Below are 72,089 nucleotides of genomic sequence, written 5' to 3'. Positions count from 1 at the left end.
GGGAGCGGGGAGGAGGGTGCGGGGAGGAGGGGAGCGGGGAGGAGGGGAGCGGGGGAGGAGGGGAGCGGGGGAGGAGGGGAGCGGGGGAGGAGGGGAGGAGGGGAGCGGGGGAGGAGGGGAGCGGGGGAGGAGGGGAGCGGGGGCAGTGGGGAGCGGGGGCAGTGGGGAGCGGGGGCAGTGGGGAGCGGGGGCAGTGGGGAGCGGGGGTAGTGGGGAGCGGGGGCAGTGGGGAGCGGGGGGCAGTGGGGAGCGGGGGCAGTGGGGAGCGGGGGCAGTGGGGAGCGGGGGCAGTGGGGAGCGGGGGCAGTGGGGAGCGGGGGCAGTGGGGAGCGGGGGCAGTGGGGAGCGGGGGAAGGGGTAAGAGAGGAGAGTGGGGCGGGGAGAGAAATTCATCTGCTTTAAACCCATGAATTTCTGTCACCTGATTAACAGCCCCTGAACTGATGCTCTCTCTCACTATTGGCCATGGTGATGGAGGCAGCAGCCAGGCCTGAGCTGGAATCTGGCCAAGAGTTAATTGGCTGATCCTTCAGGTGTGAGGTATCACAGCTGAATGTTGCTGGACATTGAAACAAGGGGCGGATTCGACCTTCTTCATTGTGGTCAAGACAACATCATAGAATAGTAACATCTTGAGCAGCTCCTGGAATGGGATGCTGCTGGGCAGTAGACTAGCTAAAGCAAGTGACATATCTTTGTGAGGTGATGAATTCAGCTCACATTTGTGCTTGTATGGCCATCTGGTCCAGGATATCTGGCCTAATGCCCTTGCCCACATCTCTATTCCCAGCCCTGCCCCTCCTCCCCCACCCCCCTCAATATAACAAGGACAGAATTCTCCTGGTCATTGCCTCCCACACCATATATTTTCCACCACTCCTGCCATCAGACACCTCCTTCCTTTCTGTTGTGATTACTCCATCAGTGATTCGCTCATTCCTTCCCATCAACTGTTCCCTTGGAACCTGACTCTGTGAAGCAAAACTTCACTGATGAACCCGTAGGGTCCTTCACTGGATCTGTTGATCCTCTATGCTGGGTAGATTGGACGCAAACTGGAAAAATCATTTCATTGGTCACCTTCACTCTGATGGCTCCAACAGAAGGATCTCCCAGGGGCAGACCATTTTAATTCCACATCCCATTCCCACTCAACATGGTTGTCCATGGCCTCACGCACTGCCAAATCAAGGCCCAGCACAAATTCCATCTTGGAAGTCTCTAATCAAATAGCATCAATATTGACCTCCAAATTTCTGGTAAGACCACTCCTCTGGTCTCTATTTCCCCACCTGTCTCCTTTCCTCTCATGTCCCTTTGCCTTTATTCTATCAGAGCTATGCTTCCCTGTCCTTTTTCCCCCCATTTTTCTCTTCTACCCTCCCACCTGTGTCCACCTGTTACCCCTTAACTGTTACCTTTTTGTCTCTTCCTCTCCCCTATCTTTTTATTCAAGTGTTTGCCTGTTATCCTGCACTCCTGATGAAGGGCTCAGACTCCTCAAAAAATCCCAAGATTTCCTCTCAAAACACCTGGACCTATGAACATGCCCAAATATCCACCATGTCCTTTTTAGTAAATACTGATGGAAAACACCCAGTCAGTACCACAACCATGTCCTCAGACTCCAAGCAACACTGTCACAGCCTCAGTGACCGGGTTTCAAATCTGGCACTGTCCGTAAGGAGTTGGTACTTTCTCCTTGTGTCTGTGGGTTTCCTCTGGTTTCCTCACATGCTTCAAAACATACAGGGTCTGCCAATTCAATGGGGATTTGGGAAGCACAGCATGTTACTGTGCTGTATGTTTAATTTTTAAATTCCAAACTGACCTTGAATGGTCCCATTCCCTCTCTGGTTTTCCATGAGGGTATAAAATGCATTGGGACTCTCCCTACACCCACTCGCAAAGGACTCTTTTCACCTTCCCATTATGTGCTCTGCTTGAAATCTTTCCTGTGACCTTTATACAGCAGGATCTCATTCCATGGAGGGGAGACGTTCTTGGTCAGAATCTCATTCCATGGAGGGAGGACGTCCTTGGAAAGCACTTTGTGATGTCAAACAACATTTAACAAGAGCCTCAACCAGAAAAACGAGTTGCTGGTGCTTATATCTGGGCACAAAGACACCACCAAACTTCTTAATGACCCAAAACACTTCTAAAATTAAACATTGGAATAAAGAGTGTTTTACAAAGATTTAAGATTCAAAAACACCTAAAAATGATTGACTTAATTTTGGTGAATCAGTAAGTGCAGGTGGAGATGGAGTTGAGAGAAATTGGGACCACACCGCCCTCCAGTGTCAAGATGGGCAAACTGCAAAAGCCCACATTAGGTGCAATATCTCCCCCTGGTGTCAGAGTGAACTCACTGCGCACTTGAGCGCTTCATTCAGTGGAGCAGAATTGGAGGGGCAGAGACAGATGAGAGGGCTCAAAACAGAGGGGTCAAAAGCAAGAGGAGGAGACACCGCATGGAGTGAGAGGTGTGGAAAAAGAAGGGTGGAAACAGAGACGTTGAAACCAAGATGCAACCAGAGGGCTGCAAATAGATGGATTCAAACAGAGGGATGTAAAAAGAGGCGGGGAAACAAAGGGAGGAAACAGAAGATTGAATCAAGAGGCGTAGAAACAGACGTTTGGAAACAAATGGGTGGAAACCCTAAGCCTCAGTGCCCAAGTGTTGGGTCACATCATTAACCAGCGTCCCAGGTAACGCATGAACCAGTCGGGTGGGGCATATCATTAACCTGCGTCCCAGGCAACGCCTGAACCAATCGGGTGGGGCATATCATTAACCAGCGTCCCAGGCAACGTATGAACCAATCGGGAGGGGTATATCATTAACCAGCGTCCCAGGCAACGCATGAACCAATCGAGCGGGGTATATCATTAACCAGGGTCACATGCAACCCCCAAACCAATCAGGTGGGGAATATCATTACTCAGGGTCACATGCAACCCCCAAACCAATCAGGTGGGGAATATCATTACTCAGGGTCACATGCAACCCCTGAACCAATCAGGTGGGGCATATCATTAACCAACGTCCCTGGCAACGTATGAATCAATCGGGTGGGGTATATCATTAACCAGCGTCCCAGGCAACGTATGAACCAATCGGGCGGGGCACATCATTAACCAGCGTCACGTGCAACCCACGAACCAATCAGGTGTGGAATATCATTAACCAGCGTTAAAGGCACCTCACGAACCAATCGGGTGGGGAATATCAATAAAAAGCATTCTCGGCAAATTGTGAACCAATCGGGCGGTGAATATAAATAAACAGCGTCACATGTAACGCATGAACCAATCGGGTGGAGCATATCATTAACCAGCATCCCAGGCAAAGCCTGAACCAATCGGGTCGGGTATATCATAAACCAGCGTCACGTGCAACTCCTGAACCAATCAGATGGGGCATATCATTAACCAGCATCCCAGGCAACGCATAAACCAATCGAGAGGGGTATATCATTAACCAGGGTCACATGCAACCCCCAAACCAATCAGGTGGGGAATATCATTACTCAGGGTCACATGCAACCCCTGAACCAATCAGGTGGGGCATATCATTAACCAGCGTCCCTGGCAACGTATGAATCAATCGGGTGGGGTATATCATTAACCAGCGTCCCAGGCAACGTATGAACCAATCGGGCGGGGCACATCATTAACCAGCATCACGTGCAACCCACGAACCAATCAGGTGTGGAATATCATTAACCAGCGTTAAAGGCACCTCACGAACCAATCGGGTGGGGAATATCAATAAAAAGCATTCTCGGCAAATTGTGAACCAATCGGGCGGTGAATATAAATAAACAGCGTCACATGTAACGCATGAACCAATCGGGTGGAGCATATCATTAACCAGCATCCCAGGCAAAGCCTGAACCAATCGGGTCGGGTATATCATAAACCAGCGTCACGTGCAACTCCTGAACCAATCAGATGGGGCATATCATTAACCAGCATCCCAGGCAACGCATGAACCAATCGAGCGGGGTATATCATTAACCAGGGTCACATGCAACCCCCCAAACCAATCAGGTGGGGAATATCATTACTCAGGGTCACATGCAACCCCTGAACCAATCAGGTGGGGCATATCATTAACCAGCGTCCCTGGCAACGTATGAATCAATCGGGTGGGGTATATCATTAACCAGCGTCCCAGGCAACGTATGAACCAATCGGGCGGGGCACATCATTAACCAGCGTCACGTGCAACCCACGAACCAATCAGGTGTGGAATATCATTAACCAGCGTTAAAGGCACCTCACGAACCAATCGGGTGGGGAATATCAATAAAAAGCATTCTCGGCAAATTGTGAACAAATCGGGAGGTGAATATAAATAAACAGCGTCACATGTAACGCATGAACCAATCGGGTGGAGCATATCATTAACCAGCATCCCAGGCAAAGCCTGAACCAATCGGGTCGGGTATATCATAAACCAGTGTCACATGCAATCCCTGACCCAATCAGATGGGGCATATCATTAACCAGCATCCCAGGCAAAGCCTGAACCAATCGGGTCGGGTATATCATAAACCAGTGTCACATGCAATCCCTGACCCAATCAGATGGGGCATATCATTAACCAGCATCCCAGGCAAAGAAAAAGTGTATATCATGGCTATTGTGATTTATGGTGTGAAAAATAAAAAAATTTAAAAAAAAACCAGCATCCCAGGCAATGCATGAACCAATCGAGCGGGGTATATCATTAACCAGGGTCACATGCAATCCCAAACCAATCAGGTGGGGAATACCATTACTCATGGTCACATGCAACCCCTGAACCAATCAGGTGGGGAATATCATTAACCTGCGTCCCAGGCACCTCACGAACCAATCGGGGGTCTGTCTGTGACTCTCTCTCTCGGTGTCAATCATATTTGTTTATTCATTACCCACCATTATCCATTCCTACTGGTGGTGCGGGCTTTGTTCCCCAAGGCGTCTGTATTGGCTGCCCATAGACCATCTCTGCCCCAACGCATTCCTCGGTGTCACCTGCATTAAAATCAAGATGGCATCAGCACCTTTTTGGGCACTTTTAGCCGTGTTTCCTCAGTTGTTCTGGCCAGTTTTGTGTTTCGTTCACACATTCCTGCTGCCTGGGGTTCACGGCACTCGTGGAAGATAGCCAGTTCCTGAAACAATTCTTCATTTATCTTATTTGTAACATTTTTACATTTAATTTAACATATGCATTAAAAAACTTAAATTTCTTATTTGAAAATAAGATAAAATTAATGCATAGTGATTTCAAAAGTAACCCCTCCCACAGCTGCCCAATAGAAAACAATAAAGAGAGAAAACATCTAGATAGTATTTATAAAAATTGGCCAAAACTCTCAAATAAAATCTTGCTTTTCTTGGTTTTAGGAGTCAGAAAGTTAGTGTTGGGTGATTACAACTTAATTCCTACAATTGGTAAATACACATCCCAAATCTTCAAAAGAGAAATTCAAATTTGTTCCGTGAATTCGATGTAATTATTTCGTGGGAATCAACGGCCTATTTCAGTGTGGCCATCGACCCATTCCCAAATACGCATCGGACTTCCAAGTTACTGCCACACATTTTAACCCTATAACAATTACAGCACAGAAACAGGTCATTTGGCCCTTCTTGTCTGCACTGAACTAAATACTCTCCTCTCGTACCACCTCTCTGCATTCCCAACCCCTCCAATTTGGACCCTGCCACCACTATTTCTCCTGGAAGCTCACTCCACTCAGCCACCACTCTGAGTAAAGAAGTTCCCCCTCATGTTACTTCCAAACTTTTGCCTCTTAACTCAAGACCTGTTTCAATCTCTGCTACTCGCAATGGAAAAAGCTTATCCACATCAACTCAATCTATCCTTCTAGTAATTTTAAATACTCTATCAAATCCGCTCTCAACCATCTACAATCCAAAGAATAAAGACTTCATTAGCTCAATCTTTCTTTGTAATCAAGTTGCTGAAATCCAGGTAACATTGATGTAAATCTTCTCTGCACCCTCTCTACTTTGTTGATCGTGTAAGAGATTAGTAACACTGATCATTGTGAGAGATCAGTATCACTGATCTAAAAAAAAAGTGAGGATTGTAAGAGATGAGTAAAACTGGTATAAAAATATGAAGATTAGGAAACTAATATAGATATATGGGTAAATGAATAAAGCCAGTATGAACAGGATAAGAAATGGATATTAGAATGTAGCCCTAGACAGTATTAACAAGTTCTACATATGAAGAGGTTGTAGCCCTGAGAGTTGGGAAGGTGTAAATTAGAACAAAGACAGGTTTGTGAATAAGGACAATGAGGATAATGAGGATAATACTCGAGATGGCAGAGGTCGACAGCATCGAGTCCACGCTGCTGAAGATCCAGCTGCGCTGGGTGGGTCACGTCTCCAGAATGGAGGACCATCACCTTCCCAAGATCGTGTTATATGGCGAGCTCTCCACTGGCCACCGTGACAGAGGTGCACCAAAGAAAAGGTACAAGGACTGCCTAAAGAAATCTCTTGGTGCCTGCCACATTGACCACCGCCAGTGGGCTGATATCGCCTCAAACCGTGCATCTTGGCGCCTCACAGTTTGGCGGGCAGCAACCTCCTTTGAAGAAGACCGCAGAGCCCACCTCACTGACAAAAGGTAAAGGAGGAAATACCCAACACCCAACCCCAACCAACCAATTTTCCCCTGCAGCCGCTGCAACCGTGTCTGCCTGTCCCACATCGGACTTGTCAGCCACAAACGAGCCTGCAGCTGACTTGGACTTTTACCCCCTCCATAAATCTTCGTCCGCGAAGCCAAGCCAAAGAAGAAAAGAGGATAATGACATGATGGGACACCGACAGGATACCCCCGGTCCTCCAAGTTCACAGAAACAGCACGTGGGCAGACAGGATTGCCTAATGCCAAACTCATCCAGGTGGCAGAAGAATGTAAGGGGGAGGGTATTCCTATACTGAAATCAACTCTATAAAAGTTGGGTGAGCCCCTGTGTATGTGTGTATTCCCAGGGTAAGGGGAAGCACCCAACTTTGCATTGTTGTATAATAAATGTTTTTTGTTCTCAATTTTTGTCTCGAGCAATTTCTGTGAAGGTACTTATCTTGGGTAAAATTGTACCTCTCACTTTGTTCATTTTAGATTGGTCACAATGTTTGAACTACCGAAAGAAAATAGACACACACACCGAGAGCAGTTCAGATTATACAAATGTTTATTACAAATTCAAAAGCTGATTTCACACTACAATATGCAAGCCCTTCCCAACTATACTTATCAACACTTGGACTGGTCCCAACTGCTGAAGCGAGGCAATGACTGCACACTTGTAGTTGGTTGTCAGGGCGCCAGTAGCAACTTCTCCACCTCCCCTGACCGGGACGTTGGCTGGACTCCAGAAGTTCTTCTTCTTGCTGAGAGTTGTTGCCACCTCTCGGAGAGTCTCTCCCTTCAGCAGCGGGACCTTGCCTTTTATTACCCAAAAACTGCTTACCCAAGCACCTATTCCCAGCACAGCATGAAAGTTAAGCAAGCGAGCTAGCATGCTAGGTTAATTAACGAATAACATAATTTTCAGCTTATCATTTTTAATAAAATGGTTTATTCTACATCAAGGCTAGGCTCTGACAGTCTGTGACCAAAACAAGCAGGAAGATTAAATGTTCTCGGTACACAGATGTCCTTTCTTCAGATAACAGCATCTCTGGCACCTCGGTGGAATTTTGCTTATGTCTGCTGAGTCTAAAAACAATTAGATTCTCAGCCTTGCAGAACCCAAAGCTGCAAGTTTTAAAAAAAAGGTTATCAGCTCTGCAGAACCAAGAGCTGGAAATTAAGAAAAAACAGGTTAACTAAAATAGGTTAGAATCTTCCATTACAGTACTTCTGTTTCTAACAATAGCTTTCCTCTCATTTGGTGACCAGAACTGAACACAGTACTCTCAACAGGGCCTCACCAATACCTTGTCTAGTCTCAACCTCACTGCCCGACTCCCGTATTCTATGCTATGGTTGATGAAGGCCAGCTATTTGAACAGATTCTTTTCGAGGTACTCTCTGATTACCCTCCAATAATTTACCTATTACTGTCAGGCTCACCAGGTTTGGTTTTGAAGCCATTTTTAAACAAAGGAACATTAGATTACATCCATTCCTCCGGCACCTCACCCGTGGATAAACATGTTTTAAATATTTCTGTCAGGGCCCTTGCAATTTCTACTCTCCTTTCCCTCAAGGCCAAGGGAATATCATGTCAGACCTCCATCCACCAACAGACAAAAATCAGCCATCACAAGGTGAAGGCAGGACAGTAGTCCCACCTCTCCAGCACGAGTCACCCCAGGATCAAATCAGCACTGACTGCAAGAAGTTTCGACATTCTCTCGGTGTCTGTGTGGATTTCCTCCCACACTCCACAGCTCAAGGCGATTTGGGAAGCTCAAGACCATGGGGAGGAAGTGCACATGATGATCCTGTGGGCATCAATTTAATTAAACAGCACAGATGAACCTTTGGGCACGACCTGATATTTTTTATGGTTTCAAACTCAATTATTTTTAAAAATTGTATGTGCACCTCTAATGCAACACGACTGCTGCAAAACAGGCTTCTTGATACATATCCATGACAAGAACTCGGGAGAATCTGATTTGGTTACTAGACTTTTGAACAGAACAGTGTCTGGACATTTTATCCCTAAACTGAAACTTTATAGACATACAGAACAAAAACAGGGCAAAACAAGCTTGTGTCTCACCAATACCACAATTCACGGACACTTTTTATGTTCTCAAGGGTGGCAGAAAACACAAAGGACATACACACTCCTTCCACACTGTCACTTTAAGAGCTTTGGACGAACCATGCAATAAATATTCCCAAGCCATCACTCCAAATCAATGACCAAAAGTACTGGCTGAGTGATAGATTTGAGACATTTTTCCAGCTGTTTAACAATCAGGCACAAGAAAAATAGCTGCTTCCATTGAGAAGCATTTAGTAGAATTTTGGACTGAGATGAGGAAGAATTTTTTCACTCAGAGGGTGGTGAATTTATGGAATTCTCTGCCACAGGAAGTGATTGAGGCCGGTTCCATAGCTATATTTAAGAGAGAGTTAGATTTAGTACTTGTGACTAGGGGGATCTGGGGGTATGGAGAGAGAGCTGGAACAGGGTACTGAGTGGATGATCAGCCATGATCAAAATGCTTGGCGGTATAGGCTTGAAGGGCCAAATGGCCTCCTCCTACACCTATTTTCTATGTTTCCATTGAGGAATCTCAGACCACAAACAACCTTCACCCCGAAAAACAAGCAATTCTCCACAATAAAACTAGGTTTCCTTCCTGTCTGCAAGCATTTGCTCTCTTGAGTCTGAATGGCACAAGTGGGGAAACCGTTTCAAACCCATGACTTGAAACAGCATATTCTCTTCCCCTAATTGGAGCTGTCTTGCAATTGGCCACCACTGCCCAAGCAAGAATGAACTGGGAGATATCACACTTGCTCCTTCACAGGTGAGACCTCCCTGTTCATTGGAGCTCCATATTATCCATCTTGCTCTATTTTGTTAACCTTAATCAAGTCTCCTCTCATTCTCCACACTCCCATGAAAAATAAAAATCATGTATCCTGTAGTTCGCGAGTCCGGACACCAGGTGGTGGTATTATACCTAGATCTCTCTCTCTCTCTCTCTCTCTCTCCCTCGCTTCATGCATGCAGTACTCGGTGTGAACAGGCGGTGGCAGCACTTTACAGACCTTGCAATCTGCAGCTTGGACAGGAGATGGTTGGTTTGCACCTCGTGGGCTCTTGCACCAAGATTGAAGATTTGGAGATTTCCCATTGATTGGCAGAGAACATACACGACATCACATCCAACCCTGAGATTCCCTTTTTCCATTGGACACAGCCGAATTACCACAAATTAGTCGTGCAAAAATAAACGGTCCAGTGGAAACATGGAAAGATAAAAGAATTGAAAACAAAGAAAATCAATAAAGTGCTGCAAGAGTCCTGAAATGAGTTCCTGATTGAGTTTGTTGTTGAGGAGTCTGAAGGTGGAGGGGGAGCAGCTGTTCCTGAACCTGGGGGTGTGAGTCTTGAGGCACCGAGACCTCTTTCCTGATGGCAGCAGTGAGAAGAGAAAGAGAGCATGTGCTGGCCTGTGTGGATCCTTGATGATTGCTGATGTTTTCTGACAGCACCATTCCCTTTCAATAAACTCAATAGTGGGGAGAGGTTTGTCTGTGATGTCCTGGGATGTGTCCATGACCTTTTGGAGGGCTTTATTCTCAGGGGTATTGGTGTCCCCATACCAGACCATGATGCAGCCAGTCAGCACACTTTCCACCACATCTCTGTAGAAATTTGCCAGAGTTTCTGGTGTCATCACAAATCTCCACAAACGCCTGAAGAAGTAGAGGTGCTGACATGCTTTCTTCACGATGTCATTGGTGTTGGGTCCAGGAAGATTTTTTGAGATGGTGTCTCCCAAGAACCTAAAGTTGCTCACCCTCTCCACCCGATCTCCCAATCATCACTGGATTTTAAAACTCTGGCTTTCCTTTCCTGAAGTCAACAATCAACTCCTTGGTTTTGGTGACATTGAGTGCGAGGTTGTTGTTGATGCACCATTCAGCTCGGTTTTCAAACTCCCTCTTGCATGTGGACTCATTCCCTTCCTTTATACAACCCACGACCATGGTATCGTCAGCAAATTTGTAGGGGATATTATTGATGTACCGAGCCACACAGTCGTGGGTGTAAAGTGAGTAGAGTGGGGGCTAAGAACACAGCCCTGTGGTGCTCTGGTACTGATGGCGATCGTGGAGGGGATATTCTTACTAATCTTCACTGATTGTGGTCTGGAGGTGTTAACTCCCAGGTCTTGGAGTTTGCTGGTCAGTTTGGAGGGGATGATGGTGTTAAATGCTGATCTGTAATTGATAAAGAGCATCTTTACTGTTCAGGTGCCCCAGGGTTTTGTGTAGGGCCAGTAAGACAACATTTGCTATTATTATGAGAGACGAACTGGAATGGATCCATGTCACCACTCAGACAGGAGCTGATCTGCTTCATCACCAGCCTTTCCAAACACTTCTTCACTGTTGATGCAAGTGCAACTGGTCGATAGTCATTCAGGCAGGTGATTACACTCTTCTTGGGCTCCGGTGTGATTGACACCTGTTGGAAACAGATGGGGTCTGGTCAGGATGCTTTTCTTGGATACCAGATGGCAGTTTGGCAGGGGGACGGGAACCACAATATGAGAGCAGAAGTTCAAAAGCATGAGGGTACATGTTCTGAGTTTGTAAAAAAAAGGACAGGCAGGGGAAAAAAAACAGATGTAGTCAGTTAGAGGGTTTGAAATGTCTATTTCAATGCAAGGAATAAAGGGGATAAACTTTGAGCATGGATCAGTATGTACAACTATGATGTTGTGACTGTTACAGAGTCTTGGTTGGCGGAAGGGCAGGATTTGCTGATGCAGGTCCTAGGGTTTGGGTTTAAATGGAATAGAATGAGGGGTAGTGGGGTGGGGGAAATAACATTACTGATCAGGGATAGTATCACGGCTATAGAAAGGGAGGTAACTGCAGAGGGGGTGTCCACTGTGACAGTGTGGGTGGCAGTCAGAAACAGGGAATGTGCCATAGGCCCCCCAATAGTCCTTGGGGCACCAAGAGCAGATAAGCAAGCAGAGTTTGGAATGGTGCAGGAAACACAGTGTTGTAGTTATGGGAGACTTGAACTTCCCCTATATTGACTAGTACTTCCAGAATGCAAGAGGGATAAATGGGTCTGAATTTGCCAAGTGTTCAAGAAGCAGTCCTGACAGCCTGTGGACCAGCTGTGAGCAGGCATACTGGATCTAATGCTGGGTAATGAACCTGGTCAGGTGGCAGGTTTTAGGGTGGTCAAGCATTTTGGTGAGAGTGACCACATCTCTGAACTTTCATATAGCTCTTGATAAGGATAATTCAGACCAAATGGGAATCTGTTTAAGGTTTAGGGTTCTTAAATTTAAATGTAGGCATACAGCACAGGAACAGGCCCTTTCAGCCCACGAGCCTGTGGTGCCCAATTGGCCTAAACGCCCAGGACCTTTTGAAGGGTGGGAGGAAACCCACATAGACAGGAGAACATACAAACTGATGACTGTGTGGGATTCAAACCCTTGGTCCCAATCACTGCTGCTGTGGTTGCATTGCATTAACCATGGTGCCCCATTCATCTGGGGTTTACAGATCACTTCATTCATCAGGGATTGAGTTCAAGAGCTGCAAGGTAATGTTACAGCTCAACAAAGCTCTGTTGAGACCACACTTTGAATATTATGTTCAGTTCTGGTCACCTCATTACAGGAAGGAGGTGGAAGCTTTGTAGAGGGTGCAGAGGAGATTTACCAGGAGTTGCCCAGATCAGACAACATCTTATGAGGCAAGATTAGGGGAGCTATTGGAGCTATTTCATTTGGGGGAAAAAAGACAAGAGTCAATTTGAAAGGGTCTCAAAGATGATGAAAGTCCTTGATAGAGTGGGCAGCCTGCACATTTTTCATGAGGCAACAGTAAAATGCCAGAGGACATCTGTTCAAGGTGAGGGGGAGCGGTGAGGAGACATTGGTAGGTTTTTTTTATTTTACACATTAGTAGGTGATTGGAATGAACTGGCTGGGTGATGATGGAGGCTGCTACAATGGGGATATTTAAAAGACATGGATAGAAGAAGAGTAGTAGCCTGTATTGTCATTTAAAACCAGGACACAGTTTAAAAATGAAATGACAGCCTCCAGAAACTACAATGCTAACCAGCAAACCGTGATTCCACATCAGGCAACACAAGATGCCATTTCAACTCCAGACAAAAGATCAAAACTACACAAGATTAAAATGCACCTACACAATGAGGAAGAAAAAAGTGCCAACAATACAGTAAATGATGAAAGACTTGACAATAAGCACATTTCATATTTTAGAATGTGCAGTGACTTGAAAAGAAAAACCAACGCACAGATCACGTCTAGACAAGCCCATCAGCTTCTGCACTGTAACTGTTGAGAGGACCACACCCCCCCCCCCCCCATGTCCTACTCTCTGACTCCACTATCTGCTGCAGGACCCCATGCTCTAAGATGGCACAGCCTCTGGAACCTCCAGGCCAGGCACATGACATGATCACTCCAGTCTCCGGGACACCTTCTCCGCAGATCAGACAGCCAACCATACACCATTCACTCCAGGCATCCAGATGCAGATCTGCCACAGCATCTCCTCCTCGCCCACCTGCAGCACTCAAAATATGGAAGCCTCAATCCCACAGCAGGAGCCCGACCACAGCAGATCAGGCCACGTGCGCTTCTTCCAGATCTTCACCCGACTTCGCGGTTCTTCTCACTTTCCCGTCTCCACAGTGCTATCTTCCAATCTTCATCCTTTCAAAATTGAGCACAGCACACTGCTTAGACCATTTCAGTAGCATTACGATCTGGGGAGGCCACTGCAGCTGTGCTGCGCCGTCATCATCCAGAGGGATGTGGCTTTGTGGTAGGGAACGTTTAGGTTGTTGAGTACATATATATGGGTCAGGACAACATTTTGGGCCAAATAGCCTGCAGTGTATTATGATGTCCATATTCAACTCTGCAACAGATAAATATGTTTGATGAACAATACACACATCACACCTTGAGTCAGCTCCTTCCTGCCACAAATCTTTCTGCAGTTGTTGGACGTTCATCCACCAATGGAGACAAAACAAATCTGTGAATATCACAAGATAAGCACCCAGATTTGAAACTAAAGTTGGTTGTTTGACAGATTATAGATACATTTTAAAGGAGATAAACTGGGGCAGAATTTTTAGTGTAGGGGTCATATACAAAGATTTCAAAACAGATCTCATTTAAAATACTGGAGCTCTGCTCAAGTCCGACAGGCTGGCTCTGAACACCTTTGCAACAGATGAAAGAACTCGGAGGAGTAGATTCGGAGCCACAGGCTGTCTGGGAGTGCTGCTTGCTGTTCTCAGTGGGCCATATGGTTTTGGAAGCAGAGAGGGAGTCAAATAGGCTTATTTTTTGTGTGTGTGAGAGAGAGAGAGAGAGAGAGAGAGAGAGAGAGGACAAGCTGCAAAGCTTGTGGAAAACCCCATTTTGAAGACTGGTTGTGAGTGTGCTTAGTTCAGCCTGGTCAAAGCCCTTGTGGTTCATTCAAGGAGAGGACTGGCTGCGTAATGTTTCACTTGAAATAAGAGAACCAAAATGTTACTCTATGGTGACCTGAAAGAAAGAGGTAATCATCTGGAAAACCCTGATGGGGCAAGTTTCTTTGGCAAGATACTGAAGTGGCTGACTATAAAGTATCAGTTGTGGGTGTCCAGTGTTGAACAAATCTCTCTCTGAAGACCAACAAGAACCTTCCTGAGCGGTAACCATTTTCCTTTCTGTGCACAGTACAAGAATTGCCTGCAACCAGTAAACTTGGAAGATTGAGAAGTGAGATTAAACAGTGATTTAAAGAAAATTTCTGAACTTCCATAAACGTGCACTTAAAATTAGAAGGGGGGGGGGGGTTTAAGTTAGGTTAGTTAATGGTGATAAGTTAAAATGTGATTCTGTTTTCATGTTTAAAGATAATTAAAAGCAACTTTTGTTTAAATAACCATTTGTCTTGGTGAATATCTATTGCTGATAGGTTTTGGGGTCCTCTGGTCTCATAACATTTTATACATCTTAAAACAGAACAATGTATTTCAATGCATTTTATGCACTGACTCCACATCCAGGCAGAATCCAGACCGAATCTTCAATGTTAACATCCCCAAGCCATCACTCCAAACCAAGATCCAAAAGTACTGGCAGAGCAAATGGTTCAAGATGAAATATATTTGAGAAATTTTACAAACTACATAACAATTGGCAACAAGGAAAATAAGAGCTTGCATTATTATTCAACACTTACAGACCACTACCAACAAGTACAATGACTTTTACTAACACCTGATGCCTTCCACACCAACTCAACCAACAAGGCCTGAAAACAAATGGCTTTCAACAATAAAACCTGGCCTCTTATCTTCCAGCTAAATGCCACAACTGTGAAAACTCCCCTGTTTTAAACCAGTGAACTCCCGTCACCTGATAAACAGCCTCCTATCCCCTTAATTGATGCTGCCTTGGGGACAGGAGACAACCCTTGCTGGAATGTGGAGCAACAAATAGATTTCACAGGTGAAGGAGCATCAAACTCTTCAGCCCTTCTACTCTGTGCCAGACTACAACTCTGTCTCCTCCCACTGACCTGTGCCAAGACCATATCCCTCCAAACCTCTGTCAAAATTCTTTGTGATATGAAGTATGCTTTTGACCTGCTGTTTCTCCAGCATTGTGTTTTTTTTTCAATTGATGTCAAAAGTCAGCACTCAACCACCACTTCAGCTGGCAGCTCTTTCCATCCTCCCACCGATCACTGTGGGCAGAGGTTCCCCCTAATATTCTATTAAAACTCTCCCTTTTGACCCTCAACTCATGGTAATTTTGTCCAAACCCCTGAAATCATCAAGGAAATCACAAGTTCTGTTACGTCCACACAAGAGAGGGGAATTGTGGAAAAATCATTCATTTGAAGAAACATTTCTCTGAAAATAACAAGAATTGGTGAGTTTAAAGAATCTGAGTTTTGACACACGATTGGTAAGACTGAACTGTAATGGTTTGGGATCTGACACACACTTGCACATCGGGGAGTTGAATTTAAAATTAAGAAATGTTAGATTAATAAAAATGATTGCTTTGAAGATACCATTGTCTTGGTGAATTTCTATTGCAGCTGGTCTAGTTCGTAACACTTCATTCACCTGTGTGATAAGAATGTCCTCTGTATTGTGTGCACTGCCCTCGAGAGAAACTTGTATCAGGTTGTTAATGTACAAATTATCTTTAAACTTAATTAGGACGTACAGCATGGTATCAGGCCCTTTCAGACAATGAACCTGTGTTTCCCAAAGACCGACATTGCCTTATGTATCTTGAATAGTTGGAGGAAACTGGAGCACCAAAGGAAACCCCACAGGCACAAGGAAAACGTGCCAGATTTGAACCCCAGTCACAGGCACTGTGACAGAATGTGATGACTGTCCCGCCGTGATTATAATCTTGAACAAGGTTGGAAAGGGTTAGACTGATGTTGGTTATTATGGACTAGCACGATATCATCAACTAATGTGCTCCAATATTCAGTGTTCCATGCCCACATTTTGGGTTGGGATTCTGCATCAAGAACCAGCACATTAGGGCAGAGTTGGAGTCAATCCAAAAGGAGTAATGGCGTTAACAAAGAGAAATGAGGCTAGAGATAGAGTTAGCAAGAATGCTCCTCTTGCTGGATGTGGGTTGTCAGGGAAGCCACTGATATCTCTGATGACTTCATCTGTAAATTAATTCAGATGAACGTCCTGAAAAACCAAGTTAAGGATTGAAAGCTGGAGTTGGATAAACTTCAGAACATTTGGGAGGCAGAGGGAGGGTAGATGGGTGACATTCGGGAGAGTGAAAGGGATCAGGCACCCCTGTGGATATTCTTCTGAATAGCGAATATCCTACTTTGGATACAAGCCATGGCAATCAGGTCTCTGGCATGGAAGCTGGTCCTGTAGCTCAGAAGGGAAGGGGAGAGCAATTCCATAGTTTAGGGGGACAGATATGAGGTTCTGTGCAGGAAATTGAGTATCCTGGATGGTTATGTTGCCTCCCTGGTGCCAGGGTCCAAGATATCTCAGATCTTTCATATCATTTTCAGGAAGGAGGGCGAGCAGCCTGATGTCATGGTTTGCATAGGAACCAATGACATGGGTAGGAAGGGCGAGAAGGTCCTGAGAGTTCATGGAGTTATGCACTCGGAGAGGACCTCCAACAATCTCAGGATTGCTACCCATGCCGAATGCTGTGGAGGTTAGAAATAGGAGGATAATGCATTTGAACATGTGGACATGGTGCAGGTGGGAGAGGTTCCAGTTTCTTGATCTGGGTTTCCCAATCTTTTTCTTTACACTTTCATATCCTGTGAGAGAGGAAAGGAAAAGGATGAAAACCACTATTTTAAACGTACCTAATTGACCCATTATCAACACGGTTTCATGACTCCAAAGGAAATGGGCCAATGTCAATTTTTCCAAAGCAAAACATCTCAGTAACAATTGGGTCCAGAGCAGGAATTGTCAACCTGTTTTTTTGCACTCACATACCACCTTAAGTTATCCCTTACTCATCACAGAGCACCTATGGCACAGGGATTAGGGTTACTTGACGTCCTATTAGGAAACCAGACAGGTCACGTGACAGGAGTATATGGAGGCAAATATTTTGTTTCAAGATTAGTTTTAAGTTAATTATGGATAAGGATAGGACTTTTCCTTGAGTTGAGATTAGAAATTGGAGAAAAGTTAATTTTGTGGAAATGCGAACGAATCCAGAAAGAGTGGATTGGGATAAGTTGTTTTCTAACAAGGATGTGTTCAGTGAGCGGAAGGCCTTCAAAGGCGACATTTTGAGAGTGCAGAGTTTGCATGTTCCTGTCAGGATTAAAGGCAAAGGTAAAAGGCATAGGGAACCTGACTTTTAAGGAACATTGGTGATCGAGTTAAGAAGAGAGAGGGTCAGAGAAAGCATAGGGCAACAAAGAGCTCCTCAGGTACTAGAAGAGTAAAGAAAATACTTAAGAAGGAAATGAAGAAGTAAAAATAAGGGATGCTCACTCTTAGGTTTTAATAAACTGGATAGATACATGGATGGGAGAGGTTTGGAAGGTGATAGAATGGGTACAGGTCAGTTGGACTAGCAGTATGATGTTTTCGGCACAGACAAGAAGGGCCATTTGGCCTGTGTTTCCTGTGTTGGAAAACCAGAGAAGAGCTGGCAAGAGAATAGGAAGTACCACTCAAGGACAGTTTCTAATTGAAACAAAAATTATACAAACTGCACAGTAATAGGTCCTTCCGGCCCACGAGCTCATGCTGGCCAATTAACCAACGGATTGACAAAGAAAGAATTCCACATGGGGCTCGGCGCTTTAGTGGATCAAATCATAATTCATTAGCAGGATCAAATTACTGAGGCGGGCATAATTGGAGCGGTCATTGTGTGAGTCGCCCCGTTTAGGAGTGGGAATTTGAGACTTTTTCAGAGACTTTGGAGTTGAGACAAGATAAAAGAAAGGCAAGGTTAAAGTGGAGCGACCATTGTGTGACAAGATCAGTATAGGACTGGGGATTTGGGCTGTGGCACCGGAGGTGGTGGTGAGCAATGACTGAAGTGGAGGTATAAGAATTGAGTCAAGGTAATATGTTTTTCTAACTCTTTAAGAGAGAGTGGGAATGGCAGCCAGGGTAGGGACATGTTCCTCTTGCAAAATGTAGATGGTCAGGGAAGCCAATATTATCCATGATGACTACATCTGCAAGAGGTACATCCAACTGCAGCTACTTACAGACCATATTAGGGAATTGGAGCTGGAGTTGGATGAACTCCAGGTTATTTGGGAGGCTGAGGTGTGAAAGAAAGTTACAGGGACACGATCACACCTAGGAGAAAAGTAGCTGAATGAGTCAGGAGAGGGATAGGGAACAGGCAGGCAGTACAGGGTCCCCTGTGGTTTTCCCCTCAGCAACACTTACCCTTTAGATTCTGCGTTTGCATTTACAGTTGGAATTTAGTATTAATTTTGCAGTCTGAATTGGTCTTCTCCCACACAAACCTGCTGCACATTTTATAAAAATAATTTTAAAAAGACTATTCTATGAAAAAAATTCCAAGTAACCAAAGGATCTGACACTTGTTTATCTCCGATATTTCTTAGTGAGGAAAGCGTAACAGCCTTTTTTACCCACAGTTTGCATCCAGTGTCCCGGAAACACTCCGTGTACAATCACACAGTCAGCATACTGTGATCTTTACAGAGAATGTCATTCCAGACAAATTTACAAGCATTATTTATCCCAGTATGAGACGGCATCATTTTCTTTATTTTTACATCCTTCATATTGATTCGCTTTGTAGAGAATCCAAAAGCAATAAAAACATACAAGGACCAGCCATAAAACAGGCAACATCTATCGGCATAACAGAAATTTAGGATTTAATTTTCCAAAAGGATCAATGGGTTTGGTGTCCAAGCACTGAAAGATTGACAGCACAAATGGAATTCAGCCATCACTGAGGACCTCAGCACTTCACTGTCCACCTGGAACAGTTCTACAGAATAGTTTTATGGAGATTGTTTCAATGTTTTGGTTTGGTTTTTTTTTCTAAACCACAAACATTTCACATTCACATGCTGAATGTCAGATCAAATAAAGTTTTTTTTTCCCAAAATTTGCTGTAAAAAAAGTTATATTTACATGGTCCAAAGGAATCACTTTATCTGCACCAGACAAATCATTTATTCATACTCAAGACAGCTAAGACACTCCCCCATCAGGAACAGTTTAAAGGATACAGTGTTCAACAAAACAGACATCAAACAGTCTTAATACAACTGAATGGGATGAAAGAAACTGTGCCTTTTGTGCTGCCCTACATAGGTTGCATTTCAAGGTATTTCATTACAGTCTCCACATTTTTCTTACCAACATCACTCACAATTATTTCAAGATAGACTTTTGTCATTAATGTAAAAGCCAGGAGGATTGTGAACTCAAATTCCAGTTTTATGTCAGACCAGCAGCTTTAAGATAAGTTGAACAAGGTTAAATTTAAATTAATCTCTCTCTTCCTCTAACTTGCGTGAAAACTGGAATGTAACTATACTGTTAATCTTAAATTTCCATCATTAAAGATGATTTAGGAAATCAAATCTCATGATCCAAGTTAATTTGATATTCTTTACACTTAGAAATAAAGAGAGCTGCCATTCACAATGTTTGCCATTACTGTGATTAGACATTTAAGCATTGAGACATGCCACGGAATTACTGTTGTGTTATATGTTTAAATTATTTTCTTTTTTTTCTTGTTTCCAAAAAGGATTGAAAAGCTTTAGCAAGTGAAACAAATCCTGGGCTCTATATTATGGTATCAGGTTTAAAAAGAACCATTAATAAAAGTTGTTACAGTGACACGATGCCATTTTAATAGACTCTCACACATGTAACAAAGCTGCTGAAGCGAGTTGAAGCCAGGCAGTGACAAGTGGAGAAAATGTTATCCAGATTTTATTGATGCGGTTGTAATTTTACTTTGACATAAAGCCTGTGGAAGCAAGCAAAAGGAATGCTCACTTACAAAGGGAATTCTGTGCTACAAAATATTCCCTGGTGTCTGCTTAAACTATGAGCCACTCTTCTATTACAGTGAGCATCATGTGGAATGTGAGCACAGCCTTTATTAATGTAAATGGTGCATGTCCCTCCATTCGAGTGTAACATAAGAAAACAATCACAATGTGCTTTTCCCTTCATTTATTAGTTTAACAATTGCATCCAAATTTGTAGAGTCCAGTTTGCAGAGATTACCTTAGGTCACACTGAATAAATCTTATTTTAATAGGATTTATATCAATATCTATAGATAAAGACCATACACTTTGGAAGCCTATTTTAAACTCAGAGCTACACAAATGACCTTCAAGTGTGGCTCTTTCCTTCCCAGCCCTTCATAACCAATGTATTGAAAATATATATCTGAAATTAAGCTGTTACGGAATTCATCTCAACATTAAACACTTGAATACCCGCACACCTAATTGAATTGTGCCCATGTCAACAATAAATAAGGAACCAATAACAAGTTAGAAATGCAAAGTGAGGAGTCCCTCATGCAGAACAAAGTGACAACTGTGCTGCAAAATAATTAGGACGAGAGCTCTTTCCGCATCTTCCTGGTGAGATCTAGTGTTATCAAAGCAGGCTATGCTCTATATGAATGTCTCTGAAATATTATGCCAGGAACTTTATCACTCGGTTCAAACTTCATGCTTTGCAGGTTTAACAATGTTTGCACCTGGAGCATGAAATTGTTTATGAAAAGAGTTGGGAGAATTGCATGAACTACCCAGAAACTAACAAATTTAAGAATGAGTTGTGATTACTCCAAGTTCCCATCAGAAATTATGCTGACAATTTAAGACAAACACATTTAGTTTTCATCCTGACAATAATCCCGTTCCAATTTAGTTTTTGCTTGTGATTCACATCTACAGTCGTTCACCTGAGTATGTCAGAGAATTGCAACCATCCACTCAAAGACCAGCATTCAGCATTTCAAGGCGGCATTCAACCCCAACAAAGAGGCTTCGAAATGTCAACACGCCTCATGAATAAGCTCGGAAACATCCAGCCATGACCTTGCTCCATCAACAACCACATTGTTGAAAAGTAACACCTCAATACTTTAATTTCAGAGATAATTTTTGGAACGATATAAATATTTTCACACTGTCCAAAATTCTGCTAGTTTGTGTGTATTTGTGATGAGATATCAGGACAACACAGATATTTTCATAGGTGAAAGGAAATGTTCACACAGTTGAATGGGTGGCTTGGTCATTTAAATTTTCTGTGCCAACCTATTAATGATCAAACTCAAGATTAATTTCATTTTCCTGAAATGGATTCGATCCAAGAATCAGGATCTGCCCATAGTTGTACGTTTGTACTTTCATCATTTTATCTTCCTTTTATTTTTATAGTTTAACCATGATGTGTCATTCATAATTTGGTTTCTTACTTGCGCATGCTGTCCCTTTAACTGTTCAAGACCTGACTGAACTGGACTTCCAGGAGCCATGACAGCCACAGTGTAACTCGACTGGAACACATTCTCTTGCTCTTTTGGAAGTTACAAACTGTACAAGAGAGCATGAAAGTGCTAGATTTCAGGTTTCCATGTGACCAGGTCAGATTTGCACATTAAATCCAGATGGAGCTCCTCGTTGGCTTTCTGTTGAGCTGATCAGAAGCTTGTGCCAGTTAACCATTCTCTTCCTCAGATCCACTTGATCAAGCTAGATGTATGCCTCATCCATCAGTGTTTTCCTCATGAACTTCCCACCATTAGAGACAAGTAAAATCTAAAACAGAGAAAGCAAATCCATGATCCAATCATAATGAGGCAGTTTAAAAACATAATAAGATAAGAAACATCAGAAGGCCAGATAGGCCCTTAAGCCTGCTTCACTTTTCAATAAGACTATTATTGATCAGATAACCCCAGGAAGAGCTCCAGGAGGATCAGATCCAGCACCACCAGGCTGAGGAACAGCTTCTTCCCACGGGCAGTGAAGACACTGAACGACCAAAGGAACTGCTCACACTGACCCTCCGAGACTCTCATATTCAGGAAACAAGACCTATTTGCTTGTACTTATGTGCCCTGCATGTGTATGTGTGTTGTGTCTGCGTTAATTGCACTGAGGTCTGGAGAATGTTGGTTCATCAGGTTGTTCTTGTTCCGAAAAAAAAACTTTTCTGAACTTATATACACATTACATACATATGAACATAGAATTAGAAGGGGGGGGAGGGTTAAGTTAGGTTAATTAAGTCAATAGCGTTGTCTACGCTCCATCCTCAACATCCATTGGAGCGCTTTCATCCCTAACGTCGAAGTACTCGAGATGGCAGAGGTCGACAGCATCGAGTCCACGCTGCTGAAGATCCAGCTGCGCTGGATGGGTCACGTCTCCAGAATGGAGGACCATCGCCTTCCCAAGATTGTGTTATATGGCGAGCTCTCCACTGGCCACCGTGACAGAGGTGCACCAAAGAAAAGGTACAAGGACTGCCTCAAGAAATCTCTTGGTGCCTGCCACATTGACCACCGCCAGTGGGCTGATAACGCCTCAAACCGTGCATCTTGGCGCCTCACAGTTTGGCGGGCAGCAACCTCCTTTGAAGAAGACCGCAGAGCCCACCTCACTGACAAAAGGCAAAGGAGGAAAAACCCAACACCCAACCCCAACCAACCAATTTTCCCCTGCAACCGCTGCAAGCGTGTCTGCCTGTCCCGCATCGGACTTGTCAGCCACAAACGAGCCTGCAGCTGACGTGGACTTTTTACCCCCTCCATAAATCTTCGTCCGCGAAGCCAAGCCAAAGAAGAAAAGATAAGTTAAAGTGTGATTCTGTTTTCATGTTTAAAGATAATTAAAAGCAACTTTTGTTGAAGTAACCATTTGTCTTGGTGAATATCTATTGCTGCTGGGTTTTGGGGTCCTCCGGGCTCATAACATTTGACGTACTCTGATCATAAATTTGATCTTTGAACTTTGGCAGTAAGAATTGGCTGCTCGAGGTTCCAGGGTTTTGATGTTTCAAAAGAGATAGGAAGGGTGGGTAAAAGACATGGATAGTGTCGCATTGCTCATCAGGGAGCATAGCACAGCTGGAGAAATGGAAGATATTGCGGAGGTATTGTTCACTGCATCAGTGTGGGCGAGGTCAGAAATAGAAAGGGAGATGCCAAACTTCAGACAGACAAGTCCCCGAGACCATAAGGGATATACTCCAGATTACGTCGGGAAGCAAGGGGGAATTGACAACATTCATTGCATCCTCCCTGGACACAGGAGTGAAACTGTTGTTTATAGGCCAGTGTGTCTCATGTCCGTGGTAGGAACGTTATTGGGGATGATTCTGAGGGACAACATTTACAATCATTTGGAGAAGCACAGACTTATTAAGAATAGTCAGCATGGCTTGATGGGAAGCAGGTTGGGCCTCTCGAGCCTGAGTATTTCAAGCAGATGCCAAAAGAAGATGAAGGTTGGGAAGTGGATCCAGTCATATGGATTTTAGTAAGGTGTTTGACAAAGTTCCCCATGGTAGGGTCATCAGAAAGTCAAGAGGCATGGGTCCCTGTCAACTTTGCTCTGTGCATTCATTCAGAATGGGCTTGACCATAGTAGGTGGTCGTCGATGGAATGTATTCTGCCTGGAGGTTGGTGACTACTGGTATTCCAGAGGGATCTGTTCCGAGATCCCTGGTCCATGAGATTTTTATATTCGACTCCGACAGAGGGTTGGGTCAGTAGCTTTGCAGGTGACATGAAGGGTGGAAGAGTTATGGATAGTGCAGAAGGTTGGTGTGTGTTACACAGAATATGGACAGGATGCAGAGTTGGTGGAGCAGTGGCAGATGGAATTCAAATTGGAGAAGTGTGAGGTTTGGAAGGTCAAACTTGAAGGTGGGGTACATGATTAATGGCAAGATTCATAGCAGTACGGAGGAACAGAGGGATTTTCAGGTCCAAGTTCAGAGGTCCCTCAGGATAAGAAATTTGTTCTTTTGCTGGGATATTGGATTATAACCCAAAAATTGTGCTGTTTTCCAAGATTGTTTGCACATTTAACTCAGCACAGCTTTTGGTTTGTTTTCTGCCTAGTTTACAAACAGGTATTTTTGCCCATTTAAGAGAGTTTGTGAGCAGTTGGTTTGACTCAGTCGAGCACTTCTTTGGAGACACCTTGCAGGCGCAGTTTGTTACCGGTTTGTTTGACTTGGTCGTGCACTCGTTGTGAAACACCTTGCAGGTGCAGTTTGTTACCTGTTTGTTTGACTTGGTTGTGCACTTGTCGTGAAACACCATGCAGGCGCAGTTTGCAACCTGATAACTTGGCCAATCGAGGCTTCTTCACTGTTCAGTAAAATCACTTGCTCCAATCCTTGAGCCTCGACCACAAACTGACACGTTCAGCATTCACCTGCTCAAATTCTGTCCTCTCTCGCTCCAAATCACCTACCCATCTCTGGAACAGAAAGAGACCAACCAACACCACCCCCCCACCATCCCGCCCGTTGTTGTGTTGTCCCTCAACACAAATCTCACATCTGGGGAAGGAAAAAGTTTTTTTAAAATACTGAAAATTCACTGGCCCGACCCACTACTTGGTAACTTGAGCATTTTCATTCACTGACATCCTTCTCCTTTGCACGTTTGAGGAGAACATCCCAATTTACCTTGCATTACAAATCAAATGACAGCTTCCCAGAAAGAAAAGTCACTGTCAATCACAAACACTATTCGATAAAGACAACAGCATTGCCAAGGGCAGCAACAATACATGTCCATGTACATGCAGTCAACAGGTGAAAACACACCACGCAGAGCCATAAAGCACAGTTACCACTGAACTCCCAGTGAATTGATCCAAACACATTAACCGTAAGCAGCTGGAACTTTAGACGACAAGCCCAAATCCAAGTGGTCTCCCTCCCTGTCACTACAGGTACTCACAGAAATTGGAGTCTGGGACAAATCTGAAGGAATTTCTGTGCTGCTCCTACTATGTGTGTTGACATCTGGAGATGGTGTATAGGCTGGCCCACCCCCCTGAACCTGTGACTCCTCTCTCCCAGATGTCTCCATGAAGGCTGTTACCCCCAGACCCCTCCCTCAGTCCGCACCTTGGAACTGGGTCGGCAAAATGCAAGCTGTTCTGACACTTTAAGGTGAATAAAGCCTCAGAATGACGATTCTCTGTCTGATGAAGGTTGATCGGTCCCACAATTTGGCAATCTCCATCCCTCAAACAATAGTTCCACACGAGGAGGGAACTAGACATTTTCAACTGCAGCTGGGACTGATCATTCCCTTCAAAACCACACACCTCCCCTGTTGAAACCGAGACATGACTCACTCATCAGCACCAATAACACTTTTACCATGAAGCCGCAAACCTTCTCTTGGAACAAGACTTATCAGTGCGATCCAGCACAGGAACAGACCCTTCTACCCCCAAAAACACGGAAGGGGATGGATGATATGGTGGCCAGCGTCACGGCTAAATGATGGGCGTCATTGGGAGCTGAATGTCCAAGGATGCACATGATCAAAAGGATAGGCTGGTGTGGCGTTGTTTGCAAAAATAACATTGAAATTATGAGGAAGAGGGGACTTGGGATCAGAAGACGTGCAATCATTGTGGGTTGAGACAGGAAATGTCAATTGTAAAGGACACACTGTTGGGAGTTAGCATGTCAGAAGGGCAATGTTTTGGTCAACATGGGGCATTTTAACATTGAGGTAGAGAGAGAGAGAGAGAGAGAGAGAGAGAGAGAGAGAGAGAGAGAGAGAGAGAGAGAGAGAGAGAGATTGCTTCAAGAGAAAAAATGATCCAGGCCCACTTGATACTTCCTTTGAGCAACTTGACGAGCCATGATGACTCTTTTGTCCTGGATTGGATGTTGTGGCACGCACCCAAGGTGATTCAGTCACCTTGTTTAAAAAGGTCATCGGGAAATGAAGACTTTTCTTCCAGCACAAATTTACGAGCATTTTGAGAGTCATTGTCCTTTAGTGACAGTGACTTTGAAAGATTTCGTGATGGAAAGGACATCAATGTGGAGCAACAGAGAACAACCCAACTGAAACAACAACAACAACATCATCTCTGACAGCAACACACTTCATGAACTGGGACTCACTGCCTCAACTTCCATGCAAAACCATGCACACCCACGAGGAGCTCCTACACTTTCATCTCTTTTTATTTGCAAACAGGTTCATCTGAGGGAAACTGCCAGAGTCAAGGTTGTGCTCCATGTGTGGCCAAGCTCACCACGGACACCAACGGAAGATTGGACTCCCTGGCCAATATCAAGGAACAATTGCCACACCAATTTATTAACTTGCTCCACGTGACTCCCTCTGCAGCAAACCAGGACAACAAGCCAACATTGTCAGCTGAGGCAGAAGGTCCAGATCCATGGGATCCCATGTGAGGTTATGATTTCTGTTCAGATTGAACACAGAGAACATGATATTCTTGGCTGGTGGATGTGACCCATGGTGTACAGAGATTGCTGATGGGACACGTTGAGGAGGACATCCAAATTGGTGGAACTGTGGACAGTGTAGATGGTCATAGAATAACAGAAGTTGACAAGGTGGTATGTATTGTGAGAGTATGAGCTCCAGGGGGAATTATGACCAACTTGGGTCATTTCCCTGGAGCGTTAGAGGCCAATTAAAGACTTGATGGAATTTTCAACACCAAGGCATTGTCAGGGTGGACAAGGAGACATTCTCCCTGGGGTAAAAATGTACATTGTGGACTTGTTTATGGTGTGGGGACAAGCCTGTCTGTTTCTTCCAATCAATGTTCAATGCAACATTGCAGCAAACCGGACAGATTAAATCCCACAAGGGTGTCCCCAATCAATCACGAGTCCAGGGCCTGGGGTTTGCATGTGTGGTGCAGAGTGTCGTTCTCTTCCACAACAATCAACAAAACCATTCATTGGGTATGTTCTGGATGGACATGGGCAAAAATGAAATCAATAAAGACTGAGTCTTTTCAATGAGGGTTAAGATGGTGATGTTGACACCATGTTGATTTGGTCATTCTCCGTGACTCTTTCCTGGGAGGCCTCAACTCAACACATGAAACAATCAATTAAATTTCAGTGGGTTCCCTCAGATCTGGAAAACAGTTATATTTGGGGTGAATGGTTCTCCAAACCTTGCACGTTTTTTCAATGCTGAAATCCAGGATAAAAATAAAGACCTTTCAAATTCCACTCTGTTCTGATATTACATATCAGAGCAGAAGCAGACCATTTTACCCACAGAGTCTGCTCTGCCGTCAAACACGCCTTGCCTGACTGCCTCAATATCGATCAACTGATCACCTGCTAGGTCAACATGTCAGGCAGCATCCAGGGAGAGAAATCCAATCGAAGTTTCAGATCAGGACCCTTCGTTGAGGCTGAAGTGGGAAGGGGTCAATCTCAGGGAAAAGATCGATTAGTATGGTGGGGGAGAAGAGAAAGTACCGAAGGGACGCGGATGCTGGTCAAGACAGGTGAGAGGTAGGACCAGGGGAAACCCGGCAGAGTGGGCAGACAAGGTTTGAAAGCATGTAGACCGGAACAGGTGAAGGAGATATCAAGCAGTGGGACTGCATGGGGGTGGGAGATACCTCCAATTGGAAAATCCCATTTTCATGCAGTGTTAAGGCTATTGAGGAAGATACCAGGTTGTTCCTCCAGTTGACGTTTTGCCTCATCTTGCAGGTGGGCAGTGCCGAGGACCATCGTGACTGCCTGGCCATTCTGATTCAAATCGGAGTTGTCGGTAGCACCCATCCTTCCACAGACAGGCTGGAAAAGGTGAGCAACTCTGGGGAGGGAGTTACTTTGTAACCGCTTTTCCTGAAATCTCCTGACATCTCCTGAAAGGGAGACAAGTCCAGACAGATGAAACTAGTTCGAAGCAGTCCAAGTAAAACTAAGGGTGCAGTGAAATTCTACTGCAAGGTTAACGTTATCCATTTCTCCATGGGTACAAGAGGCAGCACTAATCCTGTCATCAATGCAGCAGGGAAAGAGTTGGGGAATGGGGGAAAATTGGACAGGGACTGTTCCACACAAGTGGCTCAAGAGGTGGGCATGGCAGGGACACATGATGCTCTCTGGAGGCTGACATCAGTGCTCAGACACCTCCCATCCTCTCTACTGGGATATCATGGACATCAGATCTCATCGCTTCAAGTGATCTTTCCACTGCAGCCTCCAACCTGACAACACATGCTTCTTGCACACTTACAGGACCACATCACATTGACTTGGACTGCTTCCGACTTTTTGTCCGACCCAAGGTGACACGAGTCATGACTGAGGAACTTATTCCTTCTGTTGCCTTCAAATCGACAGCATAATGAATGGATTTTCCAATTCCAGGTATCATCTGCCCAATCCAGCTCAAAGCTTCACCCTCGCCTCAATTACTTGCTCCTCTCAAACCCCGCTAACCCGCCAAATAACCTCACTGATCGCCAACCCCACAATTCCCATCTGTCCAGCACCATCCCAACCCTCGCCACACCCTGCCTCGTGCCTGCCAAGAGACTTTAGTCTCAATGGGGAGTCGTAACCTGGAACATTGACTGACTATCTCTCTCCACGAATGCTGACTGACCTGAGTTGCTTCAGCTTCACTGTTTGCTCTAAATTTTACTGGTCAGGCGTGATCATATTGAAGGGAAGAGCAGAGTCGGGAAGGTAGAAAACAACCTTCTCTTGCTCCTGGCTGGTTTCAGAATTCAGCAAGAAATCTCGTACCATTCACCCCACACATCATTTTCAGTTCAATTGAAATGTCACCAGGAAAGGTAGCCATGGAGAATACCAGGACAATGCCATTTCGATAACAGCAGGAATATTACACAGGGGAACCACAAGAATTGAATCCAGAAGAAGAAATATGCAGTCATACAAAACCAGACAGACCCACGAGGAAATGTTTGTCAATAGACTTCAGACTGGATGGATGCAAACTGCTCCCAGCAGCTTCTCATCAATTTGCCCAACATTAAAAGAGACACGGCCACAAATTTTTTCCCATTCACAACCTTTCCAAGCAGATCGTTTACTCCAAACCAAAGTGACGTTTCTTAGGAATGCAGTTCTTACCAGCCAGTTTTCTGCTCAAAATGCTCCTCCCACTTACCACAGCCCCAACACATCTGACCCTCCATCTCCACTATTTCTAATTAGTTCTATTGTGTCGGCTTGTTCAGTCTCAAGTTCCAGCCACTATACAAATTAATGTGTTTGGAGGCTTTCAAGAGAAAGGTTGAAGGATCCCTACCTGGTTTCCTGTGAAGTGTCTTGTTTTGCCGACGTCTCTTGATCGGAAGCCTCCAAACCGCACACCCTCACTGGACTCCCTTCACTTTAATGGAAACAGTCGCCTTGTTCATTTTACTCACCTTTCCCAGCAGTAGCTCCCTCACTCCATATCCCACATCTCCAGCAAAGCCCTTTTAAAAATAAAATTATTTAATTCGTTCATTTTTTTTAACCTACTGCTTTCTGAAAAATGAATCCACTCCTGAGTTAGTTTACAAAGTCTGCACACCCTTTTGGTAAAACATGGTCATGGGTTCTGGACTGAATTGTTGGAAGTGTTATCTCCATTTTTCCAAAGTCTCCTATCGTGCTGGTTTTGAAGAATGTTTGCACATTTACCTCAGCCCAGCCTTTGCTTTTGTTTTTTCCCCATTTGACAAACAGGTTTTTTTGCCCTTTTCAGAGAGTTTGTGAGCATTTTGTTGGACCTGGTCGTGCACTTGTTGGGAAACACCTTGCAAGCATAGTCGGTTACTGGTTGGTTTGACTTGGTCGTGCATGTGTTACGAAACCCTTTGCAGGCACCATTTGCAACCTAATTGACTCGGCCAATCGAGACTTCTTCACCATTCACTAAAATCACGTGTTCCAAAGCTTGAGCCTTGTACATGAACTAACCGGGTCAACACTTAGCTGTTTAAATTCTGTCCCCTCTAGCTCCAAATCACCTAGATGTCTCTGGAACAGAAAGATACCAACCAACTCATTCCCCTTCTTATGTTCTCCCTCACCACAAATCACACCCCTGGGGAAAGAAAAAGGTTTTTAAAATACTGAAAATTCACTGGCCCGACCACCTAACCCTTGATAACTTGAGCATTTAATTCTGTTTGACATCCTTTTACCATCAGCAAGTTTTCGAAACACTACATACACATCTTTCCAGAAACAGCCTTGTTGGAGATATGTTTAACTTGCGTTCAAAATGCTCTGATACTTTTTTTAAAGATTGCATTTTTTTCTGATCAACGTGCATTGAGTATTTTGAAATAAAATAGCCTTGGGTTCAAAGATCTTGTTTCAGCACAAGGAGTCAATAAGAATGGAGGTTGTAAAGGAAAGAAGGGTTACACAGACTTGGGTATTTAGTAGGGGTGAGGGGAGCGTTAGGGTTGGACCATTGAAAGTCTCAATGCATCCCAATCATGAATTCACACTTTGACCTGCACCAAGATCCTCCTCCAGAACTTCCCTTCCCTGGAGGTCTCTTCAATGTCAGACACCTGCATCCACAACCTCATGAGTGAAGATCCTCCCAATCATTCACCTCAAACACCTCATCCTTGTGCCTCTAGTTCTTCTCTCACCTCATCCCAGTGGACAAACCTGGTTTCTATTTATCCCTTCTCTAACCCTCATCACTTTCTGTACCTCCTTCAAATGTCCCAACACTGCAGGGAATAAAGTCCCATCTGTTTAAATTCTCTCCACTACTCTTCAATCCTGAGCAATGTCCGTGTAAAGTTTATCTACACTCCATCAACCTTCCACTGAATGTTCCGCTCCAAACCACACACCCCTGGACAGGACTTGTGCATCAGCACCAATTTGGCAATTCCAACGAAGCCTCATGGAACAGACTTATTGAGATCCAGCACATAAACTGACCCTTCTACCCCCGAAACATGAGATGGAATTTTATTGTGGCCAGAGTCGGAGCGTAGAATGAAAGGAGGGATATTTGAATGAGTTGGTTAAGATAAGGAGTGTCAGAGTAAAATGCAAGTAGAATTTCCCCACTGAGGGTGGGGGAGATGCAAACCCGAGGACATGCATTAAGGGTGACAGGGGAGAGATTTTAGAGGAATATTGGAGGAATTCAGAGTTGGTGGGAATGGGGAAGGAGCTGCCAGTTGAATTGTTCAATAGTCCTAATTTTAGCGTGATCAACAATTGGACTGTACATCGAAGGGATGGGTCTGGAATGGGTGCAGGTGAGTGAGTCCTGGCAGATTAATAATTAGGTTCAGGTGAGAAGGGCCAAGGGCCTGCTCTGCTGCTCCAGTATCCTGGGGTCCTGTGGATGAGGGGGTGGGCAGAACATGACCAACAAGTCTCTCCTTGTGATCTCTGGGGTAAAAGTCTGGAGGGAGTGGACAGGGCAGGGAGGCGGGCAGGGGTTTTTTGGATGACAGAGAGTGGGGGTGGGAGGAGGACGGTACACGAAAACTTCAACCCCCTGGAATGGAAGGAAGGCCTCATCCTAGGCACTGAGGTGGCAGATTAACAGTGAGAAAGGAAGAGAATCCTTTTCCTATAGACAGGGTGGTAAAGAAGTGTGGCATTTGCAATTCATGTCCGGAGACCACATAGATTCAGGAATGTGAATTCTATTGCAATGGTCACATTAAATTCAAGGGTGGGGTCAATTGGATGGCAGTCAGGAAATAAATTAATTTGAGAGATAAAAGTAACAAGAATGCCTTGGCAAACAGGATCTCAGGTGATCTATACATCCTTGAAAAAAAGAAGTGTTGGCAAGAGTGAAGATAGAATAACTGAGGACAGAGAAATGCGGTCCCCTTCTTTTCAAAAGTAATGAGAAAATTGAGACTTTTCTTTCAGCAAGTCTTGTGCCTGTGGTTGGCCAACTACTGGAGAGGATTCTTAGACACAATTGATGAGCATTTTGTGAGGCATTGACTCTTCTGAGAGTCAGGATGGTTTTGAGTCACTGATGGTGCCCCATGAGATTAACTGTGTTCTTTAGGGCAGTAAAAAAGATAATGATGAAGGTTGGGGAGTAGGTGTGTGTATGATTTGATGAACATATTGACAAGCCTGTCTTTTTTTTTTTTAAATTTAATTTTTTATTTTTCACACCATAAATCACGTTAGCCATGATATACACTTTTTCTTTTTCACACATATACAGTGACTTTTTCTCCCCCCCACCTCCCTCCTCCCAAGCCACCCCCCCACCCCCCCCTCTCATCCATTTTAGGTATACAATCTAGGTTGCATTAAGCCAGTCAGATAATGTTGTCATTCAACAAAAATACACCAGAAATTCTACTGAGTCCATTCTTTTCTTTTCTTCTCCTTCCATCAACTTAGGTAATGTTTGTTCCCGGTAGGTTTTCGCTATTGTATTTAATGTAAGGCTCCCATACTTGTTCGAATATTTCAATATTATTTCTTAAACTATATGTTATTTTTTCTAATGGAATACATTTATTCATTTCTATATACCATTGTTGTATTTTCAAATTATCTTCCAATTTCCAGGTTGACATAATACATTTTTTTGCTACGGCTAGGGCTATCTTAACAAATCTTTTTTGTGCATCTTCCAAGTCAATTCCAAATTCTTTATTTTTTATGTTACTTAGGAGAAAGATCTCTGGATTCTTTGGTATATTGTTTTCTGTTATTTTATTTAATATCTGATTGAGATCATCCCAAAATTTTTCTACTCTCTCACATGTCCAGATTGCATGAATTGTTGTTCCCCTTTCTTTTTTACATCGAAAACATCTATCAGATACTGTTGGGTCCCATTTATTTAACTTTTGCGGTGTAATGTATAGTCTGTGTAACCAATTATATTGTATCATACGCAGCCTCGTATTTATTGTATTTCTCATCGTTCCAGAACATAATTTCTCCCATGTTTCCTTTTTTATCTTTATATTTAAATCTTGTTCCCATTTTTGTTTAGTTTTACCATTTGTTTCCTCATTCTCCTTTTCTTTCAGTTTAATATACATATTTGTTATAAATCTTTTGATTAGCATTGTATCTGTAATCACATATTCAAGGTTACTTCCCTCTGGTAAACTCAAATTGCTTCCTAATTTATCTTTCAAGTAGGATCTCAGTTGGTAATATGCCAGCGCTGTATCTCCAGTTATATTGTTCTTATCTCTCATTTGTTCAAAGGATAAGAATCTACTTCCTGAAAAACAATTTTCTATTCTTTTAATCCCTTTTTTTTCCCATTTTCTAAAGGAAAGGTTGTCTATTGTAAAAGGGAGTAGCTTATTTTGCATCAATATTAGTTTTGGTAATTGATAATTTGTTTTATTTCTTTCTACATGAATCTTCTTCCATATATTGAGGAGATGGTGTAATACTGGAGAAGTTCTATGTTGTACCAATTTTTCGTCCCATTAATATGTGTTCAGGTATCTTTTCCCCTATTTTATCTAATTCTAATCTCGTCCAGTCTGGTTTTTCCCTTGTTTGATAAAAATCTGATAGGTACCTTAATTGTGCAGCTCTATAATAATTTTTGAAGTTTGGCAATTGTAAGCCTCCTTGTTTATACCATTCTGTTAATTTATCTAGTGCTATCCTCGGTTTCCTTGACAAGCCTGTCCAAGGTAACAACATGGTGATGGAGAGGATGCAGATTTGGGTGGCAGATGGAGCTCAATGTGTGAGGGGGATGAATTTTGGAAAGTCAAATTGGAACGATGATTACATATTTAATGGCAGGAATTTTAACCACGGGGAGAAAGGGTGCAAGGCAGAAAAGGATGAGATGTCATGATGTTTACAACATCGTGGATTGAAGGGTCTACACTGTACCGTCGGGGTTCTTTTCCTTTGGTGACACTGAATTTGAAGATTCTACGATGGAAAGGACGTCATTGTGAGCAACAGAGAACAAACCAACTTAAACGACGACAGCAGCATCATCTCTGACCTTCATCATACTTACCACTGCCTCACCATCCATGCAAAACCATGCAGACCCACGAGGAGAGTTTGCACAAGCCCAGTTGGATGTCCATTGGCAAACAGGTTCATTGGAGGGGACCAGTCCGAGTCAAGGGGATGCTCCACATGCAGCCAAACTTGCCCCATGTGACCACGGAAGATTGGACTCCCTGGTCAATATCAAGGCACAATTGCTACACCAATTTGTTAACTTGCTCCACACGACTCCCTCTGCAGCAATCAGGACAACAAGCCAACATGATAAGCTGATTTATAATCAGCTTGAACACAGAGAGCATGATATTCGTGGCTGTTGGTTGGATACGTGCATTTGCACATTTGAGGAGGACATCCAAATGGGTGGAGTTGTGAGTACGATGAGCTAGAAGGGAAATTCGGACCAACTTGGGTTTTGTCTCTGGAGTGTCATGTCAATTAAAGACTGATGGCATTTTCAACAACAAGGCATTGTCAGGGTGGACAAGCATGTAATTTCCCTGGGATAAAAATATATAATGGGGACACGCCTGCCTGTGTCCTCCAGTCAATATTCAAAATCAAAGTTGGAACACATGATAGATTAAATACAAAAAGGGTATCCTGGATTGATCACAATTCCAGGACCTGGGGTTTGACTGGGTGGGGCAGGGTGTCGTTCCTTTCCACCACAAGCAACAAATCCAAATCATTGCGTATGTTCTTGATGGACGTGGGCATTTTCTTGGCAAGATATCAAATAAAGACTGAGTGTTTCAAATGAGGATTAGGGTGAAGATGTTGACACCTTGTTTATTTGGTCATTCTCCATGGCTCTTTCCTGGGAGGGCTCAACTCAACACATGAAACAATCCATTAAATTTCAGTGGGTTCCAACACATCTGAGAAACAGTGATATTTGGAGGTGAATGGTTCTCCTTACACATTTGCTAAATGCTGAAATCCAGGAGAAAGAGAAAAACCTTCACAATTCCACTCGGTTCTCATATTAAATCTCAGAGCAGAAGCGGACCATTTTTCCCACAGGGTCTGCTCTGCCGTAAAAAACACACGGCTTGCCTGACTGCCTCAATATCAACCAACCAATCACCTACTGGAAGAGGTCAATGTGTCAGGCAGCATCCAGGGAGAGAAATGCAATCAAAGTTTAGGATCAGGACCCTTCGTTGAGGTTGACGTGGGAAGGGGTCAATCTCAGGGCAAAGCTTGATTGGTAAGGTGTGGGAGAAGAGGTACCGAAGGTACACGGATACTGGTCAAGACAGGTGAGAGGTGGGACCAGGGGAAACCTGGCATAGTGGGCAGACAAGGTTTAAAACTATGTAGACCAGAACAGGTGAAGGAGAGATCAAGCAGTGGGACTGCACTGGGGAGGGAGATACCTTCAATTGGAAAATCCCATTTTCATGCTGTCAGTGTTAAGGCTATTGAGGAAGTTTTCAAGTTGTTCCTCCAATTGACATTTCACTCATGCTGCAGGTGGGCAGTGCCAAGGAAAAACATGAATGCCTGGCCATTCTGATTCAAATGGGTGGTGGCTGGGAGTTGTCGCTTGCACCCATCCTTCCAGAGAGACTGGGAAAGGTGCGCAACTCTGGGGGAGGAAGTAAATTGGTCACCAATTCCCATGGAGGATGTCTCCTGAAAGGGTTAGGGTTTGAAGCAGTCCAAGTCAATTTGAGGATGCTGTGAAATTCTACTGCAAGGTTAACATTATCCATTTCTGCATGGGTACAAGAGGCAGCACTAATCCGGTCATCAATGCAGCAGGGAAAGTGTTGGGGAATGGGACCAGATTGGAACAGGGATTTTTCCAGAGGTGGATCAAAAGGTGGGCATGGGACACATGATGCTCTCTGGAGGGCTGAAACTCATGCAGAACCACATCACATTGACTTGGACTGCTTCCGACTCTTGTCCGACCCAGGGTGATGTGAATCGTGAATGAGGAACTTATTCCTTCTCGATTGCCTTCAACTCGACAGCACGAATGGATTTTCCAATTCCAGGTAATGCCTGCTCAATTCAGCTCAAAGCTTCACCTTCGCCTCATCAGCTCAGGGACTCGTACCTCTCAAACCCGCCAAATAACCTCACTGATTGCCAATCCCACAATTCCCATCTGTTCAGCACCATCCCATCCCTCAACATACCCCCTTTCGTGTCTGCCGAGTTCCTCTTCCCACTTCAGTCTCAATGGGGATTCGCGACCCGAACGTTGACTGACCATTTCTCCCCATGCATGCTGATCAACCTGCTGAGTAGCTTCAGCTTCATTGCTCCAAATTTTACTGGTCAAGCGTGATCATATTGAAGGGAAGAGCAGACTCCTGGATTGTTTTCAGCATTCAGCAAGAAATCTAGCACCGTTCACACCACACATCACTTTCAAGTCAATTGGAACGTCACCAAGAAAGGTAGCCATGAAGAAAACAGGACAGTGCCAGTTCGATAACAGCAGGAATATTGTACAGGGGAACAATAATAACTGGATCTCAACACAGAAATAAGCTGTCGTGCAAAACCGGATGGACCCACGAGGAAATGTTTTGTCAATAGACTGCAAACTGCTCCCAGCAGCTTCATGTCAATTTTCCCAAAATTAAGAGAAACATGCCCACAAATCTCTTCCCGTTCACAATCTTTTCAAGCAAATAGTTTCCTCCAAACCAAAGTAACATTTCTTAGGAATGCTTTTCTTACCAGCCAGTTTTCTCCTCAAATGCTCCTCCCACTTACCACAGCTCCAACACACCTGACCCTCCATCCCCACCATTTCTAAATTAGTTCTAGTGTGTTGGCTTGTTCAGTCTCAAGTTCCAGCCATTGCACAAAATTAAAGTTTTTGGATGCTTTGAGGAGAAAGGTTGAAGGACACTTACCGAGTTTCCTGTGAAGTTTCTGTTTGCCGATGTCTCTCGATCAAAGCCTCCAAGTTGCACACCCACTCTGGGCCACTCTCATCATCACTGCTCCACTCCTGACTCCCTTTGTTTGAATGGAAACAGCTGTCTTGTTCATTCTACTCACCCTTCCCAGCACAGTCTCTTCCTCTCACTCACTCCAAATCTCATGTCTGGTAAGGTCCTTTAAAATCAAATTTATGAAATTAGTTTATATTTTTACATGCTGAATAAGAAACGGTTACCTTGTTCATTTCACTCACCTTTCCCAGCACAGTCTCCTCTCACTCCAAATTCCACATATCCAGAAAAGTCCTTTAAAAACAAAATTATGACATTAGTTAGTTTCTTTTTTACTTCTGGACATAACCTGCTTTCTGAAAAATGAATCTCCTTCAGAGTTTGTTTCCAAAGTCTGCAAACCATTTTGGTAAAACATGCTCGTGGTTTCTGGACTGAGAGGTGCTGGAAGTGTCATCAACATTTTTCCAAAAGTCTCCCATTGTGCTGTTTTCCAAGATTGTTTGAACATTTACTTTAGCACAGCCTTTGGTTTTTTTTTTTCAAATTTTAAAAGTTTTTTTTTACTGGCTTAATTTGGTCGGGCACTTGTTTGGATCCGTCTTGCGGGCGCAATTTGTTACTGGCTTAACTTGGTCGTGCACTTGTTTCGAGTCATCTAGAAGGCGCAGTTTGTTACCGGTTTGACTCGGTCCTACACTTTTTTTGAGACACTTGGAGGCGCAGTTTGTTACCAGTTGGTTTGACTTGGTCGTGCACTTGTTTGGAAACACCTTGCAGGCGCAGTCTGTTAGCAGTTGGTTTGACTTGGTCGTGCACTTGTTTTGACTTGCCTTATAGACGCAGTCTGTTACCAATTGGTTTGACTTGGTCGTGCACTTATTTTGAACATCTTGGAGATGCAGTTTGTTACCGGTTTGACTTGGTCATGCATTTGTTTTGATATGCCTTGCAGGCGCAGTCTGTTACAGGTTTGTTTGACTTGGTCGTGCACTTTTTATTATTTTTTTTTTTAAATTTTTTTATTTTTCACACTATAAACCATATTGATCAAGATACATACATTTTCCTTCTTAAATATATAGTGTTGTTTTCTCCCCCCCTTCCCTCCTCCCCTCCCTCCCTCCCTCACCTCCCCTCCCATTTATTTAAAGTTCAGAATATAAGATACATTAAACCCGTAAAACAATGTTGTCACTCAATAAAAATAAACGATTTGGTCGTGCACTTGATATGCCTTGCAGGCGCAGTTGGCAACTGGATCAACTTTGTCAGGCACTTTTTTTATAAAAACCTTCCAGGTTCACTTTGCAACACGTTTATCTTTGGTGGGGGGGTTCTATTTTAACCCCCAGCATTTGAAAGATTTAACCAGTGTTTCCCTGGTCCAACTTTTCAGTTCATAAACATTTTGGACACTGATTTGGATGTTTGCTCATTAATGTCATTCTTCAAACATTTTGCAAGACAGAGCCTTACCTTTTCTTGGGTGGGGTTTTCTTTGTCACCCATGAAAACACTAAAAGACCGTTTTACCTTTTTGTAGGGTTTCTGTTTCAATCCCTGCAAATAGATAGATAGTATTTTTTTTAAATTGAAACACAAACACCTATAACAAGATTAGACCAAGATTACATCTGCACATTTTGCAAAAACCCACCATTGCTTTTTTTAAAATATTAAACGACACACTTCAAGCAAATCACAGGCATGGCTGTATTTTTTAAAACATACACACAACTGACAGCTGCCGGCCTTGGATTTTTTTGAAACCCCAAACTCATCATGTGAAAGTTAACCATATAACCTCTTAAAGCACAGAACAGGCCAGTTCGGCCCTACTAGTCCATGCCGTAGCAAATCCCCACCCTCCTAGTCCCACTGACCAGCATCCGGCCCATACCCCTCTAGTCCCCTCCTATCCATGTAACGATCCAGTCTTTCCTTAAAAGTAACCAATGATCCCACCTCGACCACGTCTGCCGGAAGCTCATTCCACATCCCCACCACCCTCTGCGTAAAGAAATTTCCCCTCATGTTCCCCTTATAATTTTCCCCCTTCAATCTTAAACCATGTCCTCTAGTTTGAATCTCCCCCTTTCTTAATTGAAAAAGCCTATCCACATTTACTCTGTCTGTCCCTTTTAAAATCTTAAAACACCTCTATCAAGTCCCCTCTCAATCTTCTACACTCCAGAGAAAAAAGCCCCAGTCTACACAACCTTTCCCTGTAACTCAGACCCTGAAATCCTGTCAACATTCTCGTGAACCTTCTCTGCACTCTCTCTATTTTGATGGCCTTGAAAACATCACATTCACGTTTTGCAAAATAGCTCATTTCTCCTTGTATTGTTTCAACTCTGCATCTATGTTCTGCAATAAGCAACCTGGCTTTCTCTGCACTTTCCAAGCATCGCCTCAGATTTTATTTTGAAGATCTCATGCAGTTATTGCCACATGCTCGATTCAGTATTTTGTGACTGAAACCCTCCATTCCGTCAGTTTTGCAACATGCTTGTTTTTGGGGTGCCTTTCTGACCTTGCACATTTTTTGCAGCAGGAGATTGGACAGGGTTTCTCTGAACCTCACTCTCTTTGTGTTTGTGCTTTTTGAACATCGCACACATTCTCAAAACTAGGATGGCATTTGTGGTGTTGTTAGTTTTAAAAGTCATCACCATTATTGGTGAGAAAAACTTGGGGTTTCAAAACACGATCAACAAGACATAGATCTTGCAAAACATTTTTGGTGTATTTACATTTTTAACACAAGCACATTCTTACTTGTTCTTGAGGGGAGCTTCTTTGTTGAAAGCCCTGCAAATATATTTTACAGGACAGAACCATACCGGAGCATTGTCAACTCTGCAAACTTAAACCAAAGGTTAACCCACTTCAAACATCCTATTAATACATTTCAATTGTGCCAACTCATCATAATTGTGAAAGTGAGAAACTTGCAGCCCTCCTAAAGCACATTTCCAAGTCAGTTTCTGCAATGGCACCTTTGCCATTTTACCTTTCCAAAACAATTTTTGTGGAATTCTGCATGGAATGGACTGAGAAGTATTGAATACGGGGAAAGACACTCACATCCGATTAACATTATTGGAAAATTGTATTATCTCTCCTGATCTAAATGGAAAAAGCCTTTGCATTTATACTGTCCATTCTCCTCAATTTTGTAAACCTCCATTAAATCTCCCCTCAATTTTGTAAACCTCCATCAAATCTCCCCTCAATTTTGTAAACCTCCATCAAATCTCCCTTCAATTTTGTAAACCTCCATCAAATCTTACCTCATTCTTCTCCACTAAGTCCTTACCTGTTTAATCTTTCCCTGTCAATCAACTCCTGAAGACAGCACCATCCTAGTCAACCTTCTCTGTCCTCTTTTCCATCTTACCGATATCCTTCCTACAGTTTGGCAATCAGTACTGCACACAATACTCCAAATTTGGCCTCACTAATGTCATAGACAATAGACAATAGGAGCTGGAGTAGGCCATTTGGCCCGTCGGGCCAGCACCGCCATTTTAGATCATGGCTGATCATTACCATCAGTACCCCTTTCCAGCCTTATCCCCATAACCCTTAACTCCGTTACCCACAAGAGTCTTATCTAACTCTCTTTTGAACATAGTCAGCGAATCCGCCTCTACCACCCTCTGTGGCAGAGCATTCCACAGATTCACACTTCTCTAGGTAAAAAAATGCTTTCTCATCTCCAGACTAAAGGGCCTACCCTGTATTCTTAAACTATGCCCTCTAGTCCTCGTCTCCCCCATCATTGGGAACAAGTAATCAGACATCACCTTGTCTATCCCCCTGATGATTTTGTCTACCTCAATCATGTCCCCCCTCATCCTTCTAAACTCCAATGGATACAAGTCCAGTTTTTCTAGCCTTGCTGCATATGACAACCCTGCCATCCCTGGAACTAACCTTGTAAATCTGCGCTGCACACCCTCTATAGCTAGTATGTCCTTCCTCAAGTTTGGAGACCAGAACTGGACGCAATACTCCAGGTGGGGTCTCACCAGGGCCCTGTATAACTGCAGAAGGGCGTCTCTGTTCCTATACTCCAATCCCCTCTTTATGAAAGCCAACATTCCATTTGCCTTCTTCACATCTTTCTGAACCTGCATGTTAGCCTTATGTGATCGGTGAACAAGTACACCCAGATCCATTTGCACTTCCCCACTCCCTAGCTTGTCTCCATTTAAATAATACTCAGCTTTCCTATTACTACCCCCAAAATGAATAACCTCACATTTGTTCACATTAAAATTCATCTTCCATTTAGCCACCCACTCCTCCAGCATGTCCAAGTCCCTCTGCATTTTCCTGACATCCTCCTCACACCGCCACCCAGTTTAGTGTCATCTGCAAATTTGCTCATGTTATTTATAATCCCCTCATCCAAATCATTAACATAAATTACAAGCAACTGAGGACCCAACACCGATCCCTGAGGCACTCCACTCGTCACATCCTGCCATTTTGAAAAAGACCCATTTACTCCAACCCTTTGTTTCCTATCTCTTAACCAATCTCCTATCCATGTCAGCACCTTATCTCCAATACCATGCTCCCTGATCTTGCCCACTAGACTCCCGTGCGGTACCTCATCAAAGGCCTTCTGGAAGTCCAAATACACCACATCCACTGGCTCTCCCGAGTCCACCCTCTTTGTCACATCCTCAAAAAATTCCAGAAGGTTAGTCAAGCATGACTTACCCTTAAGGAATCCATGCTGACTAGCCCTTATACTATTATTACTGACTAAGTGTTCTGCTATTTCTCCTTTTATGATGGACTCCAATATCTTCCCCACCACTGATGTCAGGCTAACCGGTCTATAATTTCCCGTTTTCTCCCTCCCTCCTTTCTTAAAAAGCGGCACCACATCAGCCACTCTCCAATTCTCAGGGACCTCCCCGGAATCTATGGAACTTTGGAAAAAGTCGACCAGTGCCTCCACAATTTCCATAGCCACCTCTTTAAGCACCCTAGGATGCAGCCCATCAGGCCCTGGGGTTTTATCAGCCCTCAGTCCCAACAATTTAATCATAACCTCCTGCTTCTGGATCCGGATATCCATTAGATCCCCTACCTCCCCAGTAAAGTTCCCCAAGTCTCTTGGTACCGCATGACCACTACCCCCTAACTGACTATAACCTATATCCTCCTTGGTGAAGACAGTTGCAAAGTATTTGTTAAATTCCTCTGCCATCTCCTTGTTTCCGGTAATAATTTCACCCTTGCCCATTTTCAAAGGGCCAATTTTAGACCGAACCAATTTCTTCCTCTTCATATACTTAAAAAAGCTTTTGCTATCCTCCGCAATATTATCTGCTAATTTCCTCTCGTACTTCATTTTCCCATCTCTTATGGCTTTCTTAGTTACCCTCTGATGTTCTTTGAAGGTTTCCCAATCCTTTAATTTCCCACTCCGCTTCGCTATCTTATAATTACTCCCTTTGGACTTGATAATGCACTTGATTTCCTTAGTTAGCCAGGGCTGCCATTTCCATCTCCTAGAGCCTTTCCTCCACTTTGGAATAAATTTGTCCTGAATCCTGTGAAAAATGTCCATAAAAACCTGCCATTTTTCCCCAGTTGTCCTCCCAGTTAGTGTATCTTCCCATTTTATTTTGGATAGCTCCTCCCTCATAGCTGCAAAATTCCCTTTATTTAACTGAAGTACAGATGCTTCCGACTTCCTTTCCATTTCCCTTTCTAATTGCAGCTTAAAAGTAACCATACCATGGTCACTATTCCCTAATGGCTCCCCTACATCAAGGTCACTTATTAAGTCTGCGTCGCTGCACAGCACCCAGTCCAGAATCGACTTCCCTCTGGTAGGTTCCTCCACTAGCTGTTCCAAGAAAGTATCTCGTAGACATTCTATAAACTCGCTCTCTTGTGTTCCTGCCCCCATCTGATTATCCCAGTCCACCTTCATGTTGAAGTCCCCCATAACTACCGTATTGCTACCACTTTGACATGCCACTCTTAATTCCTGATTTATACTATTACCGATATCTGAGCTATTTTTCGGAGGCCTGTAAATGACCCCCATTATATTCCTCTTGCCCTTGCAATTTCTTAATTCAATCCAAACAGACTCTACCTCACCTGTTTCAATGTCCTTCCTTTCAAACGCCTGAATCTCATTTCTTACCAACAGAGTTACCCCACCTCCTCTTCTTAACTTTCTGTCCTTTCTAAAGGACGTGTACCCTGGAACATTTATTTCCCAATCCTGCCCTTCCCGCAGCCATGTCTACGTTATTCCGACAATGTCATAACCTCCCATTGCCATTTGCGCCTCAAGCTCATCCATTTTATTCCTTACACTCCTTGCATTCATACACAATACCTTGATGCCATACCTCCTTTCTCCCTCCACCTTGGTTCTTGGTGCATTCGTTCTTATTCTCCTATCACTTTTAGCTCCCTAACATCCCAGCTCCTGTACTCAATACTTTCATCAATGAAGGGAAAGATGCCAAAAGGTTTCTTCACAACCCTGTCCATCTGTGAGGCCACTTCCTGAGAATTTAGTCCTGTATTCCCAGATCCCTTTGTTCCTCTGCACCCCTCAGTGCCCATCCATTGACTGTGTATGTTCTATCGACCCCCTCACACTTTTCTGCATTAAATTCCATCTGCCACTTTCTTGCCCATTTTTCCAGAGGTCTCTGCAAGCTTTCCTTGTTGTCCATAGAGCCTCCAATCTTTTGAGTCCTCAGCATGCTAATCCCGGTCGTTGATGTAGACAACTATGGTCCCAGCACCTATCCAAGGCACACCACTGGTCACAGGCCTCCAGTCATCTCCTCCCACCATCACCTCCCATTCAGCCAATTTGGACCCATACCCCCTGAGCACAAGCCCTCCAAAATGTTGTGGACACAGTCCAGGACATTACAGGCAAAACCCTACCCAAGATGGATAAAAATATGAAGGGAACATTGCTGACAGAAAGCAGCAGCAATCATCAAGGATCCACACCACCCAGCACACACTGTTCTCACTGAGACCTTCAGTCTAGAGGGACAGGTGCCACAAGACTCCAGAAACAGCTGCGAATGACCCCCTACATCTGGAAATAAACCTGTTTTCATTTCCCTTGTCAATTTCCCTCAATGTAGTGAACCTTCATCAAATCTCCCCTCATTCTTCAACACCAAGGAATAACGCCCGAATATAGAGCCCTTGAATAATGTTTTGCTGTAACATTCATTTAAAAGGTGTGAAGAATGGATTCGTTCCTGTAGTTCCCCGGTGTGGACAGCAGATGGTAGCATTGGTCCTGAATACGACCTCATGCAGTATCCAGTTTTAACACGAGGTAGAGGTTCACAGCAGTTCCCATTTGATTTTCCAACAGTTGATGGTGGGACAAGACCATTGGGACAGGACTTGGAGGTATTAGGGATGGTGTGGAAGGTTTCTGTGGGTGAGGAGAGGACGTGGAGGGTGCAGAAGGTTTCTGTGGGTGAAAGGAGAGGACGTGGAGGGTGCGGAAGGTTTCTGTGGGTGAAGGGAGAGGATGTGGAGGGTGCGGAAAGTTTCTGTGTGTGAGGAGAGGACATGGAGGGTGCAGAAGGTTTCTGTGGGTGAGGAGAGGACGTGGAGGGTGCAGAAGTTTTCTGTGGGTGAAAGGAGAGGATGTGGAGGGTGCGGAAAGTTTCTGTGGGTGAGGAGAGGACGTGGAGGGTGCAGAAGGTTTCTGTGGGTGAGGAGAGAACGTGGAGGGTGCAGAAGGTTTCTGTGGGTGAGGAGAGGACGTGAATGTGTTGTGGATGATGCGGAAGGTTTCTGTGGGTGAGGACAGCAATATTGACAGGATGCAGAGCTGGTGGAGAGTTAAAGATCAAGGCAGACAACAAAGTTAATTTCAGGATCCTTCACTGTGGAAGGAAGGGGGACCACCCTGTTATACAAATCTATAGATAGGTCTTGGTTGCCTTGAAGATTGCTGGGGAGGTTTAGGGGGCATGTGGTGAGCTGGGCTTCAGTCAGGGGGTGGAGTTCAAGAACCACGAGATCATGTTGCAGCTCAACTCAACGATGGTTGAACTGCACTTGTTCTGTTCTGGCCACCACATTAGTGACTAAGAATACATCCCAAACCCATTCAGTGGATGGAACATACTCTGTCCAGAGATCAGTGACTCTTGGGAATTATACAGGAATTGGTCTGGGATTTTGCTGATTTGTTTTAATTCTGAAGGACCTGAATCAGCAAGGATGCAGTCGCTGGTGGTTTGCACAGTGTGGAAGGTTGTTGCAGGATACATCAGGACAGACAGGATGCAGAGATGGGCAGAAAAGTGGCAGATGTGATGTATTTTAAAAGGTCAGATTTCTGATTTATCGTCAAAGCACATACCTGGCGTCATATACAGTCCCAAGATTCCCATTGCCCGCAGGCACGGCAAAACGACCACTAATTAATTGTGCCAAACTGTAATCAACCAACTGCAATCCAGAGAACAAAAAGAAACCTCAATAAAGTGCACAAGCAAGAGTCCGCAAATCAGTTTCAGTCTCTCATTGAAGGGTAGCAGCTGTTCCTGAACTTGGTTGTTCAATTCTTGTGGCCCCTATACGTCTTTCCTGATGGTAGCAGCAAGAACAGAGCGTGTGCTGGGTTTTTGATCATTGCTGCTGCCCTCTGACAGCAGTGTTCCCTGGAGACTTAGGGTTAGGGGAGAGTTTTGGCTGGAACATCTTGGGCTGTGTCCACTACCTTTTGGAGGGCTTTTCGTTCAGGGGTTTTTAATGTTTCCATACCAGATCCCTCCATAAATCTTCGTCCGCGAAGCCAAGCCAAAGAAGAAATACCAGACCATTATGCAGCTGGTCAGCACACTTTCCACCACACCTCTGTAGAAATATGCCAGGGTTTCTGATGTCAAACCACATTCCAAACCTCAACTCAGTGGTTCTCAGCCTTTTTCTTTCCACTTAGCTCAACAGGCCCCATGTCATCAGTGCTCTGTGATTAGTAAGGGATTATTTCAGGTGGAAAGAAAAAGTTTGAAAACCACTTTTCTCTTTTTTCTTTGGCTTGGCTTCGCGGACGAAGATTTATGGAGGGGGTAAAAAGTCCACGTCAGCTGCAGGCTCGTTTGTGGCTGACCAGTCCGATGCGGGACAGGCAGACACGATTGCAGCGGTTGCAAGGGAAAATTGGTTGGTTGGGGTTGGGTGTTGGGTTTTTCCTCCTTTGCCTTTTGTCAGTGAGGTGGGCTCTGCGGTCTTCTTCAAAGGAGGCTGCTGCCCGCCAAACTGTGAGGCGCCAAGATGCACGGTTTGAGGCGTTATCAGCCCACTGGCGGTGGTCAATGTGGCAGGCACCAAGAGATTTCTTGAGGCAGTCCTTGTACCTTTTCTTTGGTGCACCTCTGTCACGGTGGCCAGTGGAGAGCTCGCCATTGACTGTTTCATAACTCCAAAGGAAATAGGCCAATGGCAATTTTTCAAGCAAAATATTTCAGTAACATTTGGGTCCAGAGCAGTGATCATCAACCTTCCCTTCCCACTCACATCCCACCTGAAACAATCACAGAACACCAATAGCCAAGGGAATACTTACAGTGGTAATGTGAGTGAAAAGAAAAAGGTTGGGAACCACTGCCTTAAGTGGTTAATGTCACCATTCTTAACAGTGCAGAAGAACAGGGGGAGCTTGGTGTTCAAATACATAATCTTTCAAGCTTGTCACTCAGCGAGTAGTTCAGAAAGCTTGTGGTCTGCTGGCCTTCATTGAGTTCAAGAGCCGAGGTCATGCAGCATTTCAACAAAACTGAGAACAAGTTGGAATATTGTTCTGTTCTAGGTAGGATGCATTATGGAAATGATGCAGAAGTTTGTTGAACTCCAGGTCACTGAGGCTTGAGGGATGAATGACGGAAGTTTCCAGAATGTAATCTCACCAACAAGGTTGGAGAAAGGTGGGTCAGTGACAATCAGGAGAAGGACAGGCTGTCAATGCAGGGCTCCCCTGTGGCTGTTCTCTTCAATAACATCCCATTTTGGATCATGTTGGAGGACAAACTGTCAGGGACAAGCCATGGCTGTCAGGTCTCTGGAATAAAGCCTGGCCTTGAGGTCAAGATGAGAAGGGAGGATGGGAAGAGGAAGGCTGTGTTGAGAGGAGATGACAGTGAGGTGGGGGAAGGATGGAGTTAAGAGGTTCTGTGGAAGAGAGGATCCCAGGTGGTTTGTTCCCAAGTGGATGAATAAACCACCTGGGATGACCCATGACACGGATAGGAATGATGCTGAAGTCCTGCTAAGATTTCATGGAGCTCGGAGTGAAGTGGAAGCTCAGGACCCCCAGGGATGAAATCTTGGGTTTGCTTCCTGTGTCATGAGCTGGAGAGGTTAGAAATAAGGACAATGCGGCTTAACATGTGGCTTCAGAGATGGGGCAGGAGGAAGGATCAGATTTTTGGATAATTGGGTTCATCCAGGGAAGGTGAGACCTTGACCAGGACAATTTGCTTCAGAACTGGAAGGGGGTGAATATCCTCTCAGGAAGGTTTGTGCTTTTTACTCTGGGTGGGTGGGTGATGGAAAGGTTTTTGCAAATTTCTTGAATTTCTGAGCAAGGACAGATAGTGGGAGCATGGGGGAGCATAGCCACATGGGAGGAATGCCGATATACAATTCTCTTAAAGGTGTCACAGATGGTCAGAGGAATGAGGAAAGCATTTGGCATCTTGACCTTCATCATTAAAAATAGATAGTACATGAGTTGGGATGTTATGGTGAGGTTGTACAAGACATTGGTAAGGTCACATTTGGAGTATTGTGTGCAGTTCTGGTCACCAAACTGCAGGAAGGATACCAGCAAAATCAAGAGGGCAGAGAAGATTTACTGGGATGTTGCCCGGACGTCAGGGACTGAGTTACAGGGAAAGGTTCGACAGGGTCGGGACTTTATCCCCTGAAGATTTACTGGGACATTGCCCGGACGTCAGGGACTGAGTCATAGGGAAAGGTTCGACATGTTAGGGCTTCATTCCCTGGAGCATTGAAGAATGATGGAGGAATTTAAAATTATTTTGAGTATCGACAGAGTAAATGCAGGTTGGTGAGATTCAGACCAAAGGACATGGATGAAGGGTGAAAGGGGATAATTGGGGGAACATTAGCAGAAACCTGTGAACAGAGTAATGGGTGCATGGAACAAGTTGCCAGCATAAGTGGTGAATGTGGGCACATTTAAGCATTTAGACAGGTACAGGGTCGGCTGTGGACTGGGTGCAGGTCAGTGGGACAAGGCAGAAGAATAGTTCAGCTCGAATCAGAAGGGCCAAAGAGCCTGTTTCAGTGCTACAATGTTATAGGGTTCTATGGGGACTGTGGGATTTGGGTAGCCCAGGTCCATGAGGTGCAAGGACCCATTGTGCAAAGTACAAGATGGAAAATAAAATTGGTGAATCCATAAACACCACCTCACATTTGTATTTTTAAAATATTATTTACAGGACTTGTTCATTACAATCTGGCACCTGTTAGGCATAAAATTGCTCCTGTGAAACATTTCATGACATGCTCTTCACCTGATTCTGAGTGAAGACCATGGTCTGGTGACTGTATATTTGAACACAGAACATTTTACCACTTAACTGTGCATTCATACCAAAACCACAGACTAAAGTTTAAACAGCAACATGCCAGAACAAACGCACCTTGCACAAATGCCCCACTTCTCTTGCACTTCCCGTGTCTCTAAAGGTGGAAAATACTCGGCCAAACTCCGACACTTTAACAGGTTTGACTTGCCCTTCAAGAAGACTGCACCAAGCCAAAAATATCCCAAGCCATTACTCCAAATCAAAGCAATATATTCAAGGTGTTTTACCAGTGACACTGCAATCAGCCACATGGAAAATGCCAGCTTGTACCGTTAAAATATTCAGCAAACACACAACTTAACAACATACAGAAAGATGCCACTGTGATTGGAGTCATCCATCGGCCCCCAAATAGCCCTCAGGACAGAGGAGCAGTTAAACTGGCAGATTTGGGAATGGTGCAGGAAATACAGGGTTTCAAGATATGGGTGACTTCAACTTCCCTAATATTGGCTGGCACCTGCTGACTGCAAGAGGGATAGATGGGGCTGAATTTTTGTCAGGTGGATCCTCGACACAGTTTGTGGACTGGCTGAGGAGAGGTCATACAAGATCTGGGGAATGAACCTGGTCAGGTGGTGGACCTCTCAGTGAGGGAAGAGTGAGCACAACTCCCTTAGCTTGTGGAAAAAGGAAAAGATGGTAGGAAAAGGGTATCATGGCTGATGAAACAGGTCAGGCAACTAGTTGAAAAGAAGGAGGAAGCAAACATTAGATATCAGAAGCAGGAAGAGCTCATGAAAATTATGTGGAAGCCAGGAAGGCGCGAGAAGGCCTTGGTGCGAGAAGGCCTCAGCCTGTGGAATCAAGGAGAACATCAAGGTGATCTATGCATAGGTGATGACGAGAATGAAGGTGGGGCCACTAAAAGATAAGGGAGGTCCTGAATGAAAACTGTCAAATAAGAGAAAGGACCTTGGTCATGGTGAGCTCGAAATTGAACATGCCTGTGTGCTCGACAGTGTGGAGATGAAGGAAGAGGAAATGTTGGATCTTCTTAAAAACATCAAGATTCAGGAGTCCCCAGGAGCTGACCCAATATCCCCAGGATGCTGTGGGAAGTGAGACCTAGGACCTTTCAATCTTCTTTGGCCGCAGGAGAGGTGCTGGTGGTTTGGAAAATGGCAAATGCCATTTTGTTTTGAAAAAGGTCAAGGGGAGAATCCTGGGAATTATAGACCAGGATTGGATTGATGAGCATTTGGAGAAATACAGACTACTCAAGGACTGTCAGCATGGCTTTGTGCCTCATGAGTCTAACTGAGTTTGTTTGCGGGAGGTAACAGAGGAAATGAATGAGGGTAGGCTGGTTGATGTGGTCTACGTGGATTTTAGCAAGAATTTGACAAGAGAATAATTTGACCTGGGATCAGGGTCACTTTATCCTGTAGTAAGAAATCAGAGAGCAGTGGAGTGCCGCAGAGATCTGTTCTGGGACCCCTGATCTTGGTAAGTTTTAGAAATGACCTGGATGAAGAGGCAGAAGGATGGGTCAGTAATACAAAGGTGATACAAAGGTTGGAGTTGAAGGTTATCGAAGGTTACAAGAGAATAAAGACAGGATGCAGAGTTGGACAGAAAAATAGCAGACGGGCTTCAACCTGAAGTGTGAGGTAATGCAGTTTGGAAGGACAAACCAAAAAGCTGGGTACAGGGTTAATAGTCAGTTACTTAAGAGTGTGGATGAACAGAGGGACCTTGGGGTCAAAATCCATACACCTCCAAAAGTTACCACACAAGTCCGTAGTAGAGTTAAGAATGCCAATTGGACACTGAGTTTTGTTTGTAGGGGGATTGAATTCAGGAGTAGAGAGATCACATTACAAGTCTACAAATATTAAGGGGATAGTGTTCAGTTCTGGTCACCTCATTAAAGGAAGGATGTGGAGATGGCAAAGGAGATTGACCAGGTGAAATGAGAGAAGCTTTTCTGTTTAGAGAGAGAGTTGAGGGTCACTGAAACATCTTGCCTGGGGAAGCAGAATTATTGGGGGGCATTTAAGAAACCTTTTAAACACATTCATGAACAAAAAAAAATAGTGGGCTATGGTTTATTATATGATCAGCACAGTATCAAAAGGTGAATGACCTGTACTGTTATATCATTCTATCATAGCTTTCACCAATACCTTTCTCACCAATTTAACAGAACATTAAAACCAGGTTTCCTACCTCCTTCTGGTTACAAACATCTTTCCACTTCCACAACTGGGCCAACCTCCCATTTTAAGCCCATGAACTCCTGTCACCTCATCAACAACTGCTCAGTCCCTTAATTGATGCTGCCTTGCCATTGGCCACAACTGTGGAGGCAGGAGGCAGCCCCTTGCTGGAATGTCCAACCACAATGAGCTGGAAGATCTCCCAGGTGTTCCTTTATGCGAGAGGTGATGGTCGTCCACATTCCAGCAAGGGGCAGCCTCCTGCCTCCACAGTTGTGGCCAATGGCAAGGCAGCATCAATTAAGGGAAATGGGAGGCTGTTTTATCAGATGGGTTTTAAACAGGAAAGTTTCTCCAGGGTGCCTGTAGAGATATAAATGTAAGTGAAGGTGAATAAATGCTAGTTTGTTTTCTTTGAATTGTTGGTCAAAACAATTCAGTTTCTGTTAGTGACTGAATGCTTCAACATTGGGTGGACAATCTTTTTTAAAACTCATGTTCCACCTTCAGTGTTCCCTCCGCCACAAGTGGTTTGTGTTCAGTTAAGAATTGAGTGCAAAGAAAAACATTAAAAACAGAATATGCCCTTATTTCATTAATCAACAGAATCTTCCCAAAAATAAGGACAATCCTCCATTTTTCTTATCCATGTGTTTGTTTAAGAATCTCTTAAATGCCCCAAATGTTTCCTTCTCCACCATTCCCAGCAAGAAATTCTAGGCACCAACTATGGTTTCTTTAAAAAAAACAAGTCCCTGATATCTCCCCTAAACTTCTCTCCCATCACTTTGTCTAGATGTCTTCTGTTTTGTTTGCTCATCCTGGCTCCAGGAAGCAGATGCTGAACATCCACCTTATCAATTCCTCTTGTGATCCTGTGCCAGGGGTTTGAATTTTATTCTACAAATGTCCTACCAATAGTGTTTCCTATGCCCTTGGTTCTGTGATTAGTCAGGGTTGACTTAAAAGTTGGGGGGGGGCGGGGGGGGGGGGGGGGGCGGGGAAAGAAAGTGTTTGAAAACAATGAAATAACAAATGAAGGGCAGGGGAGTTGATGTGGGGTGTGTGGATTATAGTGAGGCCTTTGACAGGGTTGCCCAGGGTAGATTCATTCTGATAGTCATGAGGCAAAGGATCTGTGGAACCTTGGTTGTGTGGATTCAGAATTAATTTGCCTGCAGAAAGAGGTTCTCAACCTTTATCTTCTCACTCACCTACCACCTTAAGTAATCTCTGAACATTAAGGGTTTGCTTCATGTGGTAGGTGAGTGGGAAGGGAAGGTTGAGAATGATGGTTCTAGATTGTTCATATGATTATTTTAAAATAGGGTTTGACCTTTCTTTCCACCCACTTACCACTGCAATTCAGAGGTTCAGAGATCGTGGTGGATTGAGAGACAGGATTGCCCTCGCTGGACGGCAAGGCACCTGAATGATGATATTTTGTGTCCAAAATAGGAACTTCTCTTATTTTTGATAATTGAGCCCATGGTAAAACCTACATTTCACTTCAAGTCACACTTTCCAAGAATGTGTCGACAACATTGAGGACCAACTGTAGGCCCTGGTGTGTTCACCTTCAAGTCCCAGTAACATCCTAACAAATCTCTGCACTCCTTCAATCACATGGATTCTGCAATTTGGTGACTCGGTCCTCCAAATATGAAACATCAAATGCAACTTGTAAAAATCCCATTTAATACACATATTTTTAATATCTTCTAGGAAAAATATTCTAGGATCCATTAAGAGTGTTCAAAAGTTTAATTTTGGACCAAAATGTATATATTTTGGACAAACCCAAGTAGAATGTATAAACATTGAAAAATAGGTGCAGGATTAGGTCATTTGGCCCTTCAAACCTACCCCGCCATTCAATACGATCATGGCTGATCAGTACCCAGTTCCTGCCTGCTCTCCATACCCCCTGATCCCCTTAGCCACAAGGGCCAAATCTAACCTACTCTTGAATATTGGCAAGGAACCAGCCTCAACTTCTTCCTGCAGCAAAGAATTCCATAGACCCATCATCCTTCCAAGAGAAGAAATCTTTTCTCATCTCGGTCCTAAAAACTTTCCCCCTTCTTCTTAAACTGTGACTTCTGGTTCTGGTTTTTCCCAGCATTGCAAACAACCTACCCGTGTTTAGTCTGTCTAAACCCTTTAGAATTTTGTTTCTATAAGATCCCCCTTCAATTTTCTAAATTCCAAAGAATACAAGCCTAGTCTATCCAACCTTTCTTCATATGCAAATCCTTCCATCCCTGGTATCAGTCTAGTGAATCTTCTCTGCACCCCCTCCATGGCGAGGATGTCCTTCCTCAGATTAAAGAGGCCAAAACGGCATGCAGTACTCCAGGTGTGGTCTCACCGAGGCTGTGTACGGCTGCAGCAGGATCTCTGTACTCAAATCCTCTTGCTATGAATGCCAACATAGCATTTGCCTTCCTCACCGCCTGTTACACCTGCATGCCCACTTTCAACGACTGATGCACAGCAACACCCAAGTCTCTCAGCATCTCCTGAACAGATACCATTGAGATAATAGTCCTCTTTCCTGTTCTTTGCCTCCAAAGTGGATCAGCTCACATTTATCCACATAAAAGAACCTACTTTATTACATCCAAGACAAATCTGATAATGTCAAATTAAATTTATTTAAATTGGGTGTCAAGTATAATCGATGTAAAAAAGATTATATTGTACCAGTCTCGACCTGACATTAATAATTTTAGTTGTACTTAATGATTTTCATATTTTAACTTTCATATCAAATTCCCATTTTAATCTTGATTTATGAATTTCTAATTTAGGAGCTTTTTTTCTGAAATAACTCCATTGGCGATCACAGACAAATGAACAGAACCAGGCCACGAGGCCCATCGAGTCTGCTCCATAAATCTACACAAAGCTACTCTACACTAGTTCCAATTTTTGGCCTTTTCCCCATAATCCCTTGATGCCCTCACTAATGAGATATTTGTCTTTCTTTTTTAAAATACTCCCAGCGATCTGGCTTCCACTGCAGTATGCCGCAGTGAGTTCCACAGATCCACGACCCTCTAGCTAAAGAAGTTCTTCCTGATCTCTTTTATTTGGATAACCTCTCATTTTCAGACTATGAATAGTATTCTGCCTGTTTAATATTCTGCCTGTTTTAATAAGTTCCTTAATTCTATTCCAGAAAGGTTTCACATCATCGAGTGCAAGAAAGAGCCAACTTGCTTATGGCACCTAAAGCACCGATTTATGTGAAACACCACGAGTTCCACCTACCTACTTCCCTTGCCCATAACCCTTCAACCCCCTCGCATCCATGTACTCATATAACCTCATCTTAAATGACATAATTGACCCTGGAGCAACTTCTTCCGGTAGATCATTCCACTCAGCCACCACTCTGAGTGAAGAAGCATCCTCTTGTATTACTTCTCAAGTTTTCCCCCTTAACTTATGACCCCTTGTTCCAATCCATGCTACCCTTAGGGGAAAGAGCCTATTCACAGCTTCTCTATCTATTTATTCCCTTGATAATTTTAAATACCTCTATCAAATCCCCGCTCAACCTTCTACGCTCCAATGAATGAAGTCCCAGTCTGCTCAATCTTTCGAAATATTGCAATCCAGGCCACATTTTCGTAAAACTTTTTTGTACTCTCTCTATCTTGTTGATATCCTTCCTATAATTTGGAGACCAGAACGGCATACAATACTCCAAACTTGGCCTCACCAACACTCTGAACATCACCTCCCCAGATCCTATATTCCATGCTATGATTTATAAAGGCCAGTGTACCCAAAGCCTTCTATCTCCATGGGAATCCACCTTCAAGGAATGCTGAACCAGTCCTCCAAGATCCCTCTGTTCCTCAATGCCCTCCCCTTCACTGCATACGTCTTGGTTATTCTTCCCAAAATGAAGCACCTCACACTTACCGACATTAAACTCCATCTGCCACCTTTTCAAACAGTTCAAATCCTTTTGTAGTCCATGAAAACCCTCCTCACTCTCCACAACTCTTGAAAATAAGCAAAATGTATGACGTTATGTTAAGCTCTCTTTGAAAAATTTAATTTCACATGCATTAAATATGTACATAAATTTCTCATTCAAAAATAATGAAAAATTAATACAAAGTAATTTTTAAAAAAATTCCCCCTCCCCAACAACCCAATAGAAAATAAAGAAAACATCTGGAAAGTATATATAAAAAATTACTAAAAACTATCAAATAAAATCTAACAAATTTTCTTGATTTTAGGAGTCAGGAGGTTCAGGTTGGGCGATTACAACTTAATTCCTACAGTTTATAAATAGGATTCCCAAATCTTTCCAAAAATTTCAAATTTGTTACATAAATTACATGTAATTATTTCAAGTGTCAAGGGACTTGCAGGGTTCTCATGCAGGAAAACATAGTGGGTAAGCACCAGGTTGGATCGGCAGGAAAAGGAAGCAAATTCTATGTTGGCCTTTGTTTCAAGGGGAATAATGTATCAGGGGAGTGAGGTGTTGATGGGGCATTGAGAGACCTCATTTGGAGAATGGCGAAGTTTGCGAAGTTTATCTTAAAAGGGATGTGCTGATGTTGGAGAGAGAGCAGAGATTTACCAGGATGATACATCTCCACTCTTCGTTGGGAGTATAGAAGAATGAGAGGAGATCTCAGAAACCTTTCTGAAGCTGAAAGGATTGGACAGTAGATGTGAATAATGTTTCCCTAGGATAAAAAGACCTTGTCTTAGAATTAGAAGATACCTATTTAAAGCAGATGAGAAATTTATTTCGCCAGGTCATGGAATTTGTTGCTGGATTGTTGAGGGAGTTTAAGTGGGGGGGGGGGGGAATTAATAGGTGTTTAATGAGTCAAGGGATCAGGGAAAAAAGCCAGAATTTGGAATGAGAAGCGAGAACTGTTTAGATCAGGGGAGAGCAGACTCAATGGGCTGAATGGCCAACTTCTGTTCCTTGTGATTTGACACAATTTTAACTCATGTACATTTGAGAATTTTAACATCTATCCATATGTCCTCTGTATTTTGGATGTGGAACAATGGCTGTGCAGGAGAAGCCAGTGATTGGTTGTGGGCAACTGTCCTCAGACTGGAGGCCTGTGACGAGAGATGTTCCTCAGGGATAGGTGCTGGAACAATAATGTGGTGAATTGGATTAGCAAGTTTGCAGGTGACACCAGGAACAGAGAAGTTGTGGATAGCCAGGAAAGCTTGCAGAAGGATCTGGACCAGCTGGAGAAAGGGCAGATGGAATTTAATGCAGACAAGGGTGAGGTGTGACATTTTGAAGGGCAAACCAAGAAAAGATAGACACGGTGAACGGTCGGGCACTGAGGAGTGAGGTTGAACAGAGGGACCTGGGAAACGGGTGTCATTCCATGAAAGTGCTGTCACAGGTGGATTTCGGCAGGAATTGAAGATACCCAAGTTAACTAAAATTGAAAATTTAATTGTAAATGGGGGAAAAAAAGGGATCTATTTCAGAAATGTATTTTTTGTGACAACAGAAAATGGCTAAACCAGCTTTAGATTAAATGGGAGATTCTTCTTTAGAATTAACCCAAGAAGAATGGACTACTATGTTTGAATAGTGGATTAAATTGATTAATGTGCGATATAATTGGGTGAATTATAATTTTTCAACATCAGTTGTATTTAACTCCAGAAGAAAAAGATAAGGATTTAGTAATTCAGATTTATGTTTTCATTGTGGGATTCAAATTAATACTTTTTTTAATCTGTCTGATTGTGTGATAAAGTTAAGCCTTTGAGGATTTATTTGAAACTACTTTAAAGAAACTCTTTTTATGTTCGATCCACTGCTTTTTCTAATGCGGTATATTACAACTTGAACAACGGGATTAAGAATCGATAAATCTCAAATTGAGTTTATTCAGTTAGTATTAGCAGTGGCCAGTAAATGCATTGCGATGACATGGAAAATTAAGTTTGGTGTTTTCATTCTGCCGCAACGAATTGAGATGATTTTTCTCTCCCTCAGTCGAGGGAGTTTGGTGGGGGGAATTATGGTGAGGGGGGTGGAATATAGTTTTTTTTGGGAGGTTGGTTTCTTTTGTTTACTATGTATTTTATATATTCATAAATAAAGTTTAAAAAAAGATACACAACCAGTGTTTCAGGCTTGAGCCCTTTATCAGGGCTACGAGTATCTGTACTCTATAAAGTTCACTGCTTGATCAGATGAGCTTCTCCAGCATTTGTGTCCTTACAGAATTTGATTGAGTTACTATATGTGGACATCAGGACATTTCACACTTAAACTGTCTATCCACACAGACAGGAACTTGAAACATTTCTTCTTTTTCACACAAATACCCCTATTTGGTGAAGTGTGTGGAATATTAGCTGTAGAATATCTCTTTATGGGAATTATGATGAAGAAACCATCACACAGACTTTGCTAGAAAGCTGGGAAAGAGAGTTAAAAAGCATATTCCAGACAGGAATCAATTCTCACCTCCTCTACTGAGCCATATCCAAATGCCTGCCTGATCTTCAAAACAATAGTGCAAATTGTTAGACCTGATCCAAAGGCTGCAATAAGCCCCCAGCACCACTCAGACCCTGAATGGCATTGTTTCTGGTTTGAACTGAAAAATTTAAGACTGCTATTAAATTAAGACACTTGGATAAATTGGAAACCAGAAATCAGGCAGGCAGAGAATGATTACTAATGTGAACTGTGAGCAAGTCTTCCAGACTCCTGTTGATTTTTTTGTGTTCCCTAACCCTAACTGGTACATGAGATTAGATGACCAACAAGAAGTCCTTTCCATGTCTTAAGGAAGAGGATATGCAAAATGTAAAATACAGTGGCAGATAGAACAGTAACAGGTCATAACAAGCCCTGACCATCTGAAACAGGTCATGGGAATATAAATTTATTCAGTACAAATGACTGCAAAAGCTGAGAAATTAGGAATTCATCAATTGAGGCAAAGATGGGATGGAGATTTGAATGTCGAAAATGGACTGATCGTTATTAATGAGATACAGACTGGTTTAATACAATTTTATTCACCAGACACCTCAAAAGAAAATAAATGGAATCAGATGTTTTAAATGTTAACAAGTGATTTGTACTTTTCTGCATTTGACTTGGCAATGTCCTAAAGTTGGGCCTCTTGGTTGAAAATAAGAATTTTTTAAAAATTCCCACAGGATCCATTAGAAAGAGATGTTCAAGAAATTAAATTTAAATTAAAACTGAATATTTATCAGGTTTAAATTGTTGCATTGGACACCCATATCTTTCAAACTGACTGAGGTTCGGAGCTGTTCACCACAAGAAAATAATGTATCGTTCACGAGATGAACATTCTATCTTTGGAGCCCACATTTCCTAAAGGTGGGTTGAAGTGAAGTTTTGAAATATTCACAATATTATGGTTAAAAAAACATCTGTTGAAGATCTCTGGTCCCTCGTATGGGATGTGGAGAGGGTGGGTCTAGGTAGATCTCGATTTGTATTTATCAACCACATGTATCGGGATTTGAATTATATTCTTGTAAAATTAACACATTTACTGTGGCTTTAACTCTTAAAAATTATTTTTTTTTAAACCCCCTGAGCCACACAAATGCCCCTGTTCACCTTGCCATTTTGTAAAAGGTGAGGGGGGGGGGGGGTGGAAATCCTGACACAGGTACAGATTTGAACCTTTCTGCTAAACATGCCAAGATCAAAATTCGACTGACTGTCCTGTAACAAAGTGCAATATTGCACACCAGTTTGCAAACTACCCACAAACAGGGGCTTCCACAAACACCAGATTCCTTTCACCCCAACAACTCAAAGAACCACCCCAGAAAAAGCAGCCACAGTAAAACCAGGCTTCCTACCTTCCTTTGATGGCAGCATCAGCCTGAAAGCTGCAAATGACTAGAGTGGGGAAACTCCTGTTTTAAACCCTGAGCTGGAATCTGGAGGACAATTAATTCAGGTGTGAAATATCTCAGTAAATTGTGGCTGGCCTTTTAAACAAGGCCCATCTCCGCCCTTCAAGAGAGCTGCAATTAAGGGAATAGCACCTTTTTAATTCAGCACCTTTTTAAACAGTTTTCTCACCTGTGGCATTGAGATGTTTGAGGAGATAATGCTTCTAGATAGGGGAGTGTTAGAGCTTTATGAGAGATTTGTTTGTTTTTGGGGCTTGTCCTTTCAATTTTGGTTTGAAAGCCTTTTGTGGTCTATGACAGCTGAAACCTTTAACAATGCAAACTAGGGTTTTCTTTGATCCTGTGGTTGTGCAGCAGTTCAAACTTCTCAAATGCAGAATTTGAGCTGTTTGCTCTCCCAGTGCCCTAGAGCATTGGTTTGGGAATATTTATGCCACAGGTGGTGTTATGGTCCTGTTAAGTCAATGACTCTGGCCCCATCTGCAAGGGGTTTGTGAGTTCACCCACTCTTCAGTGGAGGTTGCAGGTTAACAGGGGTTTGTGGGGGGGAAAATCGCAGGTGAATGAGGGGGCATGCACAGAGCTGGTGGGGTGAATAGGAGTGTGAGGCAGTTGTGGGCGAAGGGGAGTGTGTTGCAGTGATGTGTAGCTGAGGACTCTCCACCCAATCTCAGATCAGAGGGAAACAGGATTCTTATCGTGCTCACAAATTCCTTCGTCACTCCTCGGACGATTATCAATATTCTGACTCAAGCGTTTTCTGGCCCTGTGACGACAAGCAGGCCTAATGTTCCAATGGCAAATGAGGCAGGGAGGATGTTTCCTATCATAGAGGTAGTAAAAGTTCCATTAGAGAGGAATACGTTGCCTTTAACTGATAACGCGGTGGGGTCTCGGTACATTTGGTGATGTCTGGGATCTCTCTATCAATATAAAAAATGAAAATCAAGGCTGAGTCTCTCTGTGAGGGGGGGGGAGGAGGGGTGTCTAATATTTGCTTTTGTCATCATCTAATTCAACCCAACTGACAGTGTGGGCTTTGTTCCCCAAGGTGTCCCTATTGGCTGTTCATGGACCATCTCAGTCCTCAGTGTCACTTGCATTTAAATCAATGATGGCATCAGCACCTTTTGGCCAATTTTAGCTGTGTTTACTCAGTCAATCTGGCCAGTTTAGTTTTTAATTCAGTACTGGTGTCTGGGGTTAATGGGAGTAGTGCAAGATTGATAATTCCAGAAACAATTCTTCATTTATCTTTTTTTAAAATTATTTAATTTCACATATGCATTAAAAACTAATTTTTTGTTTGAAATAACATCAAATGAATGCATAGTGATTAAAAAAATTAACCCCTTGTCTTGGGATGATGGTTTTGGGATGTTTGTGCCTGAGGTTTGGCTCTGAAGTGAAGGCTGTTGATGGATTGATCCCAGAAGGGTGGGGGGGGTGTTTGTGGGCAAGGGCTGGTTTGGAGGCTGCAGTGAGTTCTTTTGCTCTTGACTGCAAGAAGCATTTCATTTAATTTTTGCTGATGTAAAGAAAAAAAGAAAAAAACATCTGGATAGTATTTATAAAAATTTCCCAAACCTTTCAAATAAAATCTAACATCTTAATTTTCTTGATTTTAGGAGTCGGAAGGTTCAGGTTGGGTGATTACAACTTAGTTCCTACAATTGGTAAATACACATCCCAAATCTTCAAAAAAATTCAAATTTGTTCCGTGAATTCGATATAATTATTTCAAGTTGGATACAATGACCTATTTCAGTGTGGCCATCGACCCATTCCCAAATACGCATCGGACTTCCAAGTTACTGCCACACATTTTAACCCTATAACAATTACAGCACAGAAACAGGTCATTTGGCCCTTCTCCTCTGCACTGAACTAAATACTCATTTTCTCCCTCATCATTAATTTTAGCAAAGATGATTGGCTTGGTTTAGTCTGTAACATGTTTGAGTTTCAAGTAGAACATTTCATGTGGGCTCAGTGCTGTTTTGAAATATTAGCAGAACAGAGGGTGACACCAGTCACTAATGGATAGAAGAGAAAAAGATCCCCCTCTCTCTGGTAAGATCGTGGGCAAGAGACCAAAGGGAGGAACAAGTCTGAATAAACATCTTTCCTGATTAACTGTGTCCGATGCATTGATTTAGTGGTGCTGTTGCAGCAGACCCCATTCTTATCCATAATTGATTGGAAACTAATCTATGGTCACTGTACCCAAAATGTTCACATACACGTTTTACCTCTCTAACCATTACAGCATCGAAATAGGCCAACTTGGCCCTTCGAGTCCACGCCGAACACTTTGTCCTACCTAATCCCATTGAACTACACTTGCCCCTTGACCCTCCATTCCTTTCCTGTCCAAATACATATCCAACCTCTCCTTAAGTGCTAATATTGAGCCTGCCTCCTCCACTTCATCTGCAAGTCCATTCCACACACCCACCACTCTGAGTGAAAGTCCCCCCTCACATTTCCTCTAAACTTTTGCCCTTCTCTCAACCCACGTCAAATCTATACCCCAATAATTTTAAATACCTCAACCCAATCCAACCTCAACCTTTTATGCTCTGCAGAATAAAAATCTTGCTTAACCTTTCCCTATAACTTAGACCTGTGATTTTCAAAATGCTCCCAAACTCAAATTCCACTTGAAGCAATCCCTACACCAGAAGTGCTCTGTGATTAGTCAGGGATTGATTCAGGTGCTATGAAAGAAACCATCTACATCTTTCAGGATGGAGCGCCAGAATAGCGTACATAGTTGAAGAAATTAAATTCCAAGACTTTGCTCTGCAAAGTGTTTCAACTTCAAAAGTACAGCCCCTCATGGCCAATCCCGGGAATTTACTGGGACAGGGTCCAGTGGAAAAAGGACACTGTCCAAATGCCAGTGTCAAATGATGTCATTTCACGCCACCTCTACCCCTACTCATATCCTCGGCGTTTGCCGATGTCGGCCTGATGGTAAAACCAGTGGAACAGAGACAGCAGAGAATCACCCGTTTCCAGTCGAAGGCAGAACACTCTGCTCCCCGGGGATGAGTTGTGTTCAGTGGAAAAGCAATCTTGTGTCCCAGTGGAAATGGCACCAAGGGCTTCCTAACCTGAGACACTGCATGGCCAATGAACTGGGATTCCCGTGGAAAAAGGGTTTCAGACTGCTTTGTAAAATCTGCATGCAGTGCTTCAACCGAAATCCAGCAACACTAACATGAGGCTGCTTTGTGCTGTGCTGGGCCAAATGCGTGCGCAAAATTTGAAAATAGCGCACAGAAAGGCTGCTTCGGAAAGGAGAATGCAAATCAGAAACAAGCTGCTTTGAAATAGGTGGGTGAAGTTTTCAAAATAAAATCCAAGCCGACACTTGGCAAAAAAGTTGATGAAAAATGCATAATAAAGCATTTGTGTCTCACCAAATGTGCTGCAAAGTTTCAAGCATGAAACACTGCAACAAAGGCTATTTGACAGATAGGGTACATGGGTTTTTGAAATTTTTTTTCTTAAATATACATATCAAAATTTTCCAAATTATAACTTACTTTAAACAAAACTGCAACCTCTTCCCTCCTTACCAGTACAAACCCATACACTGACAGGGCTGACAACTGGGTTCCTAAAGAAAATTTTCATTGGTGAGATCATTTATTTTTATAATAGAATCATCTTTTTTATATTTGGGCCCATACGTTGTCCAGATATGGTTGCTATATTTTTATAAATGTTATATTTGTTCTTTAGATTGTGATTTTTGTTCCATGGGTAAAAACTGTTCATCTGTCTTCCATTGTGCTAGCTGTAGAATGGAGTCAGATTTCCAACACATTACTTAGCATCAGCAAAAGCTACTTTAACAGCTCCAGGTCGTCTGGAAAGGCCACCCTGTTATCCTTGTTACTATTTCAGTAATATCCTGCCAGAAAGGTTTCACGTGACCACTTAGCATGTAAGAACCTTCCTATTTCTGTCCCACACCTCAAACACATCTCAGATATTTAAGATTTTGATTGAGGCAATTTCTGTGGTGTAAGGTATAATTGGTGTAGAAAATTACGTTACACTAATCTGCGTCTTGCTGCCCAGTCACCTTCTGTTATTTCAGCCGCTATTAGGTGGTCAGAATACCTGACTGTAAAGCTGCCTATTCTACCCCAATGCGGCTGTCGGGTGGCCACCTGAAAGTGGAGAACCCGGCCACAAGGAGCACTAACCTAACCCTGTTTGGGTAGGTATATTCTCCGGTTCAGAGCACCCCTCCCCCCCCACCCCCCACCTTTGCACCTGAACACAGCATCGTGAAAGTAGCCCAAGACACAATCCTTCTCAGATATTTAATAGGATATTAAATCTTATATTAAATATCTATTGTTTCTCTCACCATCAGGTAGGTAACAATTTAACAACAGCCCCTTACTGTTAAAGTAAGTGACTTTAACATCGCAAACCATTTATTCGGTTTAAAAAAATTATTTGGGGGCATTAGATTACATAAATAAAAACTCAGTTAAAAAAATAGTACATTGCTTCCAAAACTCAGAACCTTGACAGCTGCAGGCAGGGCTGCCAAAGTTGGCACAATTAAATGCTGACATAAATAGGTCCAAATTAAAGGTCTGAAGAGATCTCAAAAGAGATACAGGGCTTGGAGGGGAAGGGAAAGCAGCAGTGACTACGTCCACAGGAGCCACATTCGCTCGGACGCGGCTCTCCTTCAGTTGGCACGTTCTGGTGACAAAGACCTCTTCTCCGCGGCCACCTGAACGTTCCAGCTGCATCTGCATCGGACGGAGAACCTGAAAGCAGTTTGAGACTCCAAGATCTGACTCCCATCTCTCTCTCGATGTCTGTCAACCTGGCTTTGCACTTTCATTTTAGATATAAGTATAGGTGTGTTCTAAGATCTGGATCCATGTTTAAAACCAAGAAGCCCTAATGACACCAGGCTGTGGTTTAACAAGATTTTGTCTGCAGTATTTCAAACCTGACAAAGGCAGGGTTTTGCATGATGGTTTGAAGTGTTGGAGGTGTGATTCACAGCATGAGACAGCACTCAGTCATTGTTTTCCAAAGATGGCCATTTCTGTGACTTGCAAAAAAGTGTCTTGCGCTTTTTCAAAAAAAACAGGGGTGTTCTTTGCCAGTGGTCTGTTTGTAATACACACCCAAAATGATGGAGGAATTCAGCTGGTCTTTACAACATCTGGAGGAGACAAGTGCCCTTCTTCCACAAAAAACCCCGATTATTGGAAGTGCAAAAAAATCAGTCAATGTGCACATGAAGACAAATAAATGTGAACGAACTGGAATACAGAGAGAAAATCAATAAAGTGCAGAGGAAAGAATCCTTAAATGAGTCCCAAGCCACTTTTACACAGCTGCAGTGTGACCATGTCGAGACGAGATTTTTTAATGTGAATTCCATCCCGTAATTTATCCATTGGGACCCCGACACATTTTTACAGAGCAGCTGCAGTGTAAAATAACCACAGCCACTCACTCTGTAAGAAACAGGCCTAATGAATACGACGTTCCCCTTCTGACAAACTCCGCAACACTGGAAGGCTGTGTAAAAGTGTCCCTGTGTAAACAACCACATTGGGACACATCAGAGTGTACACATCTGTGTAAAAATGCCATCTGATTAAATTTTACATTGAGGAGTCTGATGGTGGAGGAGTAGCAGCTGTTCCTGAATCAGGGGTGTGAGTCTTGTGGCACCTACACCTCTTCCCTGATGGCAGCAGCAAGAACAAAGCATGTGCTGGATGATGTGGGTCTTTGATGATCGCTGCTGCTCTCAGACGGTAGCATTCCCTGTAGATGTTCTTCATGGCGTTGGGCTGTGTCCACTATATTTTGCAGGGCTTTTTGTTCAGAGTTATTGGTGTCCTAATTAGGGTGGCCAGATGTCCAGTTTTGAGCCCTCTGTTCTCCATCTGGCACCACCTCAAGCCGGACATTAATTTTTCCTCCATTAGGGGGCATTGGCCTGACTAGCTTGGCCAGACATCCGGGTGTCAGCTCGATACCCCCAAATGGAGGACAAATTAAGGGGCAAAAAGGGCACTTACCTGTGTGCAGCCACGTTTCTTCTCACCTGCAGGTGGGATGAGGGGGAAGGGTGACAGCGGCATCTGTTCTTCCCCCCCACCACCCAGTTTCTTACACTGACCCTGCACGTCTTCTGTTTTGGCAAGTTGGAAATGGCCACCTGACCTCAAACCTATCCAAACCTACTCCACAAACAGAATCTTCCCCACCTCACATTTCATAACCCTCTATTTTCCTTACATCCATGTACCAGAACGTTGTTAACTCAGCCTGCGACATCTTCAGTCACCAGACTTCACTCCACCAAGGACATCGACGTGACATGGTGTCTTAAAAAAGCAGCCTGTCACCTCAAAGACCCCACCACCCTCTTCACTCTGCTACCCTCAGGGAAAAGGTACAGGAGCTCAAAGACGAGCACTCAGCAGCACAAGGACAGCTTCTTCCCCTCTGCAATCAGATTCCTGAATGATCAAGGAACCAAAGACACTGCCTTACTTTTCGTGCACTGTTATTTTCATAGTACTGTTGTAAAATGGTTGAAATAGGAATGTTGCTGTAGAACACAGAATTTCATGACTTGTTCGTGACAATAAAATCCTGATTCTGTTTCTGAGAACCACAGACGGCAATGAGGAAGCAGACAGGAGGGAGACATATCAGCTCATTGAGTGGTGGCACAACAAGAACCTTAGGCTCAACGTCAGCAAAACTAAGGAACTGATTGTGAACGTCAGGAAGGGAAAAACCTGGAAAATACAAACCAGTCCTCATCGAGGGAGCAGCAGTGGAAACGGTCAAGAACTACAAATTCCTGGGTGTCACCACCTCCGAGAATCTATCCAAGGGCCTCCGTGTCGATGAAATCATTTTTTCTTCTTTTAAACTAATTTTTAAAAATGTCATTTGAAACAATTATGCATCTGTTATGTTACTGCAAAAACAACAAATTCTCTGACCTACGTTCATGACAATAAATGAGAAAAGGGCCATTTAATAAAGATTCTCCACACACTTCCAGCAAGGAACCATCTTGGACATTGTATCCACTCCCCTTAAAAAGTCACTATTTTTGTGTCTCACACTGGGAAAACTTCACACACTTTCTGCAAGAATAGATATTGTTTTTAAATCCAAAAATGTTGCATTTAAAAGTATGGCTTTTTTTTTGGATGGGGAAAGAAATTCAGAATTCGGAGGTGGAAAAGGAATTGGGAGTCCTCATGCAGGATACCAGAAAGGTTCACCTCAGGTTGAGTCATTGGTGAAAAAGGCAAATGCAATGTTGACATCCCTATCAAGGGAATAGGACACAAGAGCAGGGATGTGATGTTGAGGATTTACTGTGTAAGGCACTAAAGAGGTCTCACAAAGTTCAGGGCACAGTTTTGGGCTCCTTATTTCAGAAAGAATAGGGGAGGATTCAGAGAAGATTTACAAGAATTATTCCTGGAATGAAGGGATGAGCAGATGAGGAATATCTGACAGCTCTTGGACTGGACTCCTTGGACTTCAAAAGAATGAGGGGGAACCATAGGAACATGAACGAATGTTAAAAGGCCCGAATAGAGTAAATGTGGTGAACTTGTTTCCCAGGATGGGGGAGTGGAAGACAAAAGAGCACAACTTCAGGATTGAAGAGGCCCCATTTCAATGGGGAGGAATTTCTTCAGCCAGAATACGGTGAAGCTCTGAAATTTGATGCCATGGTCACCTGTGGAGGCCACGTTCTTGGGTGCATTCGAGGCATAGATTGACAGCAGTCTGTTATAAACTAACGACCGTTTTAATTATGCTTGGGACAAAAAGGTGTTTTTAAAATTTTATTGGCACATGTAAAAAATTACATCGAGAGACAAAATTTCTATTTATAAAAATCAATGGATGCCTTATCGTTTATCTCTCTCCCCTCCAACATAGAAAAGAAAACCCTCAAAGAAGAAAGAAAGAACAAAGAGCAAAAGAAAAAAATAATAAATATTTTTAAACAATATGGGATTATTCCCTCAAAGATAAATTGTGATCGAATTATTCTAACACTCATGGCTATCGTTATATCTTTAAAGAATAAAATATACAAATAAAATGCTACTGTATAACATATAAGGCAATCAAAATCAAAGTATATTATATCAAAGAAAACACATATATAATCAATCTCACATCCTCAAAACTAATTTTCTTAATACCCTTCCATCTCCAAATCTTCCAGAATTGGTTGTCTCTTGAAAAAGGAAAACGCCTATTTCAATATTAAACCTTTCATGCCAATTTCATTATCAACTCAATCAAATGTTTCAAAATAGATGATTCCCCACTTCCAAATAAAACTTAGGATTCCATTTGTAAATAAAATCTTGGGGATCCATATTCCCTATTGCATTAAATTCAACAGAAACCCAAGCTGGAATATCATCTAAATGATACAATATATTTATAAATCTCAATTGAGCTGCTTTTTAATAATTCTTAAAATGAGGACAACAAACCACACCCACCCACCCCCCACCCCCCACCAACTCATATTTCCAAGTCAATTTTTCCAAAGAAACCCTGGGCATTTTATCTTTACATAATTTCCGAACCACCATATTTAAATCCTGACAATGCAATTTGTTGACCTCCTTAAACTAACATGAAATACACCTGACATAAAATTTTTCCCCTGATCTGCGTTTATTTCTTGAGGCAAACCAAACCAATTGAAAAAATTTTTCTCGAGCCCCAGACACAATTTTTGCTTTAATGTTCCCAAGTGGTATGGCTTCTGTACACCTGGAAATGGCACACATAATGGTCAATAGATATTCATTTCCAGTTTTTGTTTCAGGCATTGGACCAAGACAGTCCACAATTACTTTAGAATAATGTTCTCCAAGAACAGATTTTAAAGATGTTACTGTGGGACCTTCATTAGGTTTCCTTGCAACTTGACAAGTGTGACAAAATCTCTTTCCATCCTTTTCCAAATTAGGTCAGTAGAATTGTTTCATCATTTCCTTTACCCCAAGGTGCCCACTCAAATGTGTTTTATGAGCCATGTTCAAAATCTCATCTCTATAGGCTGTAGGCTCTATAAGCCAATGAACCTCTGCCCATTCTTCATTAGCCAACGTCGCATTATATTTTCTCATCAATAAACCTCCTTGGAAATAATATCCAACTGGCCCCTTTTAATTCCTTCACCAGAGAATGGTTTCCATCCATCTCCATTTTGTTTTTCTATCAATTTTCCTCGAAGTTCTGAAAAATCCTTTTTCCAACTGCTGCTCACTGTCACAAACTTTTAAACCATTTTAGACATCACTGCCTTCACTGTCACAACTTTCAAATTAAAAATCAGAATCAGAATTCTGACTGAAGAAAATATTTAAAATGACTGGTGATTCACAGCTCGACTCTGCGATCTCTCAATTGGTTTGCTTCTGCACCTGACAGCTTGTTTCTTTCAGCTGCTGTATCTCTCAAGCTTTCTTGAAATCAATTGTCCAGTATCTTCTTCACTGGCCAAGGTTTTCAACATAACTGCCAACTTGCGTTGTTCAACTTTTAACCTCCAGAAGTTTCATCTCCTTAGCAATAAGCAACAACTCCTCCTTTTTCAGATCTGAAAAGTTTGGTGATTCCAAACACAGTTTTAATTTCTATTTGGACAAGTTCACTTGGCCCACACTTAAGTTTTGTTTCCAAAACACACTCATCTGTACTTTGTAAAGAATCTCACTTCATATTGGGGTTTAAAACATTCACATTCTGCAGAAACTGACAAAGTTTCCACTTTCAAATCGACACTGATTGGTGTTGCCAAACATGGACCAAAATCCATCGCTGTACTTTAACCACACACACAATAAGCCTTTTAATTAGCTTGGGAACTCAGTTTACTAATAAATCACAAAAACTCCAAAGACTTCACATCCCAAATCTCCAAATCACAAGGACAAGCCCAAAATATGTTATGAACTAACAACCTTTTTAATTATGTTTGGGACGAAAGGACCGTTTGACAAGAATGTGCTAAAAAGCATTTAAATCCATTAATGCCTCTGAGAAGTCTGCTTTCCTCACAACTAAAATGGCCAGAATTTATACAGGTGCTTCTGAACTAACACCTATTGTTTTCAATATCTCAAGAACATCTTAAATCTGTTTCACCTTCTTGACTCTAACTTCAATCAGCACCCATGTTTGTCTCAACTGCCTTCTGTCTGCGATCTCCAAGAACCATGTGTGTTTAAAATGCTAATGCTTTGTCCTTGTGCCCCTGAACCATGCAAGCTAACGCACCAAGAATACAGATACAATATTTTAACTTAATAATTTACTTTACCAAGACATTCTTATATATGAGGAATATAATTTAATATTAAATTATAGGTTAACACAACTCCATTACACCTCCTTCCCATGGAGAAATTTTTAGACTTCTGAAAGGTCAAAATTTTAAACTGCAATCTCCGATTTCTTAATAGATTTCACAGCCATAATCAATAGAATAAAAGCAAATATAGCAGAAACCTCTAAATCCAACATCTAAATAAGCAATCCTCAATGACACTGGCCCTTAATATCATTATAATGTCTTATACTTCAGTCCTATTCTTGCAAAATTAAACTCCAGTTGAATCATTATCTATTCTTATTTTTAATCTTACTCAAAAATTATGATCAATACCTAAACTGATAGCAGCGCAAACACATTCTTCTACATGTTGCAGAGCTAATACAAGGGACAGAAATTATTTTCCAGTAGCAGAATAATTCTTTTGAGTGTTTATTCAATGTCTGAGATACATAAGCCAGTGGATTTTTAACATCATCAGTCATATTTATTTTTAATACAGCACCGGCTCTATCCATCAAATCCCAGGATGAAGCGGTTGTAAAAGTAGACCATATCCGCGAACTCCTGCAGCCCCTTGAGGATGTCCGGGCATGGTAACTCCCTGAGAGTGGAGACCTTCGCAGTGGTGGGCGTGGCTCCTTCGGTCGTGATGGTATGGCCCAGGAACTGCATGGACTCTTTCCCGAACTAGCACTTGGCCAGGTTGATGGTAAGGCTGAAATCGGCCAGCCTGGAGAAAAGGGCACATAGGTGGTACTTGTGCTGTGCCTGGTCCTTGCTGGCGACGAGAATGTCGTCCTAATAAATAAAGCCAAAATCCAAGTCCCTGCCCACAGAGTCCATGAGGCGCTTGAAGGTCTGAGCGGGATTCTTGAGCCCGAACGGCATGCGCAAGAATTCGAACAAGCCAAACGGGGAGACGATTGACGTCTTTGGTATGTCCTCAGGGTGCACCGGGATCTGGTGATATCCGCGCACCAGGTCAACCTTGGAGAAAACCCTCACACCATGCAGGTTGGCCGCAAAGTCTTGGATGCGAGGGATGGCGAAACGGTCAGGATCTGTTACCTCATTGAGCCGTCGATAGTCTCCGCAGGGACGCCAGACGCCGGAGGCTTTCAGGACCAGGTGGAGCGGCGAGGCCCATGGGCTTTCAGACCGCCGAATGATCCCCAGTTCCAACAGGTGCGAAAACTCCTCCTTCGCCTCCTTGAGCTTGTCAGGCGGGATCCGTCGGGCCTTGGCGTGAACCAGTGGGCCCTGCGTGGGCATGTGGTGGAACACCCCGTGGTGCGGTGAGGCAGCGGAGAACTATGGCTTGATGAGTGTCGTGAACTCTTCCAGGATTCACTGGAACGAGTCTCTGGGTGTGCTGATCGTGGCCATCTGCGGTTGCTCCGAGCTGGGGGCGTCGAGGCGGACGGCCTGGAAGGTACGGCGTCCACCAGGCGCCAACCTCGAATGTCTACCAGAAGCCCATGTGCGAGGAGGAAGTCTGCACCCAAGATGGCAGTTGGAAAGGACAAGACGGTGAACCTCCATGTGAAATTTCGTTGGCTGATCTGGAAGTGGACTGTCTTGTCTCCCAACATCTGGATTGCTGTTGCATTGGCTGCATGGAGGGGAGGACCAGGAGGTCAGTTCCTGGACTCGACGGCCGTGGCCAGGATGACGTTGATCTGTGCTCCAGTGTCAACGAGGTACTGCCGGCTGCTGACTGAGTCCCGCAGGTAGAGGAGGCTGTGTTCTTGGCCAGCCCCCACAGCCATTAACACCGGCAGGCCTGGTCATTTCCCTGGAATGAGCCAGACGGATGAAACTTCCGAGCCTTGGCTCCCCAGCGCTGGGGAGGCCTGGAGCGGATGCTGTGGCCTTGGTTGTGCTCTTGGGCACCCCTGCAGGAGCCAGATGCTCTACTCAGCGCTCAGGGCAGGCTTGGGCATGCTTCGTGTCTGTGCCTCGTGACCTGCTGGACCACTGAGCCCTCTGGGAATCGTGCGAGCCATAGCTCCTGGGCCTTCTGGGGGACCTTCCTCAGGTCAGTGAAGCTCTCCTGGACCAGCAGCGGCTGGATGTCCCCGGGCATATGGTCGCGGAAAATGCACTCGAAGAGTGGGGAGTTGGTGTGCTCACCCATGAGCGCGAGCATCTCATCCATCAGCTCCATCGGGGATCTGTCCCTCAGGGCGTCGAGGTGTAGCATCTGAGCAGCATGCTGGTGTCTGGATAGTCCGAGGGATCCAGTAAGCACTTGCTTGATGGTCTCGTATTTGTCTTCGGCGGGTGGGTGCTGAGAAAGGTGCAGCACGTGTCTGCTGATGGCCAGGTCCAGGGCAGCGACCACATGATAGAATTTGCTTGTGTCAGACGAAATCTGGCAGAAGTGAAACTGAGCCTCGATGTGGCCGACCCAGGTCTCCAGCTCCTGAACCCAGAATTCATGGAGTTTCGCGGCTAAAGCGCTGATCACCCCAGGCTCACTCATGATGGGTTCAAAGACGTTTGATCCAATCAGGGTCACCAATTGTAGCATCAGCTACACCTGCTCCTGAAAGAAGACACACAACCAGACAGTTTGAGCTCAGTGAGCACACTAGTGTATTGCAGGCTGCTGAGCTGTACTTATACTCCCATCCTGGTCCTGGCTGAGAACCACGCTGGAGGGCGCTGACGTCACCCG

At 43.5% G+C, this 72,089-nt stretch overlaps 1 long non-coding RNA gene across 2 annotated transcripts; it reads right to left on the bottom strand.

The window, feature by feature from the left end:
* Window positions 1-30,282: 30,282 nt before the first annotated feature.
* LOC138745108 (uncharacterized) lies at window positions 30,283-55,088 on the bottom strand. 2 transcript variants are annotated; one of them, XR_011346036.1, is made up of 5 exons: window positions 55,003-55,088; window positions 38,721-38,804; window positions 37,484-37,535; window positions 37,348-37,404; window positions 30,283-30,400 (listed from the first exon to the last, which is right to left on the bottom strand). It is a non-coding gene; the product is annotated as an uncharacterized lncRNA (long non-coding RNA). The 2 variants fall into 2 exon arrangements; XR_011346035.1 differs by lacking the exon at window positions 30,283-30,400 and having other exon boundaries at window positions 34,552-37,404.
* Window positions 55,089-72,089: the final 17,001 nt, after the last annotated feature.

Source organism: Narcine bancroftii, chromosome 10, assembly GCF_036971445.1.
Source record: "Narcine bancroftii isolate sNarBan1 chromosome 10, sNarBan1.hap1, whole genome shotgun sequence".
NCBI classification, from domain to species: domain Eukaryota; kingdom Metazoa; phylum Chordata; class Chondrichthyes; order Torpediniformes; family Narcinidae; genus Narcine; species Narcine bancroftii.
This window is presented reverse-complemented; position numbering and strand designations above follow the sequence as displayed.